At 34.8% G+C, this 72,089-nt stretch overlaps 3 protein-coding genes, 1 long non-coding RNA gene and 2 pseudogenes across 4 annotated transcripts; 3 read left to right on the top strand and 3 right to left on the bottom strand.

Moving 5' to 3' along the window:
* The first annotated feature begins 35,375 nt into the window (after positions 1-35,375).
* Positions 35,376-38,267, top strand: LOC120212577 (reticulon-like protein B8). The gene is made up of 6 exons (XM_039210842.1): positions 35,376-35,448; positions 36,446-36,639; positions 36,716-36,896; positions 37,014-37,155; positions 37,747-37,817; positions 38,145-38,267. The coding sequence occupies exons 2-6, from the start codon at positions 36,456-36,458 to the stop codon at positions 38,179-38,181; spliced, it is 615 nt and encodes a 204-aa protein (XP_039066773.1). The 5' UTR covers positions 35,376-35,448; positions 36,446-36,455; the 3' UTR covers positions 38,182-38,267.
* Positions 36,989-37,653, bottom strand: LOC120212578. The gene is made up of 2 exons (XR_005524714.1): positions 37,480-37,653; positions 36,989-37,183 (listed from the first exon to the last, which is right to left on the bottom strand). It is a non-coding gene; the product is annotated as an uncharacterized LOC120212578 (long non-coding RNA).
* A 1,531-nt stretch (positions 38,268-39,798) lies between the features above and the next one.
* Positions 39,799-42,397, bottom strand: LOC120212613 (annotated as a pseudogene).
* A 2,603-nt stretch (positions 42,398-45,000) lies between these two features.
* On the bottom strand, positions 45,001-50,596 carry LOC120212612 (transcription factor GTE4-like; the record flags this gene model as incomplete). Its single annotated transcript, XM_039210861.1, is given in 5 exon segments — positions 45,001-45,405; positions 48,585-48,672; positions 48,763-48,873; positions 48,963-49,016; positions 49,091-50,596. Coding segments are annotated over 5 exon segments (1,779 nt in total), but the record flags the coding sequence as incomplete, so codon positions are not given.
* An 8,151-nt stretch (positions 50,597-58,747) lies between these two features.
* On the top strand, positions 58,748-59,978 carry LOC120212576 (annotated as a pseudogene).
* Positions 59,979-66,075: 6,097 nt separating this feature from the next.
* LOC120212575 (protein trichome birefringence-like 39) lies at positions 66,076-69,053 on the top strand. The gene is made up of 5 exons (XM_039210841.1): positions 66,076-66,405; positions 66,486-66,657; positions 67,810-67,985; positions 68,497-68,655; positions 68,739-69,053. The coding sequence occupies exons 1-5, from the start codon at positions 66,095-66,097 to the stop codon at positions 69,028-69,030; spliced, it is 1,110 nt and encodes a 369-aa protein (XP_039066772.1). The 5' UTR covers positions 66,076-66,094; the 3' UTR covers positions 69,031-69,053.
* The last annotated feature ends 3,036 nt before the right edge of the window (positions 69,054-72,089 follow it).

Here is a 72,089-nt window from a genome sequence, read left to right as displayed (position 1 = left end):
TTTTTTTAAGCTCAATTGCCTAGAAAATCCTAAATTCATCGCCGATCGTTGCTCCGTTTACGACACCTCCCGCACCATCGTGTTCCTTGTGCCGTTCCGAGTCCGTCGGTGTCATCCTAGATCTCCGTTGACGGCGGCGCGTGGGGAGGTGGATCAGTCAAAGATTCGGCCAAGTCGAAATCGAGCTCTCCGCCGTTCAAAAATTTGAACCGATCTTTGTAAGTATCTCGAAATCGCTCAAAATAATTTTTAGAAATTTTTCCGTGATTTTTAGAGCCCCGGAGGACGTCGCACGCGCCACACGCGCCGCCGCAGGCGAGTGAACGTTGGAAACCGGTTTTGACCGGTTTGACCGGTCACGACCTGTTTACCCGTTGACCCGACCCGACCCATTGACTGTTGACCGGTGCTATTCTGGGAATTAATTCGGTTTTGGTGCTATTCTGGGAATTAATTCGAAATGGGTGCTATTTTGGTAATTTTTTTAAAAAGGGTGCTATTTGTGTAAAATGTCTGACAGTTTGTTGACCTCCTTTGACCAGAACTTTGATCAGCTTTGACCAGCTATTAAACGACCATTGTTTTCGACCAAGAATACCTATCCTGATAGTTTTTGACGTCCCGAATCTGTTTTTGGGGTCCGTTTTGCTAAATTCAAACACGAAAGTCTCCAAATCATCAGTCAAACCCGTTGACTTTAATTTTGACCAAGAATTCGAAATTTTGGAAGGTCATACATTATGTTTTTCGACATCCTGAATTTGATTCCGAAATCCATTTTGCCAAATTCTGACCCAAAATTCCCGAATCGAGCTTGTAAGCCCAAAAGTCTTAATATTTTAATATTTTGATTATTTAAATGAGATTTGGTCAAGGATTTATTCAATAAAAATATTTTATGAAAGTACTCGTGTTTCACCTGAGCAAGGATCAATTAGGTCCGGTGTTATCCGTTCGTTAGATCAGCCTGAACTGCGTACTACGAGAATTACCCGTAGGTTTCTGTATATTATTTAAATAATATTTAGATTATTTATATTAGGATTCCAATATGGATTTTTCCAATTCGCAGGATCTAGCGCTGCAGCAGAACGTGATCGATAGACCCAGTAATAGGCTTCCCTATCTGATTTCCCAGACTGTTACAGGTGTGTTTCCTGATAGTGTTATATTATTGTTTTAAAGTATATAAATATCTGAATATTGTGTATCTGATTTCTGATTTATTGTATATTTCTGATATGATTTCTGGTTACGGTATTTATCCCGTTTTCTGAATACTGATTACCCAACATCTGAATTACCATACATTACTGATTTGATTTTTGATTTCTGTTTATGGTTTTCAAGCTTGAAATATTCTTATGTTTTTAAAGAATTATTCATTGTTTTATACGAATACATTCATGTTCATTTCTATCATTGGGGGGAATATTGTTGGAGGAAGATTACTGCAGGCTCCTCGACTGTGTGCTCAGGGCCTTACTGTTACTGGTTGTACGAGGTGTATGGTTTTGGGGAACCTACACAAACAGATTGTGAAAGGATGGGGGTAGTGTTCATGTTTTCAAAACATGTGCATAAACAAATTTTATTGAAATATTTCGTTAGTATGTTTTTATACACTGTTTGGAGCACACTGGGCTTTTTAGCTCATTCTGTAAATTTTAACCTTTTTCAGATAACAGCAGACCGTAAGCTAGCAGATTTGGCATCAGGAGAAATCAACTACTTTATTTTGTACGAACATATATTTCTATATGTTTTTCGGTTATGTTTGGTGACATGTATTTTATTATCGTTTTGGACATATATGTATTATTAATATTATGTTCTATATTATATTTAACGTTCTATAAGTTATATATATATAAAAAAAACCTCTGAATGGGATATGTGGCCACTTAGGTTTGAGTCTATCTTACAGACTGGGTCTGGGGGGTTACATAACACTTTCTACACATCTAAAACCAACAAACAACAAATTATTATTGAATTCTAGGTACTTAACAACACTTGCATTTGACTTACAAATTGTTTATGGACACTGTTAAAAACATTTTTGATATTTCGATATAACAAATTAAGTTAAATGAATTTTAAGATTTTTACAAATGATTTTACAATTTATATTCGATTCAATTTATCGAATATCAAATTATTACTCCAAGTCTTTGAAGATCAATTTTAATCCTTACTAAATGTGTAAAATTGTGATTTATACTTAAACTATTTTTGAAACAATTTTCACAAAGTATTTTAAACCAAAATCAAGCCATAAATCAATTTTTCAAAAGCATGCACCGATGCATCAATACCATGCATCGATGCATCAATGAATAAATTGAAACATCGAATGCATTCCATGCACCGATGCACTCTTCATGCATCGATGCACTCTGATTTAATTAAAACATCGAATGCATTTGATGCATCGATGCACAATCCATGCATCGATGCACCATGCTATTTTTCAAACATCGAATGCACTTCATGCATCGATGCACTCTTAGTGCACCGATGCACTAGGAGTCCAACGGTCAAAATATTTGAAATTTTACACTGATGCACCGATGCATAATGGTCATGCATCGATGCATGAGATGCTCCCACCCAGAAAATTAATTGTTTTCACACAATAACGGCTCTATTGACTCCACTAATTATCACCAACGTTCAGAATTGATTCAAGGAGTATTTAAACAAGTTTAGAAGCCATTGATCAACAACAAGAAACATCAAGCAACTAGAATCAAGAGAGAATCAAAGAGAAAGCATCAAACCTCAAGTTTGAGCATTTCAAGCCTATTTTTCATTCAATATTCATTTTGCTTTCAAGAACACTTTTGTTCTCAATTGTATTTATTCTTGAGTGTTTTTTTCTTTGTTCTAGAATTGTGCAAACAATCTACCTTGTGAGGATTTCCTTGTAAGTTTGCAAATTTGTATTGTTCTCTTTGGGAGAGAGTTTTTCTCAAGAATTTGTGGTATAATTCTTGAGGGTTTGTAAGGTTACTCTTTATCCTCAAAAGAAAGACAAATTAGTGAATTTGTGGAAAATCTTTAGTGTGGATAGCTAAGGTAGTGGACGTAGACTTTGATTGAGAAAGTCGAACCACTCTAAATCACTGTGCAAATCTTTTCAATTTTCTGCAAAAGCTTCCACCGAAATTTTTAATTGCCAATTCATCCCCTCTTGACCGATTCCGTCGATCGATTAACTCTACAATTGGTATCAGAGCCTCACTCATTTGAAGATTTAATCGCCTCTTGAGTCGATTCGGGAAGAGTTACATCGATTATCAAGTCATCAATGGCCTCTGCTTCAAATTTTGACTCCGATCGATTCGATGCCCGTCAACAAGCCTCATTTCTTCAATGGAGCTAACTATGCCTATTGGAAGAATAGAATGTTCCAGCTCAACTCCAAAGCCATCCATATCATTTTTTGTGCTCTTGGACCAGATGAATACGGAAGAGTTTCATCGTGTACAACCGCCAAAGAAATATGGGACAAATTTCAAGTCACTCATGAAGGTACCGATGAGGTAAAGAAATCTAAAATTAGTATTCTAACGCATAGCTATGAAAATTTCAGGATGAAACCAAATGAAGATATCAAAGCTATGACGGATAGATTTTCAACGATCGTCAGTGGTCTCAAATCATATGGAGAGATCATTTCAAATGAAAAGCTTGTGAGGAAGTTAGTCTACTCCCTCCCAAAATCGTGGCAATCAAATAAGACGGCAATCATCGAGTTTAAGGACTTAACGTCCTTAACTCATGAAGAGATAATCGGGTCACTCCTCACTCATGAAATGATGCTCGAAGATGAGGTGGACCTCGACAAGATTGACAAGACACCAAAGGAGAAGGAGAAGAAGAAAAACATTGGAGTTGCTCTCAAATCCACAAAAGATGAGACGATGACGATGACGATGACGAGGAAATGGCATTGTTTGCCAAACAGTTCAGAAAAATGATGAGACCTTATCGAGGAAGAAAATTCAAACGAAATGAAGGCCTCAAAAATGAACAGAAAGAGAAGGACCCAATCATTTTCTATGAATGCAAAAAGCCGGGGCATGTCAACCCACAATTGAAGAAAAAGGGACAATCAAAGAATAAGCACAAGGCTCATGTGGCTACATGGAGCGATGAAGAAAGTTCCGATAAAGAGGAAAAAGAAGTAGCTAACTTGTGTTTGATGGTATTCGGGGAAGATTCTAAGGTAACCTCTAACTCATCCGATTTTGATGATTTATCCTATGATGAGTTATTAGAGGAATATAATGGGTTGGCTTCGGATTTTGAGAAATTATTTTTAAAATATAAAAATGATGTTTCAAAATTAAAAAATGAAAGCAAACTCATATCCAAAACCAACAACGATCTTGAAAGTAAAATCAAAGATTTGCAAATCAAACTAGAAGAGTTTGAAAAGAAAAATTTAGATTTGCAAAATTTACTTTCAAAGATCAATGATGATCATCAAAAGAAAATTGATGATCTTAAAATTTCTTTTGATAAAGTTGGAACAAAACATTTTGAAAAAGGTGGAAATTCAAAATCCAACTTTGTTACAAAAAGTTTTAGAAACTCAATCATAGAGGTCCCCAAAGAATCTCTAATGAAAAAATCGTTAGAAGTATTGGGTTCCTAAAGAACTCATTACTACTAAAGATAAATATATCCTACAAAATGGATACCTAAGGGGACTAGGATTTTGGAAACTAATGAATATGGACCCAAAAGAATTTGGGTACCAAAAATCAAAAATTAACCTATGTTTGTAGGGAAAGGAGCATTACTACAAGGCACGGGAAACAAATTCAAATTCATGGTACCTTGATAGTGGATGCTCAAGACACATGACCGAAGACAAAAGCCGGTTCATTGAGCTTAACGCCAAAAATGGAGGAGAAGTGACATTTGGAGACAATTCAAAAGGTTACATTGAAGGATTTGGTACAATAGGTAATACCTCTTCCATACAAATTAAAAATGTTTTATATGTGAATGGATTAAAGCATAATCTATTGAGTATTAGTCAATTATGCGATAAAGGATTCAATGTCTTATTTGAAATTAATGGTTGTAAAGTCATTGACATTGCATCTAATCGGATTATGCTTGTTGGTCATAGAATAGGAAACATATACATGGTGCATTTAGATTCTTTTGATATGACTAATTTATGCCTAGTTGCTAAGGATGAGCATGATAGTTGGTTATGGCATAGGAGACTAGGACATGCTAGTATGAGTGTTTTGCAACGATTAATTCAAGGAGACCTAGTAAGAGGGTTGCCTAAGCTTAAATTTAATAATGATGAAATCTGTGATGCTTGTGCTAAAGGAAAACAAAAGCGAGTTTCTTTTAAATCCATTAATGATGTATCAACTAGTAGAGTTTTACAATTGATCCATTTAGATCTTTTTGGGCCAACTGGAACTACTAGCTTAGGTGGAAAACAATATGCATTTGTCTTGGTAGATGACTACTCTAGATATACTTGGGTTCTATTCTTAAGTACAAAAGATGAAGCATTAGAACATTTCATCACATTTTCAAAAATTATCCAAAATGAAAAAGGTTACTCTATCACTAGTGTTAGAAGTGATCATGGAACTGAATTTGAAAATCTTGGATTTATTGAATTTTGTAATTCTAATGGTATTAACCATAATTTTTCAGCACCTAGAACCCCTCAACAAAATGGAGTTGTTGAGAGGAAAAATCGAACTTTAGAAGAAATGGCTAGAACCATGCTTTGTGAAAATAATTTGCCAAAATATTTTTTGGGCGGAAGCCACAAATACCGCCTGTTATGTTATAAATTGAGTAATGATTAGGCTAATTTTAAAGAAAACTCCATATGAAATTTTCAAAAATAAAAAGCCTAACATTAGTTATTTTCATCCTTTCGGATGTAAATGTTTTGTTTTAAACAACGGTAAAGAAAACCTTGGCAAATTTGATGCCAAAAGTGATGAAGGAATTTTTCTGGGTTATTCCTTAAATTCTAAAGCTTATCGTGTATTTAATAAAAAAACTTTAGTTGTAGAAGAGTCTATACATGTTGTTTTCGATGATAATCCCCTTCCGAGGAAGGATTCTTGTGTTAATGATGATGTAGGCATTGTAAATACAAATGACGTTAGACATGACGTTGGAGAATCATCATTAAAGGAAGAAACAAAGGATGAGGAAACTCATGATCCCATCGAGAATCCAACCATTGAAGAAAGGGAAGTATCTTATCCAAGAGAGTACAACCATGTCAAGGATGGTGAAGTTATAGGTGATCCATCTAAAGGGGTAACTACTCGATCTTCTCTTAGAAATATTTGTAATTATGTTGCATTTATTTCATGCATAGATCCTAAGAACATCAAAGAAGCATTAAAAGATGAACATTGGATTATGGCTATGCAAGAAGAATTAAATCAATTTGAGAGAAGTAAAGTATGGACATTAGTTGAAAGGCCTAGTAATAAAACTACTGTAGGTACTAGATGGGTATTTAGAAATAAGCTTGATGAAAGTGGTAATATAGTGAAGAACAAGGCTAGACTTGTTGCTCAAGGCTATACTCAAGAAGAAGGCATAGACTATGATGAAACATACGCTCCCGTAGCTAGGATGGAAGCAATTAGAATGTTATTAGCATTTGCATGTTTCAATGAATTTAAATTATATCAAATGGATGTTAAAAGTACATTTGTAAATGGTTTTATAAAAAAGAAGTGTATGTGGAACAACCTCCAGGTTTTGAAGATTCAAATTTTCCGGATCATGTTTTAAAATTGACAAAAGCTCTTTATGGTTTAAAACAAGCTCCTAGAGCTTGGTATGAAAGATTGTCAAATTTTTTAATTGAAAAAGGTTTTTCAAAAGGAAAGGTTGACACTACATTGTTTTTAAAGAGAAAGGTAAAGATTTATTAGTAGTTCAAATTTATGTTGATGATATAATATTTGGTTCTACTAATGATGTTCTTTGCCAAGAATTTTCTAAGCTAATGCAAAGTGAGTTCGAGATGAGCATGATGGGGGAACTCTCATATTTCTTGGGACTCCAAATCAAGCAAAGAAAAGATGGCATCTTCATCAATCAAGCTAAGTACGTCAAGGATATGCTCAAGAAATTTAGATTGGAAAATGGGAAACCCTATGCCACTCCAATGAGTTCTACAAAGCTTGACTTGGATGAAGGAGGTAAATGTGTGGATGTTAAATTATATAGATCCATGATTGGTTCATTGCTTTATCTAACTGCAAGTATACCAGATATTATGTTTAGTGTTTGCTTGTGTGCTAGGTTTCAATCATGTCCTAAAGAATCACATTTACTAGCTGTTAAGAGGATCTTTAGATACCTTAAGGACACTCCTAGTATAGGACTTTGGTATCCTAGAAACTCTAGCTTTAGCTTGCATGCCTTCTCATATGCGGATTATGGAGGATGCAAATTAGATAGGAAAAGTACCTCCGATACTTGTCAATTCCTTGGAAATATGCTAATTTCTTGGTTTTCAAAGAAACAAAATTGTGTTGCATTATCTACCACTGAAGCAGAATACATTTCAGCTGGTAGTTGTTGTGCACAAGTTTTATGGATGAAACAACAACTTTTAGATTATGGAATTGAAGTAAGTACTATTCCTATCAAGTGTGACAATACTAGTGCTATTTGTCTCACTAAAAATCCCATCCAACACTCTAGAACTAAACATATTGAAATTAGACATCACTTCATTAGAGACCATGTCGCTAAGGAAGATGTAGCTCTAGAATTTGTTGATACTTTGCACCAATTAGCGGATATTTTTACAAAACCCTTAGATAAGGAAAGATTTTGGACACTTAGGAGAGAATTAGGTTTAACTGACCTATCTTCACTTAGTGTTTAAAATAATTTTAGCACTTTTAATAAATATTGAAAATTGCTTATAATAATAATCTTTGATTATATTCTTGCTATCAGTTAGGGGAGTTTATGATTCTTAGTAAAAATTAAAATTATGTTCAAATAAAGTTTAAAGATTAATTTGACAGATTGAACATAATTAATTTTGATATATGAGTTCCCAATACCACTAGAGCCAAATAATTTAGCATTTTAAGTGTTTAAAATGGATTTTTGACATTTTTGTGCTTAATGCACCGATGCACTTAACAATGCATCGATGCATCCCTTTGAATGTGCATCGATGCATCCGCATGATGCACCGATGCATGCCTTGAATGTGCATCGATGCACAAGACCATGCATCGATGCATCCGTCGGGTTTTTGGTTAAAAACCCTGATTCTCTTTATTTTTCTCAAAACCCTTTAAACACTCCCTCAGCCGTTCGTCCCTCTCTATCTAAAAACTCCATTCTTTCTCAAAATCAATGATTTTTCGTGGGATTCTTCAAGTTTTTCATCTCCCAAACCTGCTTTTATCATCAAATCGTGCAAAACATCTCTTCATCCCTCTCAATCCGAAATTTTCAAGGTAATATTTCAAAAACCTCTACTTTATTGATTTTTGATTTTAGAACTAGTTCTGATTAGTTCTAGGATGAACATTATATCGGGCATTGATTGTTTGATGATTAGAAACTCAATTTTACAACTAATTTCATCAAAAACTCACAAATTTTCAAGATTTTTAAATTTTCAAAATAAAAAAAATCGAAATTCTGAAATTAAATTTTAAATTTGATGCTTTTGATACATCTTATAATTTTACAAACATTAATTTTAGAGAACCTTAAGGACTCAATTGAGTTTTGGGATTGATTATTGCACATACATGTGTTTTCAATTTGCAGGTTATATTTCTTATTCCGACTCCTTTACCATGTCTAATCCTAAACGTCCTAGGACTTCCTCTAGTCGTTCACATCGTCCTTCCGTTCCTCTACCTCCTAATCTCGTTCCTCAAAATTCTAGTGGCCTATTGAGTTCCTGTTTCAATATGCCAGAGCGTCGTAGAAACGACCTTTACACTAGATACATTGAGTCATTCCAATCCTATAGAATTCGGGAAGAACATATTCCCTCACTTCAAGCCATGGGCAAAATTGACTTTGAATACCTCCCAATTCTTAAACAATGGAAGTTTGATAAACTTTTTTTGCTTCAACCTATCGTTTTCCACCAATTAGTCTGCATTTTCTATTCCAATGCGGTTTGTATTCAAAATCAAACCCAATGTGGAACCATCGGAATTAGATCCTATCTTCTAGGACAATACATTGTTGTTGATTCCGCAACTATTGCTTCTCATTTTCGGTTAGATGATGATGGTGTGTTTGACGAAAAAGAATATGTGGCTTATCCCTATACTCCTAATGCTAGTGTCAGTACCCTTCGAACCCATCACGACCGTTTCCTTCATTTTATTATTTCTTAGTGGTTTCGTCCTTCTGCTGGTAGGTACTCCACTCTACGTTCTAGGGATTTATGGTGGATATATTGTATTAAAAATAAAATCAAAATAAATCTTCCACAGGTCATTTTTAGTCAACTAGTAGACATCGTAAACATTGTTCCTTCTAAACATGTTGAAACATTAGCCTACGGATGTCTACTTAGTAACATGTTTATCAAATTTGGTCTAGACGTTTCTCTCGACACTCTAATTCCTCTCCAAAATCAAATCAATCTCACTTCTTTAAAGAAAGCGGATTGGGTTCAAGATGAACGCACCGGTTTTTGGGTATTCCGACCAAATAAACAAACTCCGAGAGCTAGTTCTTCTCGTGCTCCGCCTCCTCCTCCGGCTGCGAATGTTGATCCCGAGCTTCAAGGGATATTTCAAGATATTGACGATCCAGCTAATGCACCGGAACCCGCTCGGCAAGAAGATCAAACACCACCTTATTTCCGATCTTTTTTAGAGGTATTTGATCTACGATTTGCTTCCATGGAGTCTCAGATTACTAAGTTTTAGAGGGAGATGCGTGATCGTATGGATGCTCTGACTCTTGAAGTTCAAGTTCATTATCCTTCTCCTCCCGATCCTCCGATGGAGTAGATTTGTATTTCTTGTCATGCTTTCTTAAATTTAAAACTTGGATTGATTTTGATATTTCTGGTTTGTTTGTTTTTGGATACTTTGACTTTGATTGGTTGTTGAATGTTTGGACTTATTTTATATTTATGGATGCTTGAACTTAATATATATATTTGGTTTGGTTAAATTTTCTTATTTTTGCATCATTAGACATATATTACCAATTATCCATTGCATGTTATATGAATATTGATTTATGAAACTAATGGCTAACCTCTCTTTTGATTGTGATCTTAGCAGCTTATAATTAATAAATCAATTGGCTTAAGTTTTTCAAAACATTATTGTTTAAAATGTTTTATAGAGTCTTTTTGATTTAACAAAAAGGGGGGAGAAGATGTGTGTCATAGTAAGGGGGAGTAATTTTTCAAAAGTTGATTTCAAAAATAATTTTCTAAATCTTAAAATTTCCCAAGTATTTTGTTATATCAAAAAGGGGGAGATTGTTAAAAACATTTTTGATATTTCGATATAACAAATTAAGTTAAATGAATTTTAAGATTTTTACAAATGATTTTACAATTTATATTCGATTCAATTTATCGAATATACAATTATTACTCCAAGTCATTGAAGATCAATTTTAATCCTTACTAAATGTGTAAAATTGTGATTTGTACTTAAACTATTTTTGAAACAATTTTCACAAAGTATTTTAAACCAAAATCAAGCCTTAAATCAATTTTTCAAAAGCATGCACCGATGCATCAATACCATGCATCGATGCATCAATGAATAAATTGAAACATCGAATGCATTCCATGCATCGATGCACTCTTCATGCATCGATGCACTCTGATTTAATTAAAACATCGAATGCATTTGATGCATCGATGCACAATCCATGCATCGATGCACCAGGCTATTTTTCAAACATCGAATGCACTTCATGCATCGATGCACTCTTAGTGCACCGATGCACTAGGAGTCCAACGGTCAAAATATTTGAAATTTTACACTGATGCACCGATGCATAATGGTCATGCATCGATGCATGAGACGCTCCCACCCAGAAAATTAATTATTTTCACACAATAATGGCTCTATTGACTCCACTAATTATCACCAACTTTCAGAATTGATTCAAGGAGTATTTAAACAACTTTAGAAGCCATTGATCAACAACAAGAAACATCAAGCAACTAGAATCAATAGAGAATCAAAGAGAAAGCATCAAACCTCAAGTTTGAGCATTTCAAGCCTATTTTTCATTCAATATTCATTTTGCTTTCAAGAACACTTTTGTGCTCAATTGTATTTATTCTTGAGTGTTCTTTTCTTTGTTCTAGAATTGTGCAAACAATCTATCTTGTGAGGATTTCCTTGTAAGTTTGCAAATTTGTATTGTTCTCTTTGGGAGAGAGTTTTTCTCAAGAATTTGGGGTATAATTCTTGAGGGTTTGTAAGGTTACTCTTTGTCCTCAAAAGAAAGACAAATTAGTGAATTTGTGGAAAATCCTTAGTGTGGATAGCTAAGGTAGTGGACGTAGACTTTGATTGAGAAAGTCAAACCACTCTAAATCACTGTGCAAATCTTTTCAATTTTCTGCAAAAGCTTTCACCGAAATTTTTAATTGCCAATTCACCCCCCTCTTGGCCGATTCCGTCGATCAATTAACTCAACATACACTTTCATAACGCAGGTGCAGGTAGGCAGCGTCTCGAATATATCGCTCTAGCCATAAAATACCGAAACCACAAGCCTACTGCACCTCTATCTCTATCGGTGGGAGGTATAAACTGTGTACTTCCTGTCGTCAAACGCTCCAAGCACATACATACGAGAGGACCACAATCCCCTCTGGCTTCCGGTGTTTGTTGTGGCGCGGTCTCGTCTCTGATAACTATAACATTGAACTTCTTTGGCTTCTTGTTTCCAGAATAAGTCCAATAATTAATCACATCCAAGAATTTAGCCAAATGAGAGCTCCATCCCTTAATAATATCTCTCAAATCAGACAATGATATGTAATTTATCATGTTGTCATATACTATTATCTTCAGGGATGGGAGCTGAAGCTCGACGAGAAGCCAATGAGTACGTTCCAAAACAGGGATAAACACCTGCAATCATAAGTAATAATTCAATTTACGCACTTATTTATGAACAACTTTAAAATATTTAAAAAAATAAATACTAACCTTATCGACCTCCCACCATGCAGGATAAAGTTTAGCTTGTCTATTAGCCAACACATATGATTCCTGTCGTTGATTTTTCAAGTGAACTACATGAAAAGACGTCGGCATAATTGTATATTGCGTATTTTTTTTATTTTTATTTTTCTTCAAAGCCCTTACTATTAGAAGATGTGACACCCATGCATCAATATGTTGTTTTACAAAAAAAGACATATATTAGTGAATTACATAAATTTAAAAAAAATTAATCAAAATGAAATATAAGAAGAAATATAAGACTTACCCCCCCATCGAAATAGCCATTGTCTTCAACCCCTAATAACACACCCCACCAAGACCGTTCAATCAACAAATGCATATCATTGTTGAGTTTGTATATGTCAGCGTAACACCCTTGGCTCCACTCATGTAGATAAAAATCAACTGCGGTCTTAGCCCAAAGGGTATTATCCAGAATTATTTCCGGTAGTTGTTTCCTCTCCACTTCATCTACCAGAATGGTACTGGCCGGTAACTTATACAAAAGCCAACAGTCATCCATCATGTCCGGCACGTGAGGGGGTTTCTCAATAATTCGATATATTATGCCGTGTGAATCGGGCTCTAGAATGTTGAGAGGGACCTCTTCAACGATGACAGTGGCCTCTTGAACGGTGGGAGGGGACTCTTGAGGGATGATAGATGCCTCTTGAACGATAGGGGAGGCCTCTTGAACGATGACAGGTGAGTCGGGCTTTTTCTTACGGATTCTTCGCACTATTGGGGTGAACGGAGACTTAATGGCACGTGCACGCCATCTGATGCGTGAACTCCGTCTTGCAAGAAAAACCCAACGTAGAGCATCCACCTTAGCGGGCCGCTAAAAATAAATTAATACATAAATCAGTAAATAAACAGACATGATATTAAATAGTGAAAACAAAGACAAATATATTTCAAACTTGCACGGTATTCACCCAAGTCATTATTCTATCATTGTTCACAAAATGCATCAGATAACATTATAGAAGTAATCACTTATATAAACATTTAAAAGGACAACATATAGGTTTAGTGCAGGTTCAATGACAACAAAAAGAGTAGTAGTTTATTCTTGAAACTTAAATTTTTAACACTGTGAAGTTAGTATTTGTCTTTGTCTTTTGGTTGAAAAAAATGCAATTCATTCAAGTTTCAATTTGCAGAAGAAGAATAGAATCTGAAACTTAAAATCGCAATATGAATGACTATCGCAACGCGAAAATGACTATCGCAACGCGAAAATGACTATCGCAACGAGAGAATCACAATGCGATTTTCATTTCGCATTGCGATTCTTTTGTTGCGATAGTCAAATTCGCGTTGCGATAGTAAAATTCGCGTTGCGATAATCATTTTCGCGTTGCGAAAGTAAACTATTCTTCTTCTGCAAATTGAAACTTGAATGGATTGCATTACTTCAACCAAAAGACAACCAAAAACAAATACTAACTTCACAGGGTTAAAGAATAAACAGTTTAGCAGTATTGGCAACAACCGAATGAATTTACTAAGCAATCTAAGTGAAATGGTTAATCTAAGTGAAATTACGAGTAAATTTATCATCAAGTTAAATATGAAAAATATTAAACTTACCTCGTTGCGTAGAGTATGAACCTCATTATGCAACGATGCTACCATCTCACGTAGAGCGACTACCTCACCACGTAAAGTATACACCTCAACACGCCATGCACCATTGTCATCGCGTAAAGTATCGACCTCCTCACGCAAGGCATTAACCTCATCACGTAACTCCCCTAACTCATCCCGTGGAGGTGGCGATGGAGAACAGGGAGATAAACGTTGTGGCATCTTTGTCGGTCGCCTATCATGAGGTGATGGTGGAGAAGAGGCTCGATGATGTGACAGAATAGGTGATGGCTCTCGTTATGGAGGTGTATAGTCGGGTCGATCAGGTGATGGCTCTGGATGAGGTGATGGCTCTCGAAGTGGAGGCTGCTCATCATCCGTGCCATAAAAAAACGCTTACTAGCTTGCCACCAATCAGTGGTAAGCTCAGCTTCCGTGGGTGTCAGCCTCTGTAATGGAGTGTTGGACTCCTAACAATATAAAAGCTCAAACAAAGTTAAACGTGTACTAGTAATAACTTGTTTATAAACATATGGTAGTATTTGTGTTAACTTACATTATTTATTGTCGTATACGGTAGTAAATCTTCCCATTGCTGCAAGGTCCGTTCCTCTTCCAGGAAATAGCCCTAGGAATATCATTAGCAGTTTTTAATGCATAGGTCTGCATGGCGGGAAAGGCCTCAAATATCCAAATCTACAAACAATATAATAACAAACATTAGTAATTGTTAAATAATAATTAATTATAATTTTGGAAACATTATATAAAAATTCTTACCTTAAAGGCCCAAATAAAGCCTGACAAAGTGTATTTGGAACCATTACCACGCAAACTTTTTCGATCATCAAAGGCAGACGACAACTTATTCCATGTAGCTTTCCATAGATACGAACCCCACGGAAACAGGTTCCATGCATTTAGGTCCTCTACCAATTTAATTAGATCATTAGGAATAGGTTGTCTGGCCTCTTTGCCTTAAAAGTCGGCATGCAAAAGTATTAGAAGGCATACTCGGACAACATCGACGTCATCCATCCGAGTAAAACCATCTTTCTTATTCAATAATCTCGTCAAGTCTTCCACGTGTAAATTTGGCTTCTCCATTGACAGCTCAGGAAAAACCCGGGATAACCATGATAGGCGGGTAATATGTCTAGTGTACTGACCTACATCATCGTGTCCGAAGCATAGACCGGTGATTAAGCAAAACTCCTCCCGCCCAAAACACGTATACGCCAGTGGAAAATCAAACCATATCTCTTCATCACGACGTTGTATAGTCTCTGGTAGATCGCTAGTCATGGTTTGAAGAAACAGATGGGTCAACATAGCATCTCCACCCGGATGTTGTACTTTCAGCCATGGCCCGAAGCAAGTATCCTCAAATATTTTTCTTTGTGCAGGTGAAAGCTTCGATGCAATTGTTTTGGCCAGGCTTAATTTATTTCTTAAGGTCAATTGAGCCGAATAAAAGTTCTACAAAAACAATAAACATACCAAGTTAGATATACCAAAAACTACACTGTGAAGATATACCAAGAACAACAATAAACATAAAGAGTAGTAGTTTATTATTCAAACTTAAATTTGCAATACTGTGAATTTAGTATTTGTTTTTGTTTTTTTGTTGAAGTAATGCAATTCATTCAAGTTTCAATTTGCAGAAGAAGAATAGTTTCTGAAACTTAAAATCGCAACACGAAAATGAAAATCACAACACGAAAATGACTATCGCAACGCGAATTTGACTATCGCAACGCGAAATGACAATCACAACGCGAAACTAAAATCACATTACGATTTTCATTTCGCGTTGTGATTCTCGGTTTCAAATACTAAAATTGAAACTTGAATGGATTGCATTACTTCAACCAAAAGACAAAACAAAGACAAATACTAAATTCACAGGGTTTAAAGACTAAATAGTTTAGCAGTATTGGCAGCAATCAAATGAATTTAATAAGCAATCTAAATGAAATGGTTAATCTATTATTGAAATTACAAGTAAACTTATCATCAATTTCAATATGAAAAACCTAATAATAATGCAAAAATTTTAAAATAAAAATAATTAAGAAAACTAACCCTCGGTGGTTGATTTGGTTGATTTTCCATTTCTGACCGTGAATGGTTATGAGGGTGGCTCTGAGAGATGGAGATAGATGGATTTTGCCGGAGATGGGGACTGATTTCGTCGTAGATGGGGACAGATGTCACCTTAGAGAGTGAGAGATGGAGATGGGACTGAGTTGTGATTTAGGGTTTTAGGTTATGAGTTGCGATTACGGGATATACTGTGGACGGTTCAGTGTTCCGATATATGAATATTCGTGTTTGGAATTTGAAAAAAAAATACGCGTTGCGATAATAATGGCGCTTTGAAAATCGCATTGCGACAGTCAGAATCGCGTTGCGATAGTAATAATCGCATTGCGATTTACATATTCGCGTTGCGATAGCCATACTCGTATTGCGATTTACATATTCGCATTGCGATAGTCGGAAAATCGCAACGCGGATTTGGAAAATCACAATGTGATAGTCAGAATCGCGTTGCGAATCTGGAAACTGATTTGCGATACCGGAGATCGCGTTGCGAATTATCGATCACATTGCGATTTAGTTGGTCATTTTGGCAAATCCAAAAAAAGTTGGTTAAAATCGTATATTATAAGGCATTTTTGGTCATTGAGGTTATTTTCTCTACTTAAAACGGTACCTCTACTTAGTGAAATTTTACTTTGGACCTTTTACTATTTTTGATCAATTTGACCCATCAAATTTCAATTCATTATCACTTTAGCCCTATATTGTAAAAACTGTCACTTTAGTTCAATTAGATTCTATAATGTGTAATAAATTCTTTTAATTTTCATTTTATACATGATATATCATGATTAGATCACGTCATTATTTTTTTCACATACAATCGTCTAAAGTGATAATAAATTGAAAGTTAAGGGTTAAACTAACCAAAAATAGTAAAGATGTTAAAGAGAATTTCACTGAAATATAAGGGCTAAAATATATATTAATCCTTTAATTACATAAATCATATAGGTTTAATATATGTTTTGATCCTTATTATATAGTGAAATTATCACTTTAGTCATCCTTCTCTTTTTCCGTCAATGCGAAAAAGTTTAAGAAACGTCTTAATACCAAGATAAGTGCTCAAACTGTACATTTTTTTCAAATAGGTGTATAAATTATTTTCTGACTCATCCAGGTGCCCGACGTTACAAACGTTAGCCATCTAGGTGTTCGACCATCAACAGCGTTAATTTCACTCGTTAAGTGACATTTGTGTGATTTTGAAAGTTATTTTTTAAATATTAAAATTATTATTATATTTGTAAAAAATCATAATTTCTATTAAATTATAAAATAACCCCAAATCCTAACCTTAACTTGTCGTCGTCGCTCTTTCCGACCACAACCACTGCCACTGACATAATCCATGCCATCCACCTAATCATATGTCGATGTAATTGCCACCGATTGGCCGTTGGAATCATGTGAGATTGCGATTTTCAACCTAGGGTTCTCGGGGTATAAAATATTGATTCATCGTCGATCGGTCACGATTTTATAGGGATTTTGCTCGTTGGGGCGAGGGGAGGTCGGGTGGAGCTTCATCGACGGAAAAGACCGGCAATCGGTGTAGGTTTAGGGGTTGAAATGAAAATTTTCAAAGTTTTGGGTTTATTTCAAAATTTGTGTTTTCTTTTTTAAACATAATTTTAGTTTTTTAGTTTTAAATAAAAATTAAATTTACTAGATTGTGACACGTGTCATTTAATGGTGAAATTAACACTGTTGACAACCCGAACACCTAAATGGATAACGTTTGTAGCGTTAGACATCTGAATGAAAAAAAAATATTTAGATACCTATTTGTTGAAAACATTTTGATATTTCGATATAACAAATTAAGTTAAATGAATTTTAAGATTTTCCAAAAAGTTTTTCTAAGTATATTCGATATAATTATTCGAATATCAAAACATTACTCTAAATCTTTCAAAAGTCATTTTTAATCCTTACTCAAGTGTAAAATTAAGTTTTAATCTTAAAACAATTTTAAAATAATTTTTCAAAGTATTTCGAACCGTTTCAAATCCAAAAATTCCAGATTGCTTAGAGGGAACCGATTCCCCCCCAAGGGGGTACCGATTCCCCCTGAATGGTTTGGCTCCGAGAATTCCAGTATGCTCGGAGGGAATCGATTCTCCCCCAGGGGGTACCGATTCCCCCCACTGTTCAACGGTCGAAATATTTGAATTTTACACTTAGGGAACCGATTCCCTATGAGGGGTACCGATTCCCCCACGCTCCAAGCTATTTTATTAATTGATTTCACACTAAAACGGCTATATTATCTTTATTAATGATCCCCAACGTTCAGAAGTGATTCAAGGTGTATTTAAGCAAGCTTAGAAGCCATTGATCAACAACAAGAAACATCAAGCAACTAGAATCAAGAGAGAATCAAAGAGAAAGAATCAAACCTCAAGTTTGAGCATTTCAAGCCTATTTTTCATTCAATATTCATTTTGCTTTCAAGAACACTTATTGTGCTCAATTGTATTCATTCTTGAGTGTTCTTTTCTTTGTTCTAGAATTGTGCAAACAATCTACCTTGTGAGGATTTCCTTGTAAGTTTGTAAATTTGTATTGTTCTCTTTGGGAGAGAGTGTTCTCAAGAATTTGGGGTATAATTCTTGAGGGTTTGTAAGGTTACTCTTTGTCCTCAAAAGAAAGACAAATTAGTGAATTTGTGGAAAATCCTTAGTGTGGATAGCTAAGGTAGTGGACGTAGACTTTGATTGAGAAAGTCGAACCACTCTAAATCGTTGTGCAATTTCTTTCAATTTTCTGCAAAAACTTCTACCAAAATTTTTATTACCAATTCACCCCCTCTTGGCAGATTATGTCCATCGATTAACTCAACAATTGGTATCAGATCCTAACTCATTTGAAGGTTTAATCGCCTCTTGAGTCAATTCGGGAAGAGTTATATCGATAATCAAAGTCATCAATGGCCTCTACTTCAATCTTCGACTCCAGTCTCGATTCGATGCCCGTCAACAAGCCTCATTTCTTCAATGGGGCTAATTATACCTTTTGGAAAAATAGGATGATGTACTTCATTCAATCAAGTGACATGGGAACATGGAATGTCGTATAAGAAGGATACTTCAAGCCTCTCACTCATCCAAGATTATGGAGTGAATGAGAGACAAAAATGTTTCAGCTCAACTCCAAAGCCATCCATATCATATTTTGTGCTCTTGGACCAGATGAATATGGAAGAGTTTCATCTTGTACAACCGCCAAAGAAATATGGGACAAACTTCAAGTCACTCATGAAGGTACCGATGAGGTAAATAAATCTAAAATTAGTATTCTAACGCATAGCTATGAAAATTTCAGGATGAAACCAAATGAAGATATCAAAGCTATGATGGATAGATTCTCAACGATTGTCAATGGTCTCAAATCATATGGAGAGATCATTTTAAATAAAAAGCTTGTGAGGAAGTTAGCCTACTCCCTCCCAAAATCGTGGCAATCAAAGAAGACGACAATCATCGAGTCTAAGGATCTAACGTCCTTAACTCTTGAAGAGCTAATTGGTTCACTCCTCACTCATGAAATGATGCTTGAAGATGAGGTGAACCTTGATAAGATTGAAGAGACACCAAAGGACAAGAAGAAGAAGAAAAACATTAGATTTGCTCTCAAATCCACAAAAAAAAGAGTAATTCGGATGAAGATGACGAGGAAATGGCATTGTTTGCCAAACGGTTCAGAAAAATAATGAGACCTTACCGAGGAAGAAAATTCAAACGAAATGAAGGCCTTAAAAATGAACCAAAAGATAAGGACTCGATCATTTGCTATGAATGCAAAAATCTGGGGCATGTCAAATATGATTGCCCATAATTGAAGAGAAAGGGTCAATCAAAGAATAAGAACAAGGCTCATGTGGCTACATGGAGCGATGAAGAAGGTTCCGATGAAGAGGAACAAGAAGTAGCAAACTTGTGTTTGATGGCATTCGGGGAAGATTCTAAGGTAACCTCTAACTCATCTTATTTTGATGATTTATCCTATGATGAGTTATTAGAGGAATATAATGGGTTGGCTTCGGATTATGAGAAATTGTTTTTAAAATATAAAAATGATGTTTCAAAATTGAAAAATGAAAATAAACTCATATCCAAAACCAACAACGATCTTGAAAGTAAAATCAAAGATTTGCAAATCAAACTAGAAGAGTTTGAAAAGGAAAATTTGGATTTGCAAAATTTACTTTCAAAGGTCAATGATGATCATCAAAAGAAAATTGATGATCTTAAAACTTCTTTTGATAAAGTTGGAACAAAATGTTTTGAAAATGGAGAAAATTCAAAATCCAACTTTGTTAGAAAAAGTTTTAAAAACTACAATCATAGAGGTCCCCAAATAACCTCTAATAGAAAAATCGTTAGAAGTATATGGGTTCCTAAAGAGCTCATTACTACTAAAGATAAGGATATCCTACACAAATAGATACCTAAGGGGGCTAGGATTTTGGAAACTAATGAATATGGACCCAAAAGAATTTGGGTACCAAAAATTAGAAATTAATCTATGTTTGTAGGAAAAGGAGCATTGTTACAAGGCACGTGAAACAAATCCAAATTCATGGTACCTTGATAGTGGATGCTCAAGACACATGACCGGAGATAAAAAACGGTTCATTGAGCTTAACGCCAAAAATGGAGGAGATGTAACTTTTGGTGATGATTCAAAAGGTCACATTGAAGGTATTGGTACTATTGGTAATACCTCTTCCATACAAATTAAGAATGTTTTATATGTGAATGGATTAAAGCATAATCTATTGAGTATTAGTCAATTTTGTGATAAGGGATTCAATGTCATGTTTGATATTAATGGTTGTAAAGTCATTGACATTGCATCTAATCAGATTATGCTTGTTGGTCATAGAATAGGAAACATATACATGGTGCATTTAGATTCTATTAATATGACTAATTTGTGCCTAGTTGCTAAGGATGAACATGATAGTTGGTTATGGCATAGGAGACTAGGACATGCTAGTATGAGTGTTTTGCAATGGCTAACTCAAGGTGATTTAGTTCGAGGGTTGCCTAAGCTTAAATTTGATAATGATAAAATCTATGATGCTTGTGCTAAAGGAAAACAAAAGCGAGTTTCTTTTAAATCCATTAATGACGTATCAACTAGTAGAGTATTGCAATTGATCCATATAGATCTTTTTGGGCCAACTAGGACTACTAGCTTGGGTGGAAAACAATATGCATTTGTCTTGGTAGATGACTATTCTAGATATACTTGGGTTCTATTCTTAAGTACTAAAGATGAAGCATTAGAAAAATTCATCACATTTTCAAAAGTAATCCAAAACGATAAAGGTTACTCTATAACTAGTGTTAAGAGTGATCATGGCACTGAATTTGAAAATCTTGGATTTACTGAGTTCTATAATTGTAATGGTATTAGTCACAATTTTTCAGCACCTATAACCTCTCAACAAAATGGAGTTGTTGAGAGGAAAAATCGAACTTTAGAAGAAATGGCTAGAACCATGTTTTTTGAAAATAATTTGCCAAAATATTTTTGGGCGGAAGCCACAAATACCGCTTGTTATGTTGTAAATCGAGTAATGATTAGACCTATTTTAAAGAAAACTCCATATGAAATTTTCAAAAATAAAAAGCCTAACATTAGCTATTTTCATCCTTTTGGATGTAAATGTTTTGTTTTAAACAACGGTAAAGAAAACCTTGGCAAATTTGATGCTAAAAGTGATGAAGGAATTTTTCTGGGTTATTCCTTAAATTCTAAAGCTTATCGAGTATTTAATAAAAAACTTTAGTTGTAGAAGAGTCTATACATGTTGTTTTCGATGATAATCCCCTTCCGAGGAAGGATTCTTGTGTGAATGATGATGTAGGTATTATAAATACAAATGACGTTAGAAATGACGTTGGAGAACCATCATCAAAGGAAGAAACGAAAAATGAGGAAACTCATGATCCTCTTGAAAATCCAACCATTGAAGAAAGAGAAGTATCTTATCCAAGAGAGTACAACTATGTCAAGGATGTTGAGATTATAGGTGATCCATCCAAAGGGGTAACAACTCGATCTTCTCTTAGAAATATTTGTAATTATATTGCATTCATTTCATGCATAGAGCCTAAGAATATTAAAGAAGCATTAAATGATGAACATTAGATTATGGCTATGTAAGAAGAATTAAATCAATTTGAGAGAAGTAAAGTATGGACATTAGTTGAAAGACCTAGTAATAAATCTACTGTAGGTACTAGATGGGTATTTAGGAATAAGCTTGATGAGAGTGGTAATATAGTGAGAAACAATGCTAGACTTGTTGCTCAAGGGTATACTCAAGAAGAGGGCATAGACTATGATGAAACATACGCTCCCGTAGCTAGGATGGAAGCAATTAGAATGTTATTAGCATTTGCATGTTTTCATGAATTTAAATTATATCAAATGGATATTAAAAGTGCATTTTAAATGGTTTTATAAAAGAAGAAGTGTATGTGGAACAACCTCCAGGTTTTGAAGATTCAAAATTTCCGGATCATGTTCTTAAATTAACAAAAGCACTTTATGGTTTAAAATAAGCTCCAAGAGCTTGGTATGAAAGATTGTCAAACTTTTTAATTGAAAAAGGTTTTTTAAAAGGAAAGGTTGATACTACATTGTTTTTAAAGCATAAACGTAAAGATTTATTAGTAGTTCAAATTTATGTTGATGATATAATATTTGGTTCTACTAATGATGTTCTTTGCCAAGAATTTTCTAAGCTAATGCAAAGTGAATTCAAAATGAGCATGATAGGGGAGCTCTCATTTTTCTTGGTGACGAGTTCGATGAGATATATTATTTTAATGGATTCAAATAAGTGAGCCCCACGTGAGATATTTATTTGAAATTTAAGCAACTCGTAACCTCGAAGTGACGAGTCCGTTTAAAATTTTTAATAAAATTTGTAAAAATAATCTTAATATTAAAAATGAAAAAAAAATAAAAAAAGATCTTGTCATTTCGAGGAGAAGATTTCCTTTGAATTAATAAAAAAAGTAAATGAATAATTTTATTAAAAATTTGTTTTTTACAAACTAATATGTGCATAATATAATTTATTTATATTTTCGAAGTTCTTGATGATACCGATGAGTGGTCAAATGATAATGGTACGAGGCTCATCGAGTACGTCGGGGTTGTCGGCCTTGATCGTCGTCGTCATCATTGTCTTTATCTTCATCTTGGTTTGGTTGTTCAAAAGGAGACATAATTAACACACTCTGAGATCCACCTTCGAAATACAGTGATGGACTTATGATACTTGACGCCATCATTGTTGTTACTAAATCGACTCGACTACCTTGTTGACTATATATGATATGATCCCATTCACCATCACCTGCATGTTCTGTAAAAAATGCTTGAGTGTGTTGCATTGTATCCCATAAAGGTCCAACCTAAGTTGGTTGAGTCTCGGTTGAAGTATGATATGTAGTATAGAAACCGAAACTAGCCTGAGATGCGTAATAATAATCTTCAGATGCAGATGTTGTAGCAGAAGAAGAAGATGATGATGATTTCTTTAACGTGACAAATTTGGCCTTCTATTGTTCCCATTCTCTCTTTCTTTTGGTGTCGTCAGATATGGTTTCCCATTTGCTTCGTAATTTCGGAGATAGAAAGAATAGTCGAAATCTAGGTCGATTGGTGTAATATCGTAACGTGGGGGATCGATAGGTGACGCTGATTTCATTGCTTAATGTAGACAACGTACTTCCTCGACTAATTTTTATTATGTTTCCCACGTGTATCAATTCTATGGAGCACGTCCATGTCTCATATTTGCGTAGGAATTAGTTGATGAGACGCAAACTGTCGTAATACTCTATCAGTGGCATGCATCTCAACAATCAGAAAATGTAATAATGGAGTCATGATACACCATAAATCAGACCCATTAAAAAATTCCAGTGGCAATAACCGGTAGATCTCTTCATCGCAATACGGAAGGCAAGAAAATTGCAAATATTAATTATAAATATTAGTATATATAAAGTCAAACAATCTCAAAAAATTAGGCCTGTAAACGAATCGATCGTTCAGCGAACCATTCGGCGAGAAGTTCGTTTATGTTCGTTTATTTAATGAACAAACGAGCATGAAAAAGATTTTGTGTTCATTTAATTAAATGAACGAACATGAACAGAGGGCTCGTTCGTTCATTTACGTTCGTGAACGTTCGATAATATATTCGTTTATGTTCGTTTATTTATGTTCATTTATGTTCGTTTATGTGTGTTCATTTATGTTTAGCCTAATCTCTCTAGACACATTTAAAATTTTAAAGCCTAATAAATTTTACTCTGATACCCGTAAATATTTTAAAATCTAATTAATTTTAAATACAAATAAAAAAAGCTCAAAACAATAATAAAATATAATCCTAAAATTGTTAGGAAATAAAAAATATATTTTCATTTATGTTCATTCGTTTGTATTCGTTAATATTCGTTTATTGTGTTCATTTATGTTCGTTTATGTTTGTTCATTTGTGTTCGTTTATCATTTAAATGAACGAACATGAGCGAACACGAACAAGCTACATTCCTTAACGAATAAACATGAATAAGAATTTTTTTGTTCGTTTATGTTTGTGTACGTTCATTTGTTCGGTTAAAGTTAAACGAACAAACATGAACATACCCTCGTTTGTGTTCGTTCGGTTCGTTTGCAGGCCTACAAAAAATTAATAAAAGATAATATTTATCGCTTATCGACTGACGATATCGATCATCATCCGTATATCATTTTTAGTAGCACCCACCAACTTCGTCTCGGTTATTTTATGACATCATCTAAAAAAATGACTAAAAACAAATAAAAATAAATTTAGTTAAAAAAATAAAATTACATAATTACCTTTCAGCGAGAGAAAACTCAACCGGGGCTGTTGTAATTTGCGTAAAAAATGAAAACCAATACCAAGCCCAAGACTATAGCAATATTAGACAGTCTGCTACATCGGCTTTTCGGCCTCGTTGGACGATCGCATCCTTGCAAAGCTCACTGTACAAAAAGGTTAAAATCACCGAGCCTCAACTGGTATTACAACACTCATCGAAATTATTTAATATAGGGAGATACTGAGTGTGCACCAAATTATTGGATTTATTCGGTAATAATATCCCTCCGATCAGTTGGAGAAAATATGCCCGTGATGCAAAAATAACCCCCTCCTCGGTAGAGTCGCTCGTCACTTGAAATTTAGACTCCAACCACGTCATTTGTATCTGATATCCGTCCATGACCTCGGATGACGGCTGCCTTCCCAAAACTTTGTGGACCAAAACAATGGGGTTGTAATCGTTACATCTGACGATGACGACACTATTGACAGGAATACCAAGTTGGTAAGCAACGTCTTCCAAAGTAATTGTCGCTTCACCACTCGGGAAATAGAAAATGTGCGTCTTGGGTCTCCAACGTTCAATCAGAGCCGAAATAAATATCGGGTACACCTTAAAGGCACGTAAAAATATGGTTGGATATAATCGGTTTGCTGAAGATATATCATCATCCACTTATGCATATTTCTCGATATCATCCCACGCTGATGAATACTTCGTTCTTTTTCCGGACAGAGTTCAATCGACGAAATATGAACATTATCGAGGCGTAACATTTCTTCTCGGGAAGCCATTTTTTAGGAATTTTTTTTCAGAAAATAAGAATTTTTCTCAATTTTTTTGTATTAGTTGGTGGTAAAAAACCTAAACCCCAAAACTCAATTTATAGCTCCAATCCTAATGACTATAAACGGTTAGAAATTTCAAAAATTTGACCGAGGTGACCATTGTTGTTGCCCGTTGACCAACGACTACTTTTTTTAATTCAAAGGAACACATCACCTCGAAGTGATGAATTCTTTTATTTATTTATTTTTGTTTCTATTTTTAATATTAAAATTATTTTTATAATTTTTTATTGTTTTTTAAAATAAACTCGTCACATATAGATGACGAGTTAATTTAATTTCAATAAATAAATAATCAACGTGAGAATCACTCATCCGAATTTATTAAATAATACATCTCATTGAACTTATCACCTCGAGATGATGAGTTCGTGAATCACTATATTTTTTTTCGCATTCTCTAAAATAAAAACACGGGTGACATATTGAGCTAAATAAAAAAACAAGGTAGCCTGGGGGGGGGGGGGAACCACGTATATCTACCCATTTATGTATTATAAAACAAAACACAGCCCCGGAACCTTGGAATCTCTAATACCGTTGGAAAGCAGGAGCTTTTAGCTTCTTTGCATCCACAAGTTTCACAAGGACTAGACAGAAACAGTAAACAGAAGCTCTCTACAAAATTATATCCGAACATCAGACAATTATTTCTAAGAAGATTTACATAGAATTGTTGTTCTCTCCTTAGACAGTAAGATTTTTCTATTAGGCAACGTTGAAGAAATTGGCATCGCTCTCACAAACTTCCTAGCGCCTTTAAACCACCTCTTGTCCCCAGCTTGTGCCTTGCAGACGTAAAGCTTACCACCGTTTACGGTGGCGTTTGCTTGACGCCTTGATCTCCGTCGGTAATTCTTGTCTCGTACTGACAAGAAGTAGTACTTTTCCCAATCGATCACCGGAGTTGAAGTCTCCAATACGTTTGCAGTTGCCACAGCATTTGAGTCGAACCCACCCTGGAGCATGCACGCCGTTTCAACATATTAGAGATTTGCTTGTAACCGGAGCATGCATGTTGATATAATTAATTTCAATTAATTATTAAAGTTTACTTAGATTTAGTCTTATGTGCTTTAATTTTCATAATTTGACACTCAATGTTAGAGAAAAGCTTTAATTAACCCGCTTAACATAATTAGGTTTTATAAGGGGTTATTTGATTACATTTCAATTTTTTTTAAAATAATAAGACAATGTTTATTTATCAAGGAATTAATAATGTATCCTCCGCGTTTTGCTCAGGGGTAGCCACTAGTAATTCCTGAAGTAAATCAACATACCATTCAAAATCTCATATGATGATTTCTTAATCTTTAAGGTAATGCTTGTTTATTAGGATCCATTAAGATAGCTTTTGCATTAAATGCCTGAGGGTGGTCGTTATTGGTCTTAGTAAATCAACATCATTTTTTTCAAAATTTGCATACATAAATATTTTTAAATAAAATAAAATCTCGAACTCAAAATTTTATATTTTTAAATATACGGTAATTGATTAAGTATGAGTGCTAACATTTCCTCACGCGTAACTGACTCTCGAACCTGATTTCTGATTTTGTAGACCACAACTTATATTTTTTTATAAAATAAATTATTTTATTAAAATTATTCGATTTTAGGTATTTCAATCTTACCTTAAAATGATTGGTGATGACTTCTATCTTTTCATAAAATCATTGCAAAGGAAAAACATCATTCGTTGCAACTAGTCGGCTTTTCTCCCGATGGGTTAGTTACGACAATTTTGAAAAAAATTAAAAATTTAGATACTAAAATGGATCAAAATTAATAATTTAGGTATTAAATACACAATTTATCTTTATTATTTTTATTTAATATTCGTTTGAGTTGGAATCTATGTCCCTGAATTAAAGTGTCACTTAAATATAAAAATTAAAGGAAATTAAAATATAATTTTAAAATTAATAAGATAACATTTTACAAACATATTTGAGGAGAATGGGTAAAGCTCCAAAAGTGTAACTGTACATCGCTGCATATGATATTATTATCTCTCCTTTTCAATCATGTCATAAATATTCGTGCAATTAAATAAGTAAATTATTCATCTCCACGTGAAAGGGGGCGTTTTTATCAAAATATCATTCTTACACGTAATAATTATTTATCAGATTTTTTTTTAAATATTATCGATCTAATATCCTTTCTGGCACGGTAGCAATAAATCACGGATCGTCATCCTTACTTTCACGGGTTCTGGCCGAGTTGACGTCATATAAGGGTAAGGCACGAATACGAAAGGCGCAGATCTAGTGCAAATACAAAAGATGCGAATATAGCGTGGATCTACTCCAATATTACCCAACCTTAAAAACTCGACTTTTAAACGCTCCCCCTCCTTTATAAATAAGAATCCCTCTTAATGCAAACATTATCACACCAAAATTACTTGTTTATTCTCACTTCTATCAATTCTTTCTATCAAGCTTAGTAGTTTTTATTATTTTTTTTATAAAGTAAAATTATTTTTGATTATATTCTATTTATTTTATATTTAATTATTTGAACAAATTTTATTGTACTAATTATTTTATATTATTTTTTGCGATTGTAAAATTGAAAAGCGGGATCATACCTTGAAACATTTTGTCGATACGGTAACAATATGAAATTGTGTTATTTAAATTATTGTGAAAAATTTTAATTTTTTTTAGATTAGTTTATACTTTAATTCATATACTATTTATTTAATTAGACGTATTTCATATATAAGACTTTCGATCTATCAAAGTCTCAAAATGACGCGTATTTCAACTATTGTTTACTATGATAGAGAAATTCGGGAAGATGAAATTGACGTCATCTTCGCATCAAATCATTCCGTCAGAATATCATTCAAGAGAAACATCACTCTTGAGGAACTAATCACTAAAATTTCAATGAATGTTCATGTTAGAAGTACTAGAAGATTGTCCTCACTTTAGTATAGATTTCTAACCATAGTATTTCCGTTAACTTATACAGCGTTCAAACTCTCCAACAATGTCAATTTTGCTATGTTGGTTGATTATCATAATCAATAATCAGACGTTGATACATAGATGTATGCGATATTTGTTGAAGTGGTTGTGGTTTGTGATATATCATTATGCTCTCACTATGGACTGACTCAACAAGTTGATCAAGTTGATAGCCCAACTCAAGTAATATGTAATGATTTTAACTCATAAACTAGAAATTAACATCATGGTGTCATCCCACCAAGTTCAATGGGGAGACATTCATCGGCAACTTCTTACGATCTGTACCGAGATGGCTCCACAAACAATCCATATTGCAACATCGCTTATAGTTCAAGGGGAAGTCATTCATCTACCAATTTCTTTGACCTGAATATGGAGATGCCCTCAATGCAATAATCTGTGCAATACCCTTTGACACGATGCCTTCAAGTTCCAGGAGGAGGCATTCAACTGTGAGCTTCTTCAACCTCAGTGTCGAGATATCTTCAAGTTCAAGGGGAATGCATTCAATTACCATCTTGTTTGGCCTAAATGTCGACATCATGGAGGAACCCTCATCTCCACCAGAATAACCTCTTCGTGAGCCAGGTGCAGTTGGTGCTGAGACTGGACTATTTATTCAGCCAGAATCACTGTAATTTAACATGAACTCTGATGATGATGATGTAGATGAAGTTTCCACAAATACGGTACACACTGAACCTCCAACACATATGTATGAAGTTGACTATGATACAATGTACGTGCCAGAATTTACGGATACGCCTAATGTTGGTGATTACAGATTTAACTCATCAGTCAATGATGATGAGTTATATAAAGGAATGAAGTTTCCATCCAAAGAAGAAGCATGATGGCAATTAATAACTACAACATTCGTAATTTTGTTTAGTATAGAGTTGACTGTTCCACCACCAAAAAGTATGTCTGCCACTGTTTCTAACGTGATAACGGATGGAAATAGATGGTTCGTGTATCGAAGATGAAGAGGAAAAATAATATATGGGAACTAACAGTATACAATTGTCCTCACACATGTTGTGATGGAGGGATCAACTATGATCATCCCAACTTGGACTATGATATTATCTGCCAAGCCATCATGCACATGGACAAAGCAAGCTCCCATATAGTTATTGCGGTGTTGATTTCAACTATACAGTCATAATATGGGTACACCGTCTCAAACATGAAAGCATGAAAGGCAAAGCAGAATACCATTAAAAAACTTCACGGCGAGTGGGATGCATCTTATAATGAACTACCAAGTTTGTTTAGGGTAGTGCGCAAATTGAATCTAGAGACAATTTTTGACTTTGAAACTTACCATGCATAACACAATGATCGAGGTATTCACGATCGATGCTAATTATACCCTTTTTTTAGACTTACCCGCAATGCATTAACGCTGTGAAATACTGCAAGCCCGTGGTCCAAATTGATGGGATATTTGTGTATGTAAAATACAATCAAGTTTTACTATTGACAGTTGTCCAAGATGGTAATCGCAACATTCTTCTAGTTGTTTTTTCCTTTGGTGAAGGAGAATATACAAATTATTGGATTTTTCCTCAGAAACTTACGCTTACATGTTGTCACGAGGAAAAAAACATCTGTGTCATTTCAGATCGCGGAGTTGGGATCAAAACAGCAATGGAGTCTTTGGGTCCAATATGGCAACCACCTTATGTCAAACATCGTTAATGTATCTGACACATTGCTGCTAACTATCATGACAAATTTAAGAAAAATGATGAGCGCCAATTACTTGTGCGAATGAGTATATAAAAATGCCTAAGTTTATTTCTCAATTATTTTCATTTTTATGGAAACTTAATAGTAAGTTTTACATTTGACTCTTAGGTTACGAACTATTACCTGAAACATTTGAGTTCATACTTCAAGATTTGCTAGGAAAGAAAGATGAAGGATACAATTGCATCAACCTCGCCAACAAAGAAATGTGGACAAATGAAAATGATGGTGGATATCGATATGAAAACATGACGACCAACTTGGCTGAGGCTATCAATTCGACCTTAAAGGGGGCATACCATTTACCAGTAACAACTTTGGTTAAAACGACATATTTTCTTTTGGGAGTATTTTTTTGCCAAGCTCGGGGGACAAGCTCAAACTTGGATGCAAAACGGTTATGTATACCACCCAAGATTAGCTGTAGATCTACAAAAAAGAATTGATGCATCAAATGGAATGTCTGTAACAATATTCTCTAAAACCCATGAATTACTTCGTGTCACAGAGATATCATGACCTTTTCAAGGGATTCAAGCTAACTCGTTCAGAGTTAATCTACGAAACATGTGGTGTGACTGTGGGTTTTTTTCAAGCTCTGAAGTATCCATGCTCCCATGTCATAGCAGCTTGCTCTCATACCCGTCAAGACTATAACCGTTTTGTGGATCCCATATACCAACTTTCAGAAGTATTTAAGGTATATGAATTTGAGTTTCCCCCATAGGTAATGAGAAAGACCCTAATGAGGTTTAGAATTAGCTTTTAATTGTACCAGATCCATCATTATTAAGGGAGCATGATCGTCCAAAATCCACTCGAATTTATTGTGATATGGATATTCGAGAGACATCTAGAGAAAACAAAAGATGTGTGCATTGTAGAAACCTATGACACAATAGGAAAAAATGTTCATCTCTTTTGTCATCAAGTAAATGTTGATGTTGTGAAGATGTAATAGTTGTTTATGAAATCTAAGTTTGTGTTATTTAATTTTCATTTACTTTCAATTAATGTCATTTGAGCATCACTGAGTAATGGGCCACTCAAGTGAAAATTAAATAAAAACATTACAATCTAAATACAATTCAAACAATAAGAACAAATAATTAGAAACATTAAATGCAGACGATACTATTCAAACAATTAAATAATAAAAACATTAACAAACAAAATAAATAAATAAATAAAATTCATAATTAAATAAAAACTTTACAATTGCTGGTAAACAAAAAAAATTAAATAAAAACATTACAAACTAAACAACTCTATTGATGCTTGCGTCTTAAATGTGTTCCACAGGGCAGTGGTTGTCTGTGTCGATGAGGATTTCTTCGTATAACTTGTTCTTCCTCCTTACTTTCATAATCATCATCAGGAGCAATTACATTTTGTTGATGAGGGACGGATGACGATGTAGCACCTCCATAGAATAAGGACCCTGGAGGTGTATGACTGACTATCTCACTGCTCATAAAAAATTGTGAAAACTATGAAAATATCGACATTGATGAGTGCTAAATCTGCGTCGGATATGTCTTTTTATTTGGCCCATCTTCACTCGCCAAATAAGTAGCATATGAATCTCATATTGAATCTACAAGCATAGAAGTATAATATTCGCGATGAGGGATCATAAAACCCTACGACGGTGAAATTTGACTCGGCTATAGTGGCATCTGATATGGATGAGATGGCATATGATATGGAAGAGTTGACATCTAACTCAGTTGTACTAGCATATGAAATGGTTGTGGTACCATCTGATATGGCTGCAGTGCAATCTAAAATGGCTGCAGAATGTACACTAGTGTAGACCTTGGCTGCTGTGATGGTTTCGATGTTGTAATTAAGGACGAGCCGAAAGTGCATGCTTTCTATCCATGAGTCGAGGGATGATGATACCGTGACAGTGGACGTCTTTGTCGGCACTGATGAATGCTCTCATCTCGTTTTTTCTCAAAAAGTAGGAATAATTTCCCATTCGTGTTGAACCACTCGTAATAATTATTCACAGCCAAATAATTATCCACATAAATGGATTATGTACGATGAATGCGTCTACATCAGTCCTCCCATATTATTACCCACTCGATGTGCTTCAACAACAATCGACTTATTTTTTGCCTCGTCTATCGATGATATGCATATCGTCGAGATTCTTAGGTGCTTCCAGAATAGATTGTACGAAACCAAATTGTCGAACCATGCAATCAGTAGGATACCACTCGACAATAACATAACATATTAGAGGGATCACTGCCATCCAGACATCTAATTGGCCTCTCAAGTGATGTGAGATGTAAATCATCATTTCTTCAGTAGAATAAAGAGCCCATTGAAACTAAAACAAATATATATAATTCTTATCAAAATAATATTTTAATTATATAACGATAATTAAAAGTAAATAATAAAATTTAAATGCATACCTTTGTATCAGCCTTCTGATCAATGAGTAATTGAATTTCTTCAAATTCATCAGGTAAATTCCGATGATCTTTTGTTGCACTTGACCACCTATTCAATGAAAAAAAATTCATTATATACTCAATAAAATTATTTATATACGGATTCAGTATTGAAATTACTTCGACAATAACGGGAAGACCAACGGGTTTTTCACGATCGAACATTAAAAGGGCATGTGATACCACGCCCAAGACTGGAGAAGAATGAGACATTCGTCGATAGCTTTTTTTCAATAATCAGTTACTCGACACATTTCCCTATACATAAATGCCAAAACTGCAGAGCCCCGACTGAATGTGCCAGCAACGTGAAAATCTGCGGGGTGACGTAACCACATACAATGAACTTGGTTGTGTGCTTTGTTGGGCATCAGGATCCCTCCTATGAGCTGTAATATACAAGATCGTGCATACATTTTAACCTGTTCCTCGGAGGCATCACGACTCAAATGTTTAAAAGTTGCATCTAACCAATTTAACGATATTCAACCACCGTTGAAATTCAACGGGACACCTCCAAGATACTCCTCGCATAAGGAATGTCAGTCACCATCCGCCACCCCAGAAATCACATCCCCATCTACCGAAAGCCTCAAATGTATGAAAACATCATCTAGCGTAATCGTGCACTCTCCACACGGAAGATGGAATGTGTGTGTCTCTGGTCTCGACCTCTCAACCAATGCAGAAATAAGGTTAAATTCAAGGTTACAGTGCCCTTCATATTTCTCTATGTAACCGAATCCAACATCGACTAAATATGGACAGACACGAGTAAATATCTCTAACTTAACGTTACGAATGAATGGATATAATATACGATCTATCTCCTAATTTAATAAATATTTTACAAATTAAAATATAATCTAATGCTACAAAACTAAATAAATAAAACATTCACAATAATTAAAATAACAACACAATTTAAAATTGTTACTGTATCGATAAAATTCCTCGAGATATGATTCTTATCTAAACGTAGCAACCTATCTTCTATTTTATAACTGCAAAAAGTAATAAAAATTAGTACAATAAAATTTAATAAAATAATAAATTATTAAATAATTATAATATAATAGAAAATATTTTACATTCTTAATATAAAGATTGATAATAGGAAGAATGAGAAAATTTGATATTTGAGTGTGGTTTGAAGGTTGTGTTGAGTGTGGTATTTATAGAGAGAGGGGAGGGGGACATGTGGTAATTAATATGGGAGACGTGCGTGTCAGAACCCCGCGCCTTTCGTACATGTTAGAACCCCGTGAAGGCGCGGATGACGATTCGTGCCTTCCCCTTATGTGACGCCAACTCGGACAGAATCCCGCGAAGATACGTATGGAAATCCACACTTTATTATCATCGTGCCAGAAAAGATGATAAATCGATAATATTTAGAGAAAAGATACCTGACATATAATTATTCTGTGTAACGATGATATTTCGATAAAAACGCTGCCCCTTACCATAAACACCCACCCGTGTACACAAACTCCTCCGTAAATAAATATATAAACAAATTTGGTCTATAAATTATCATCTCATGTATACTTTATTAATGAAAAAGTAATTTTACAAATAACATGTTAAATATTTTATTATTCATTCTTAATTTAATATTAATAAACGTATAAATCATATTTTTTTTATTTCAATCTAAATAAATGTTTAATATTAGAATGTATAATCCGTTACGCCTGTTAAAAAAAATCTGATATATGATGCATGTCGCGCTTATGAAATTTTGAATTTTTTAATTTAAAATTATATATTTTTAAAAAATTTCAATTTATCAATAAACTCATTTATGTTGAAATTCATAAAATATTATTATGTTAAGTTACATATTAGATAATTTATGTTGGAGTCCATAAACAAGCTGAACTTAACTTAATTTATCAAAATATATCCAAATAACTTCTTGCTTAAGAAACTTTTTCATTGAGCATGAAATTGTAGAGGTGTTTTGAATTATTATAGATACATATAAACTAATTATGACATTTATCTACCTACCAAATCTGGTTACAAAGTAATACATAATTAAAAAAAATTGAAACACTTTTAATTTTAAGGTAAATTACGAATTTTCTCCCTTACCTATTACCTAGTTTTGGTTTTGATCATCAAACTGTTATTTTTTATAATCATATTTATCGTTATGTTTTGATCATCTGTCGTTAAAAAAATAACAGTGATACTAGTGTGACATTTTTATTTTTAAATTTTACATGACATTACCTTATAGTGACACGTTAGTATCACTGTCAATTTTTAACGACGAGTGAACAAGATAGAATTAAAACGAACTGTTAAGTATGATTTCCAAAAACATAATAGTTATATGACCAAAATTAAAATTAAGTAATAGATGAGTGACCAAATAGGTAGTTTACCCTTAGTTTTAGTATAATTTGAAAAGTCTAGGGAGTGAATTGATTCTGAGGTACAAGTAAAGGCGTAAATAATTTATAGTATTTGATTCCTCCATTCTTCATTCATTTCTTGTCAGCATCACCCACTGTCTCAAAATTATCACCAGCCACTCTCTTTCCCTGGTTCGTGCTCTTTTTCATCCTTTGTTTTTCAATTTTTTTCCTGTACAAATGAAGATATTTTCTACAAGAACTGCAATTCTTTGATCATGCTTTTCTCTTTTCTTGTATTTGATTCTAGTAAAGTTCTTAGTTTGGAATTCTCTGGGTTGTTTTTATCTTTTTAGATGTTGGTTTTGTTTGTTTCTTGGATTTATCTTGCTTGCTTGAGTCCTTGCCTTGGCTGCTTTCTCTTCCTTGAACTTGTATATTTCTGGGGATTCTTGTTTTTCAATAGCAGTAGCAAATTTCTGCAACTTTGAAGATACTAATTTTTCTGCTTGCTTTATTTCTACTACTATGCCTTTTCTTTTTGGGTGAAGTTAGTGTTTTAAATCCAGTGCCCATGATGTTTTAGATTCTACATGCATATTAATAGTTGTGGAAGTGAAATTTTTTATGTTAGGGGCTAGGAAAAAATAATAAGTTATAAAACTCGAGGTAGATGGTCACTTTTTTGTGCTCTATGGAAGCTACATCTTGAAAATCTGAACACTTAAATTTTTTAATTCAGTATGGCATTACATCTTAAGTGAAGTTTCAATTGCTAATTCCAATGTTCAAAAATCATCTGTATAATAGGGGTTAGCTAAAAATTGAAACATAATCATTTTTGGACTATCATTTAGTCTGCTTTGATACTTATGAATATGTCATGATGGACATGATACTGGATCCGTCTAGCTACCCCAAAATTACTAGAAATTGTTTCTTATATTTCAGTTGTCAGTTGGTTGTTTATTTGTGTCTAGTGAGAAGCCAAGCAAAAGGAAATTTGTTTTTGTTTTTGTGTGGTAATAAGATTGATGATCAAGACTTTGTTTTTGAATCTTTTTCCCCCATATATATTGCAAATTTACTAATAAAAAGTTCAGATTATTTGTGATATGTTAGAATATTGATGAGATTTAAGGGATGTTCTGTTTGTACTTGGAGAATAATTTTGTCTATTTTCTTGAAGCACAAGAATAATGCCTGAGAAAATAACACCAGAGGACCTTTTAAGCAATCTGGTGGAGACCGTTGCCGATAGTGTTTCTAAGAAGAAATATGTGTCTTTTTTCAAGGAAGATAACTCAAACTTGGTTGTCTCCAGATTCAACCGGCTTTTCGGACGTGAGAGGCCTGTCCACCATATATTGGGGGGTGGAAAATGTAGGACTTTCTACCCTTTTCTTAAATTGCTAAAAACCACTTGCATTGATAAATGTTGTTACTGTAAATTGTGCAGCTGCTGATGTTTTGTTATGGAGGAACAAGAAGATCTCAGCCAGTGTTTTAGCTGGTGCAACAGCAATATGGGTTCTATTTGAATGGCTTAATTACCATTTCCTGACCCTTCTATGCTTTGCTTTGGTTCTTGGCATGCTTGCTCAGTTTGTTTGGTCAAATGCCTCAGGTTTTCTTAACAGGTGCTTATCTGCTGTTTTTATTTCTTTTTATTTGTTTCTCTTCATGGTTTTGCTGCTATGTGTTCTCCGATTGGATTGCGTAGTTTTTTTTAATAGTAAATTGCTTCATGGAAACAGGTCATCTTCTCAAGTGCCACGCCTTGTTTTGCCCGACGAATTATTTGTCAGCATCGGTAGGTCAGTCGGTGCTGAGGTGAACCGGATCTTACAGTTTCTGCAGGATGTTGCATGCCGAGGAAACCTGAAACAATTTCTTCTGGTAGGCTCTTGATATTTTCCCTAGTACTCTTCCCTTAGCTACATATTCTTGCAAAGTAAATGGTCCTTGTTGTCCATATACCTTTTAAAATTTCTGGCGTATATTTCTAGAAGCATTCTGCAAATTCTTAAATAGTGTATTATTAATGAAGGATGAAGCAAAGTATGATCAATTTCTATATGTATTCTACTTACTGTGGCATTTTTCACTCTTTATTTAACCTGGTTTTTGAATTACTTTCTTATTTTTGGTTGTATACTTGTAATTGCTTGTTAAAATTGAAAATATTGAAGTGAAATATGTCAATAAATAGCCCTCACTAACATTTTACAAATGCATGCAATTTTAGAGACTTAATCCAGAAAAAAGATTGAAAATCAAACCAAAAAAAAATTGGAACAAGTTTCAGCATGTTCGATCCACAATGCCGAGAAAACTTGCATTGGTTTAGACTTTTATAGAACATTTCAACTTCGTTTCCAATCACAGTATGTGGGAGAAGAACATTTTGTTGAATCTGCATTCCTAACAAGTTTCCTATGTCGCACTAGATTTGCTGTAGTGAATTATTAATGATCAAAATCTTTGCAGGTTGCAGTAAAGCTTGTGGGTTGCCGCTGTTATTGGAAGCTGGTGCAACTTTTTGACTGTTTTGTACATTGGTAAGAAATTTTATTAACTTTATCTTGCATTAATAGCTCGGTTGTTCCATTTAGAAAAGAAAGCACTGTGATACTCTTGATGTGTGGTTGTGTGCTCTGTTACTCGGACTTGGGTGTGTGACAGGCGGATATGTATATGTCCAATACGAGTCTATGTCCGATACAGTTATATCCTTGCACCCTTGTCTGAAAATGTGTTGGATTCGGGTAATTTGGGGAAATTAATTATTAAAGAGAAGGAGCAACATAGGTTGTCTGCACCATACTTTTTTAAGCGCACAATAATCTGTATATGGAACCATACAAGTTTTTTATTTTGGTTATCAGGTTTTGTTGCGGCCCATACATTACCAGTGCTGTATGAGAGGTATGATGATCAAATAGATGGGTTTGTTTACAATATCTTTGAGCAGCTTCAGAATCACTATAAAAAGTTGGATTCTGGTGTCAAGGGAAAGTGGAAGCTTAAGAAGCATGACTAGCTTCATTTGGTTACTCTCATTACATCTTTAGGGTTTCTGTAGCATATCTTATTGTTGTTGGGATCTGATATATATTCTCAAACACTTGAATAAATATCCTTGCCAACCTCATCTACTGGGTTTATTAATGACTGCTATGTTCCATTATAACTCAAATTCAAGTGTTAGATATTAGATATGGGCATGTTTAATTTTCTTCCCCCAAGATACTTGGAGGGTCACCTCCCAATTTCGTTCTTTAGTTGCAAAATCAACTTTAATGGTGCAGTCAAGTGAACATGAAACTAAATTATTGTCTTTTAACTGTTGTGTTATGTTTATACAATTCTAATCTAGTGTTTAAATATAATCTTTCAAGTATGTACTCATTAAGTGATTGAAGACAGCAGTCTGGACGACTCATACAATTATGTGTCTTCAACATCTGTAAAATTCGTATACTTTTTGGTTTAATATTTTCATCTATTTTTATTTTAGTCCTGAATGATGTTAGACTGGGAGCAAAACGCCTGTAAAGCCTACCATATAGGTCAAGACACGTCCTACGAAACACATGTTTTGAAATGTCAAAAGATGTCATTTTCGTCAATAATATTCAGTAAAAAAAGTTTAAAGGATATTATTCTAATAAATTAACTGCTTTTTGCACATATAGTACTGCCCCGTCTTGGATAACTAACAAAGGATGCCATCAGCTAGTGCTCGATGTCTTAAAGCAAGCCAGTCAAGTGCATGAACTTTAACGAAGTGTTGGTTCAAGTATCTTCCTTTATTGAATCAATCAAGTGAACCGTATGTATCCCTATTTTTAACCTAAAGTTTTGGGTTTTGAAGCCTATAACTCATTTTTACAGAAATGGCAATGCTAAACAAGTAAACCATTTTGACTTTTCTTGTTTAAATCATATGGTCTGACAAACCAAGCCAAATAATCATGGATGAAATAACATTTACTCTCCAGTCCTCACATATCTACACTTCTAAAATATTAAACCAATATTTTGTCAACATTTCAATCACTTTTCACAGCAATCTCAATCACTTATAAAATTTCAAAACCATATTTTTCTCTCACTTATTCCAACGTAAGCTTCTTTGAAATCAAGTTTTTTTAAACATCAATGCTAAAGTAATCTTAAGTTGTAGCACATTTTTTTTATCATTTCAGGACTACAGTTCATATTCTAACTACGGTTTCAGCAATTGACTCAAATCGGCCAAGTTTCAAAAAGATTTGCCCTCAACTAAAAAACTAGAACTGAATCTTATTTCCATATTTATTAGCCTAACTGAAAAAGGGGAAATAGAACTTTGAAACCATGTCTGGCCAACTTATCGACTCTAAATCCCCATTGTTGACTTGACTTGCTGGCACAATAACCAGTTCATAACTGGATATAAAAGCCAGCGCAAGTACTCCTGATCCAACTTGTACATTAAAGATATAAACTGAAGCAACCATTTCTATAGTTTGCATATTTCAAGAAAGGGCTAAAGTAAAACAGATAAATCAGAATCGAGCAAGGACCTCTTAATTTGAACCACAAAAGAGTTGAGAAGCTAAACCATCTGCTGCTACACTGCTACTAAACATTGCAACTAGAACAAAGGACTCAATACACAGATGCTGTACATGATAAATATTGTTTATCATGTAAGTAAGAGTAGTTCTGCATGACATAAAACTTAACTTACTGACAAGACATTTCGATTTCATTTGGGACGCATTCTGTGGTACCTGAAACCTTTCGGTTGGAAAGCTCTTTAAGACGTTTAACTTCGTTCTCCACATCAACCATTTGTTACTCAGAAGAGAAGCCCCTCCTCTTCTTCTTGTTTCAGACGCTGCTTTTCTATTTCCCTTGTGCTCAGAACTAACCCCCCAGACCCAATAACATCCTTGTAAAGTGGTTCATCAGGCAGGGGACAACGTACTCTATACTCGGTAAAAGCTCTGTTTGTTTCCTTCAAAGCCTTTCTGTATCCATTTAAAAGATCTTCCATCACCTCCTCTTCTTCTTGTTTCAGACGCTGCTTTTCTATTTCCCTTGTGCTCAGAACTAACCCCCAGACCCAATAACATCCTTGTAAAGTGGTTCATCAGGCAGGGGACAACGTACTCTATACTCGGTAAAAGCTCTGTTTGTTTCCTTCAAAGCCTTTCTGTATCCATTTAAAAGATCTTCCATCAAATAGAGCTCGCGCCCAAGCCTATACACCTCCATCTGTCTCTTCTGCTGCTCTTCAAACTTGGCCTTCTGCAAATGTTCGATTAGGTTATCCCTCCGTTGCAGCTCATGGAGCAAAACTTCTTGGTTCATACTGGAATCTCCACAAGCTTGTTCTTTTGCAGAATACAGCATTCTAGCTTTCTCCATCAGATGCTGCATTTGACCAATGCATATATCAAATTCAGATGACTTGTCCCATTGCCCATCAGTTCTCAACCTCTTATTGCTAGCATTCAAAGAATTACGAGAAATATCATTTTCATGATCAATCTCTCTCTTGTTACTATTACCCAGAAATGACGAGACACCAGGAACTGTTTGCGCATCAACCCTAGATACAAGAAATTCTCCTGGTGAGTTATCGCGAATGTGCAACCCTGTTGTAAAAGAGAGATTGGCGGCTTCCATTCCTTCAAGAAGATTTGTTGAATGCAGACCCTGTAAATTGTCACCGTTTGGTGAAATAGGAAAGCCTTCTCCATGTTGAACCTGTTGTTCATCTTGTTCTTCATGCTGCTCCTCTTGTTCCTCATGTTCCTCTTCTTTTACTCCCTCTTCTCCCTCTCCCATCTCTTCTTCCTCACCCATCTCTACTTCCTCACCCATCTCTACTTCCTCTTCCTCCACCACATCAACATCACCAAGATCACACTGTCTTAAGAAATTCTCCCCGCCGACATCCATATGGCTGCCTCCATTCAATGCCATTTCACCAGTCGAGTTCATCCTCCTTACTTTCCTCACAATCCATAACATCCTCATTCCTAACAACAGCATCCTTTCAACACCGTCCTTATTCATCAAATTATCCTGCCCACAGTCCTTTCGGAAACCATCCTCATTCTCAAATTATCCTGCCCACCAAGACTCAACTCAATATTATGTTCCTCCAACTGCGATCCCTCGTGAGATTCATTAACCAAGTCAGAAGAAATCTTGAAATCCCCATGAACATTTTGCTCTTCCTCTTCCTCCTTGGCGTCATAGACCTCATTTCGTGGTTTCTCCAACAGCATCTCTTCCTTCTGGAATTTTATCAAACATTGCATATGCGAGGCATAGTAACAATTCTTTAAATTGGGAGAAGCCATGAGCTCTTTCTCAACCATAAACCAAATCAAACCAGCCCAATCTACCTTCTCAAAATTGCATTCTTTTATCATTTTGGTCCAGGTCATCACCTCTACTGGCATCATCCACGTATCCTCGTGTAAAAGAACCCAATTTGACACAAATTCCTCAAGACAGCTTATCGATTCCTTCGACTCTTCAATATCGCTGCTATCCTTATCCTTCTTCTTAGACAACTTCAAGGCACGAGCCAAGTCGGCCCGGTTGACCCCAATGCGCCACCCATTAACGTAGCTACAACGAGATTGCGAGTTGTACGTAGCGATTAACTGAGCGATGAGATCGGTTCGAAGATCTCTGTCGAATTCCAAATGAACAAAATCCCACAGACCGAGTCGCTTCAAGAGCTTTTCGTGCGACGAAAAATCAAAGGTTTTGTTGGGGACGAAAGGAATGGGCTTTAGGACTTCACTCAGTATCTCCAGCTTCTTCTGGGCCTTTTTCTCCTGAGCGCGTCGTTTCGTGGCCGCCTTCTTCCTTTTAGGACCGCCGCCACGGCGAAAACCACAGGGGTGGTGACGTGTAGGTCAGTGTTGGGTGGAGATGAAGGAACAGACAAATCTGGGTCGTCTACATGAGCTTCTTCTTCGATCAGATCTTCTTGACCATCAGGTTTGTGTTGGGGTTGAAGGGCTTCGGGGCATAAGGCTTTAGGCGAATCCTGTGGTTGGTCAGGGTTAGGGTTTTCGTTGGGGTCTGGTTGTGGTTGGTCTGGACAATCAGTGGAGGAGGCCATGGGAATGAAAGTGAAAATTTGTATGGGGAGAAAATCAAAGATCAGAGACGACTTACAATTCCGTCACTAAAGCTTTCACACCTCCACCTTAATTAAATAAAAATAAGGTTAAAATACATCAAAAATCTCTTTAATTTTAAAATTTTTGAAAATATAAAATAATCATTAAATATAAAATACATCCAAAATATCTAGTTCTACCTCTATATAAGTGATATCTACCTCCATGTATGTGTAGAATCCTCTTATTTTTAAAAAAAAAAAAAATTTAGTGATCAAAAATGTCTTATAATATACGATTTTAATTAAATTTTTTTGGATTTACAAAAAAAAACCAACAAATTTGTAACATGATTTCAAATTCGCAATACAAACTCCAATTTCGCAACGCAATTTCTAAATTCGCAACGTGAATTTTGAATTCGCAACACAAAATTAAAATTTGCAACTCGAACATGGAAATTTTTGCAGCGTGAATTTCGCAACACGAATTACCGATATAGGTAAACACAACTATTCGTAACTCAGTTTTCAAATTCGCAACTCGAATTCGAATTTCGCAACGCGAATTTCGTTTTCGCAACGAGAATTTTGCAACGCGAATTACCAATATAGGTAAACACAGTAGAAAAAATCCAGTAAAAAAACCGAATTCGCCAATTTGAAAACTGAGTTGCGAATTTGGCAAATTCGTCTTGCGAAATGTAAAATCTCACCTCTTAAAGAAAAAATAATTTCGACGGTTCGTTTGTTTGGTTAAAATTAAACGAACGAACGAACATGAACATATCCTCATTCGTGTTTGTTCAATTCATTTACAGGCGTAGGTTTAGCTGAGTGATTCATACGTGGACTTAGCAACTAGATGTCCCAGGTTGAAAACTCTAGTGTATTTATGTCCTTTTATTTCTCTCTTTAATAGGATGATGACGTAACCACCATATTAAACTAAAAAAATCTTCTAATCATATTGAACTAATTGTGATTAGTTACTTACTTTTAAAATTGACAAATATCAAATTATTATTTACTCACGATTTTTTCTTTAAGAGACGAGATTTTACATTTCGCAACACGAATTTATCAGTAACTTAATTTTTAAATTATCGAATTCGAATTTTTAACCACCTTTAGGAGGATGAATCCACCGGTTCGAGTTTCTCTTTATCACAACAATGACTTTTGGTCCTTCTTGTTTTTGAAGATTTGTTTTTGAGCACCAATCCTTTATTCGTCTTTTCTCCGGCACCAAGTCGGATATTTCCTATTAGTTTAGCATTTCATGTCACCTCAATAATATTTCATGATTGTTACATGTTTTTAATAAATATAAAGTTTAATGTCTATTTCATAAATTTTAAAATCTTAATGAAAAATTAAATCATTTTAGTAAATCTATTTGAATTTTAACATATTTTTATATTAGTGATGTATATAAATGCACATCAATGTGTGTCACTCACTCTAAACTTATCTAGTTAAAGGATTGTATCTATAAAAATATGTATTATTGAGTAATCACATTTGGTCGATTGATTAAGTTATTCATATTTATTTCTTTATATTTCCTTAAATCATAAATTCGGATTATATTTAGAATTGACTTAATATGCTTAAACTATATTGATTTTTTTAAAGTGGTGCCTAAATATTTTTGGTCAATCTAAACGTCTAACGTTACAAACGTTACATTTTTGTGTCTCTATATTTTAAAAAACTCTGTTAAGTGGCGTCTCACATTATAATAATTTAGAATTTTTTTAGTTAAATTTAAAAATATAATTTCGTTTAAAAATACATAATTCTTAAAATCTTAAAAAAATCCTAAAATTATGAAAACCTTTATTTCAATCCCTATACCCACTACATCACCGCCGTTTGCTGTCGTTGCCACACTCGATCGAACCTCTAACCGACGACAAGATGAAGCCAACTACCTAAAACCTGACGAATCTCGACGTTTAAAAAAGTTTGAAAATCGCGACACCCATGCGATTTGGTGAACCCAATAGCAAGAGCGAATATAAAGTCGGTGACGACCAACAATGGAGGCGACGACGTCGGTGACCAACAAAGGAGTTAAGGTTAGGATTAGGGTTAAGTTAGGGATTTGATATTTTTAGTGACTTGAAGTTTTTTTTTTTGTAATTAAGAGAAATTAGGTTTTTTTATAGATAATATAATATTTAAGTTATTTTAAATAAAATTTTCAAAATTACATGAATACAACACGTGTCATCTAAGGGCTATTTTAACGGCTATTACGATTGAAACACCAAAAATGTATAATTTATAACGTTAGACACCTAGATTAACCGGAAAAAAAGTTTAGGCACTACTTTAGAAAAAAATTATTTTTTAATGCCTTTAGAATTAATAAAAAAAGTGTATTGTTAATAACTAAAAAAAATTCTAACTTTTAAAATCATAGGATAGTTTTAGCAGTACTTGGCCATTAATTTTTTTTATAATACCAGCCAGTCTTTTGTGGCAGTCTTCTAACGGAAACTGAATGGATTCATCTTCACCATAGGCAAGCAGCACAGTAGTTCACTCACACAAGCTTTTGCAGATTATTTCATGCTACGCAAATATAACTCGAATTACAATGCTACTTTCCGTGTATAACATGAATTTAGAATCCTGAATCTGCCAGCATCTGCTTTTATATAACAAGAATCAAACGTTCCCTACAACTATTAGCTTGAGCAGCAGCAGCAGCAGCAGCAGTAATTAGCAATGTACAGGTGCTACGCAAAACAAACCCAACTTCTCCTAAGCATTGGATACCACATCTTATATTATACATGATAGTCCACATCAGATTGCCCTGCTGGCACTCTTCAGTGGCTAAATGGCTGGTGCCTCTACGCTTCTGAGCTCGAGGCACTCAAGAGCTCCACCATACGCACACCTAATGCAACTTCAAAAATCATAAAACAGAATCTGCAAAGCTTCAGGATCGCAATGGATCATCCGCACCCTACTCTAAATTCTTAGATCAGCCACTGGAAAAGCATAGAAAAAACACCACATATTAGTAAACACAATGCTTGTATTGCACCAATAGTTGGAAGTTCAAAAAATCATTCATTTGATACTTGTACTGCACCAGGTCTCCACCATATACTTAACAACCATCTTCATCATAACAGACAGAAGCAGCAACAGCATAACTAAATCACATCCAATCATAAATGGGTTCAATTAAATGGACAATATGTTTTATTCTCAAATAAATGTGTTCAAAATCATAATGGACAAGCAGCTCACCACAAAATAACATGCACCCACCCAAAACATAATTTACCAACTGAGAAAGAAATTCAAAGCCAACAAACAGAGAAAATGAACACAAAAATATTTTTATGAAAAAGGATCTCAAGTGAATCTTTTGCTCCCAAAATGAACAGTGCCGTTCTAGTGGTGATGTTGGATCTCATTCATTTTCTTGGCATGGTAAATGATTACAACACTTTAAAGCTTTCAACTACCTTTTGTATCCCACAAGAAACAGAAGGATACAGCTAATGACATGGCATGCATTTTTTCCCCATTTATGTAATGCAGAATGATGGTACACAAAACCCAGGGCTAGGCATAGTTATTCTCAAGACCAACATATCAAACCAAAACAAGTCAGAACAACATATCACTGCAAACTAGATCAGAAAATTTAGTAAGAAAGTTGGCCAAAATAACATGGTTGACTCATTATTCAACAACGTTGAAGATCTTCTATCACCAGTTGATTTCAATCATACAATTTAATGAGCATATCCAGTCATAAAAGTCGCAATAATATGAATCAGTTCTGCTCCCAAAAAAGATGCAAACTCATTTCATCCATTGTAGATATCCCTTTTGCCCAATTAAAAGAAGGGGGAAAAGAATGTTAATATGGAGGTGTTAGACCAGTGAGGACAAAACTACAAATGAGGACATTTATCTCTAAATTGGGATTTGGGATAGCTCTTATAGAAGATAAGTTGACAAAAAACCACTTACTATGATTTTGCAACAAAATATAGACTGAGGGATGTGCCTATTAGAAGAAAGAAGCTAATTGATATTCTGCCAAAAGATTTAAGCAAAGACCAAAAGAGAATGTGTAGAGGTGAAAAAAATGATACGGAATTATTGGAACTTCAAGAAAGGAGAATAATTGATATAAACAATTGGAGGATTTGTGTATGTGATCTGATGTAAATTTTTCTGTCTTGATTCTTGCCGCTGGCCCCAAATATGTTGAGGCTAAGGCTTGTCAGTTTGGTTCAAGGTTTAGAGTCTAGAGTTTAGGCAATTGATAAACTACCAATTATTTAAAATAGGAAGAGCATCTGAGACAGTGTTTTAAAAGGCGCGAGACGCCCTAAGGCGATTAGCTACCCGAGAGCCTCAATTTTTGAGGCGTTTTGAGGCGAGGGATTCACGTACGCGAGGCGCTTAATTTTACAAAACATTTGTAAATATTTTATAACCATACCTCAAACACAAAACAACTTAATAATTAACTTAATAAGCAAAAACACCAAGTAGCATATGTCATATTGTATCTCAAAAAGATAAATAAAAACATCATCGATAATCAAAATGCCTAAAACTCATCTTCATCATCATCGTCATCAACATCAATCCCAAACACCTACTCCTCCCCCATCATCTTCGGAAAGTCTAATATCTTGTTCCATCTCTTCATCAATCAAATTTAGTCCAATAGAGGGCCTTCTATGAGTGGAGGTTTGGACAACACTCTTTCCTCTATCTCTTGAGTTTGAACTTCAAATTGATTAAAAAAATCATTATTATGAATTTAAAATTTAAAAAAATAAAGTTCATGTAAATTAAATAAATCAACTTGAATTTGAGTTTGGGTATCTAAGCAAACGTAAAGTTTAAATGGTAAAAATGCACATTTTCCTTGAGAAAAAAACTCAAAACTAAGGTTGATGACATGGCAGGAGTGATAGGTTGTAAAGAGAGAGGAGAGAGGATATATCATTCACCCCACAGGAAATATAAAAGGATAAGCATATCCATACTTCAGAAGTGAAAATCGATAGCAGTATTCTCCAATCCCTTGCTTCAAAATCACCCCTATCAACCAACCCTCTTCTTCTAAAACCCTTGTCTTCGCCAACATGTAATTACCTACCTTTTCCTCTCCGCCGCCGACGGTTGCCAAAAATTTATTGTACCAACAACAGCGCCGATAATAGCAATGAGGCCGCAGAACCACCAGTTCCACCGCCAGTAAGACCGCCGTCAGATGCTCTTCAAATCCGATTCAAAAGAGGGTCAAGAAGGCGTCGGTAGCTCCGGTAAGAAGGTGCCCGGGGAGAAAGGCAAAGGATGAACTCAAAGGCTGTAGTTGAAGTAACTCCGAAGAAATGGGAGGAAATGAGCATGACAAAGTAGGCTTTAGAGTTGTACATTGGAGAGAAGGGTTTGCTGTTCTGGCTCAACAAGTTTGCGTATGCTTCGATTTTCATCGTATGGATAGTTTTCCGGTTTGTTGGACCTGCTCTCAATCTTTACCAACTTGATTTTCCTCCTCTTGCTCCCACCTCCATGTTCAACGGTTCTTGATCCATACCACACTGATATCCATATGTCTGAAATGGGTCATTGTACGTGAATCGCTAAAAGCATCGGCTCGTCGCCTCTCGCCGCTTCCGACGACTGAATCGCAGCCTCATGTACTCGCCGCCGCCTTGGTGGTCGGAGGCTTTCTTCTAAACGCCTCGCCTAGCGCCTCAGGCGCGCTTTTTAAAACACTGATATGAGAATCTACCACCTTTAAGAAAGAATCTACCCTTTTAACCACAATTTTGATGCCTCTATTGATCTTATAAACCCCACTCTCTCTTTCCAAGATTTGAATATTAACCTTCAAGTTGAAGCCTCGCAAAGGAGTTGCCTTGGGTCTAAAGAACCAGAATTCTTTACTTGGTCAAAATTTAATTCATGTTCTCACTTAAAATATAATCCTTCCCCACAATGATAGTTACCACCGTTTTCATCAAATGCCACTTCACAGTTCACATTATTCAAACGAACCATAATATAAATGAAACTCAGCACAATTCTACTGCAGAAGATGCCACTTGAAAATGAGCAAATGAAGCCAATGAACATTGAAGAATCAAATCAAGAATTTTTGTAAGAAAGGAACATTTCACCATACCTGAATGAAAGAAAAAAAATTCAAGACCTTGGTGAATGTCCAGCATCAGACTTAGATTTAGATGCTGAGGAACTTTCACTATCAGAATCTGCAACAAAATTATGTATGTTAAAAACATGACAAGGGAACGGAGGGGGAGAAAAGAAAAATAAACCTAGTTAGAAACATATTATAGTACCACTTGATGAAGACCCGGAATCACTGCTGGAGCTACTTGAACTACTTGACCTACTAGCATTATCTCCATGTTTTTCCACTTCAACGGTTGATGCAAACATATTCTGCTCGTCTGTAGATAGAAATAAGAAAATTTACTTATCAGTCCAAACATGCATGAAACAACCAAAACACCATCAATCTTATAATGTGAAAACTTACTAGTTGTGGCTTCCTTTGGCATTTCATCAACCAAAGCAGGTGTTGGGTCTGCAACTAAATAAAATATGAGCATTCAGCAACTCTCGGTAAAAGATTATTTCATAAGAAATTATGACAAAAAAATATACCTTCTCTTGTACAGTCTGCCCTGCTTTTGCTCTAGCTTGAATGGCAAGTTCAGCTTTTCTCTTTTTTTTGCTTAAACTTTTCTTGTAGTTGGTAATAAATCTATCTAGCTCCCAAAGTGTCTCAGTATCCACACTGTCAATGTCCACTTCAATTTCATTGTCATGCTGGAAGAGATCCGAATTCCTTTTTTTAATAATCTGTACGATATTGTCCAGCTTCTCTGAAGGCAAACTCTGAAGGTTGGTGCTAAGCTTCTGCTTCTCTTCATAAGTCATGTCCCTCTTATACGGATCCTTTGCCTTAGGCTTTTTTGGAGTAGGGATCCTACCTGAAGGAGTAGTAGCAATGAGTTTTGGTCTCAGATCATCAAGGACCATCATTGAATTTGGTCTATCCAGAATCCTTCTCATATCAAGTGGAGGGGGTAGCATTGGAGGTGCCTTTCTTGGAGTCGGCGTGGCAAGACTAGTTTCATATTCCATTGCAAGCCTCATATCCCGAATATAGTCTGCCTCTATAGCAGCCCATTTGTCCTCGAATATCTATGATAACTGCTCAGCCATTATATGAACATCTTGCCCCTTGGGATTATATGTCATAGCATTGTGAAATGTTAGTCTCACATCCTCTGCAAACTCTCTAGGCGATTTGTACCAGTTCTTGTTAAGCCTTGATTTCACAGTACCCAAATCCGTGGGATGCTTAATGATACTATAGTAATCATGCAAACCCAAACCTTTGACATCAACAGGGGCATTAAAGACCCAACCATGCTTATGCTTCATTAGTCTTTCAAGCAAAGGGATACAACTCTTAAAGCACTTGTTACCCATACCAAACCCACGATTTAATTCACTTCCTCCATTCTTCTTCCCATTTAATTTCAACTTTTTGTTACTCTCTGCTGGGGGAAACTTATCTTTCGCAAGCAAAAACTTTGAATTCCTATAGAATTGGTTTGCCTTAGGCATTCTCTTCTCCTCCTCTATATTTTCACTTACAACCTGACTATTCTCCAAGACAGGAATATTCAACTGGTTCAAAGGCCTTAATTGCTTGACAGGCTCCTGAGGAATACTGACTGAAATCAACTCTGGTTGAAGCCTCTTGAATCCATAATCAACACTATCATTCACGGGGGCATGGGAATTACTAATTTGCACTTCTTTAACCTCAATCCTCTTCATCAAGTTCCTCACCAAATCAAGCTCACTCTCCAGCTTCCTCCTCAATTCCCACATCTCCTGCTTAGACCTTGAAGCCAAATTGATCTTCACCCTGTTTTCTGAACCCGGCTTCAGAGCTCCATTATTAGCCACAACATTTTGCTTCTTAAGACTTGAAGAATCATCTGACACTGCAGTATCTACATGGGGAGCAGGCTGTTGGTGAGCTGAATCCCTATGCTCCAAAGAAGGAGGCTGTTGGTGAGCTGAATCCCTATGCTCCAAAGAAGGAGGCTGTTGGTAAGCTGAATCCCTATGCTCCAAAGGAGAAGGCTGAGTTGGTGCTTCAGCAGAGTTATTGTTGTTGTCATCACTGTTACTATTGTTCTTGTCATTTGTGTTGTCCTCATTCTGCACAATTGTAGGGGCATCGATTGTGGTGATGACACTGTTGTTCACAACAGTGCTGCCAATTTTGTTGTTTTCATTTTCGTTGTTGTTATTGTTGTCGTTGTTGTTGTTGTCCGCTTTGTTGTTAATGATGTTGCCTTCGCTGCCATCCTTGGTGGTGTCGATGTTGTTGCCTTCGTAGCCATCCTTGGTGGTGTCGATGTTGTTGCCTTCGTAGCCATCCTTGGTGGTGTTGATGTTTCTGTTGTTCTTGTTGTTGCCTTAGTTGCCATTCTTAGGGGTGTTGATGTTAGTGGTGGTGTCCAGAATATTGTTTTTCTTGGGACCCTTAAACGTTTTCCTGGTGTAAACCTTGTTCTCCATGTACCGCTGCCTCTATCTGGTTTCACCATCTTTTCCTTCTCCAACCGCCGTCCCCGAAGCCATACATATATTAGGGTTTAAAACCCTAATTTCCCCCTTTTCGAGACTCCAAACGATAAAGGAATCAATTCCGATCAATCAGAACTAGGGTTTAACCACCTCCGCTCAAAAAACCTAATTTAACCTCTCCAAGCTTGAGATTTTCCAAATTTCTAACCACCAAATCCAAGATAAACACGACAAATCTAAAGAACGAAACCCCTTCTCGATCTACAAAGTAAAAACTATAATCATCCTTATAAACCCTGAACCAAATCAAACATAACAAAAGAAACAGGTAAAAAGACAGATTTCTCAGCGCCTTACCTTGGCCGGTTCGATGTCAGATCTTCCCCCTCTCTCTTTCTCTCTCTAAGAAAACTCTGTTCATTTTTTTCTCCCCGTAATTTTTTTCTTTCTTTCTCCCTCTATCCTTATCTTACAGGTGTACGGTGGAGCGTGCCCTCGTGGTTCCAACCGACTCAATAGAAGCGTGTGGGTGCATCGAAAAAGCCGTGCTCCGGAAGAATCATATCGAGGATTGGGAGGTTTGACTCACGCTCAGCAATTTCACGTGTTTCACACGAACCAATTAAAAGACGGAATTTGGGGAGCGTCCGAGTGTGAATATGACGTAAGATTGAAGTTATTGGGTTGGATTAGAGAGGGACCTTTAATTGTGGGGTTTCATATATTTTCCTCAGACGAGGAGATGTGGTGTGTTGTTCAACCGCTAGGGTGTTTGGTAAGTAAATGTTCAGAGAGTAAAGACATGCGCCTCTCTTGCTTTGGTATACTGGAATGCTTGATTATTTCCGGAAAAGAGATTTTTAATTTGGTTTTTCTATATAATGGGATTGGTCAAATTACTTTTTTTCATTATATTTAATGTAATTTTTTTAATTAATCATTAATATCTGATTTATTGACCGATTAATCTATATCGGGTTTTGCAAAAGTATATTACGGGGTCGATCATTCCATCCAAATTTATTCTATACGCAAACGTCACGATTGGAACCTCTGACAAAAGCACCTAGGAGTATCGAATCCCCTAAACTATACAAAGATCATGATTTACAACATTCACATTTGATTAATTGATAAAATAAAATATGTCACGTTATCATTATGCAGATGTGACACATGCCACGGTATCAACTTTAGTGATGCATGACATATAGTAATTAAACACATGTAAAAATGACACGTCATAAACATGTATTGATCGTTAGTCAATTAACGATTTCCTCCCAACAAATAATATTTGAATAGAAAATGTATATTGGGGGCTAAAATGCTCTAAAAAAAACGAGTCAAAATAATCATTTGTGAAAACATTAGAGAATAATTTAATCATTGTAAATTTTTAAAATCATAAATAACATTACATTTTAGTTTTGTTTTGGTTACATACAGTTAAAACGGTAATGTTTAAATTGTTAAAGAAACAAATTTTGAGGGAACAATTGGAAAAAGAGGAAAACATTAAAGAACTTTGTGTCATTATACCAAAAAAACAGATAGACAATCCTTACCACCCACGTGGTGCCATCCAATAGGCTGGGAGGATTCATGTTAATGAAGCGTGAATAAAAAAAGAGAAGCTAAACTACTTAACTAGTCATCGACGCTTCATTAACCTGCAAAATCATCTGCAATGGCGCTCTGGGCAACTTCCTCTTCTCAGAAGCTTTTCCTTGCATCTCTACCTTCAACGATATCCGAAAATGGAAGAAGAATATATTCAGGAGCCATAGTTTGTGTTGGGGTGGCAGATGTTAAAAGGGTAGGGTAGTTAGTTTTAAGGAACATGATTGGCTAGTTTGTTAGTTGGTTATGATGTAGTTAGGTGATTTAATTATTGTATATAAGGATTGTTAATCTTTGTATAAAGGAGACATGTGTGGAATAGAAATTTATTTCCTTCGCTTCCAGAATTCATTTTTGCTTCCCTCTCTTTATTCATTTCTAAATCATTCTGTAGGATCTAGTTTTGATCTGAATGTTGACATGGTATCATTCGCCAGTTTTTTTTTTTTTTGCTTTTTCTGCATTTTTTCTTCATCATCGTCCTTTACTGTTAATGTCGTTATATTTATGCCTCTCACTTTCTTCATTTGGTTTGTTTTATTCATCCTTTTCTTTTATCTAGCTTTGCTTGTTTCTTGTTTGTTCTTCCTTCTTTATCGATAGCATGAGAGACTCTCAAATAGAATTTGCTCTTTATCTTCATCTGTCAGACACACCTGGCACGTTATTGGTAACTCATCAGTTGACTAGAGTTGAAATCTATAATCTATGGAGCAGGTCCATGCGGATTGCACTACTAGCCAAGAATGAGACTGGGATTTGGCACTTGCTCCTGTGATAGCTGTTCTCCGGATCTATTGGCGTAATGGGGTCGTTGTAATTCTATTGTCTTTCTTAGATATTAAATTCAATAAGTCAAGAACTTTTAGCTGGTATTGTTTTTGCCTCAAATGCTTCGCTGGTTTGGCAAGATCTTAAGGAACGTTTTGATAAAGTTGATGGATCTAGTTTTAAGGAACGCTTTAATTTCAGTTTATCACACTCGTCTCCGATTACCGTGGGATGAATATGATGATATTGCTTCATTTGAGTCATGTCACTGTGAAGCTTCTCGGAATAATAGTGATCACGTTAATCAACAACGATTGTTTTAGTTTCTTATAGGGTTGAATGAGTCGTATTCGACGGTGCGCAACCTGCTCTTGTAAATGAAGCCTTTACCGATAGTTAATCAATCTTTCTCCATGTTAGCTTAGGAGGAAGGACAACGTCATAATTTGGGGCAAAAATCTTGTGATTTCTGAATCGACTACACTATATAGCAGTTCTTCGAATTCTCAATCAAGAAGGCGTTTTAATGGGGTTTCGATCATTGTCATCTTAAAGATCATAAACGGGAAACAATTTACAAGTTCACAGGTTACCAGCTGATTTTAAGTTTACAAGGAAGAAGGGTTCTTCTGCCAACAGTGTTTCCACCTTGGATGGAGTTGACTCAAAGCTTAGTTTGTCTTCCGCCAGTAGTGCTTCTCCAAACGTGATTGTTCCCACTTTCACGCGTATGCAATACAAACAAATTTTGGAACTGTTGGGCAAGGTGTCAACAGTCCCAGCAGCTACTCATATGGAAGGTACGATTTCTAATTCTTTGAGTCGAGAATGGATTCTTAACACGGGCCACAAATCACATGATATTTGATCTATAAAACCTGAATTCTCTTGTTGTTTGTGCTCCAATCTCGTATATTCAATTTCCCAATGGTAAAACTACCAAAGTATTACATACATGGACCTCTATCTTTTCTCCTACTCAAACTTTAACCAATGTTCTTTATGTACCCAATTTCCATTACAACTTATTGTCAATTTCACAATTGACTAAAGACATTAACTGTTGTGATTTGTTTTATCCCCATTTTTTCCTCATACAAGACCTTTGCAATGGAGAGATGAAAAGGATTGGTAGGCTCCAAGATAGTTTGTACATTCTGAAGACGACTCACCTTACAAAGCTTCCCTTTTCATGTTCATTTGATTTACCTTTTCGGCTTTTCCTTCCACTACCTGTTTATCTTCTACATATTTCAATTATAGTGTACTGTGTCATGCTAGACTTGGGCCTTCATCTTTGACTACTTTGAATAAAATACCTCAGTTACAGTGTAATTTTTCTCATAATGATCATATATCATCTTGTGGAGTTTGTCCTATTGCCAAGCAATCTCGGTTGCCTTTCCCTAACAGTACATCTCGTGAGGCTAACCCTTTCTTTCTTGTGCATATAGATCTTTGGGGGGCATATTGTGTTTCAACATACAATGGACATAGGTATTTTTTAACCATCGTGGATGATCATAGCTGGATGACGTGAGTATATTTGCTAAAACTAAAAGTGATCCATTTGTTGTTCTTAAACAATTCATAAAATAAGTTTATACTCAATTTTCAGTTCTTATTAAAATCATTAGAATCGACAATGGCTCAGAATTGTTTAGTGTAGAAGGTAACGAATTTTTTGCTTCTAATGGTATAGTTCATCAAAGTTCTTGCGTGCATACTCTCCAAAAATATGGAGTCGCTGAGCGTAAACGTCAACATCATTTAAGTGTTGCTCGAGCTCTAAAGTTTCAATCTTCGATGCCAACTAAGTTTTGGGGTGAGTGTCTCCTAGCAGCTTGTTACATAATCAATAGGTTACCTACTAAGGTTTTAAGTTGGAAGTCACCTTATGAAACACTTCATCATAAGCCTCCAAATTTTTCTCGACTTAAGGTGTTTGCGTGTTTGTGTTATGCCACAGTTCCTAACTATCATGACAAGTTTACTGCTAAAGTCGTTCCTTGTGTTTTCATGGGTTATTCTATGGTTCAAAAGGGTTATATTTTATTTAATCTCCATTATAATTCATTCTTTGTAAATCGTGATGTTGTCTTTCACGAGACAATATTTTCTTTCCAATATCCTGTTAACAGTTGTTCCTTATTTCCAAACATGTCGACTATCATTCTTTTGACAATGATTTTTTGCATATTCCTGTTGTTCCTATTGACACTTCACAAGGTTTTTTTTTCTCATTTGCAAAATACTTCCTCCAATGCTTCAAATACTATCGTTCAACTTGGTCAACCACTCGTTTCGCTGATTATTCCTTCACCTGTTCAGCCTGTTCAATCACTCGTTCCGCCTATTATTTCTTCACCCGTTCACCCTGTTTAACTTCTTGTTCCTTGTCCCTCGGTTTTAAGGAAATCAGCTCGTGTTCATAAATCCCCAGCATGGTTATTGAATTTTATTTGTCAAGATCAATCCTCTACATCCACTTCAGAAGCAAAGGTATACAACCCATTTCTAATTTTATTTCTAATTCTCACTTACCTGATCTTACAAAAGCCTTTGTCGTTGGCCTTTCTTCCATTGTTGAACCCAAGACCTATCATGAGGCAATTCTTGATGAACGTTGGGTTGAAGCCATTCAATAAAGAGGTTCAAGCTTTGGAGACAAATGGCACATGGGAGGTGGTTTAATTACGTGCTGGCAAAAATTCGATTGGGTGTAAATGAATATACAAAGTGAAGTATAATTCTGATGGCTCGGTTGAACAGTTTAAGGTCAGATTAGTTGTCGAGGGTTATAGTCAACAAGATGGGGTTGACTTTCATGATACCTTTTCACATGTCGTGAAGCATGTTACTGTTCGATTGGTGATTGCTCTAGCAGCTATGTTTGATTGGCCCTTGTGGCAAATGGATGTGTTTGATGTTTTTATATAGCGCGATCTTCATGAGAAAGTTTACATGGCACTTCTGGAGGGATTTCGCAACCAAGGGGAGCGTCGGGTTTGTAGGATGCGTAAATCCTTGTATGGCTTGAAGCAAGTATCTAGTCAATGGAAACTTAAGCTAACCGAAGCTCTTGTTGCTAATGGCTACGTACAAAGCTTGCATGACTATTCTATGTTCACCAAGAAGGATTGAAAGAATTTGGTAATTATGTTGATGTATGTCGATGATCTCCTAATTACAAGGAACAATAATGATCTTATAGATGAGCTTAAAAATATTCTTCATCACAACTTTAAGATGAAAGACCTTGGACAACTTAAGTTCTTAGGTATTGAGGTTGCAAGATCAAATGAGGGGATCGTGTTGAATCAACGAAAATATGCTTTAGAGCTTATTTCAGATCTGGGATTAGGGGGAGCACGTTGTGTCTCAACTCCTCTTGAGCAAAACCAGAAGCATACATCGAGTGAATATGATGAGTGTTGAAGGTTTCCAGAGCTGACGAGTTAATGGAAATATCAGTATGTACCAAAGGTTAATAGGGAGGTTGTCTTACCTAGCGCATACACGGCCGGATATCACGTATGCAGTGCAACATTTGAGCCAATTCATGTAGGCTCCAAAGAAGTCTCATTATGAAGCTGCAATTTGTTTGGTGCGATATATCAAAGGACATCCAGGAAAGGGCATTCTATTCTCAGCAAACAGTAGGCCGTGTTTAAGTGCTTTTTGCGATTCGGATTGGGCGTCTTACCCTATGACGAGAAGGTTAGTTACAGGGTATTGCATCAAGTTGGGTGACTCTTTAATCTTCTGAAAATCGAAGAAACAAAGCACTGTTTCTCGATTGTCAGCTGACGCGGAGTATAGAGGAATAGCATCGACGGAGGCCGAGATTGTATGGACAAGGGGGTTACTTGAAGAGTTTGGTATGGAGCAGCGTGAACCAGCAATGCTTTACAGTGATAGTCAAGTTTCTTTACAAATAGCAGTCAATCCAGTTTATCATGAACGAACTAAACATATCGAGATAGACTGCCACTTTGTGCTAGAAAAGATTCAGAAAGGAGTTGTATGTACTTAGCATGTGTCTACTAAAGATCAACAAGGAGACATTTTGACGAAGGGTCAGTTAGTTTTAAGGAATATGATTACCTAGTTTGTTAGTTGGTTATGATGTAGTTAGGTGATTTAATTATTGTATATAACGAATGTTAATCTTTGTATAAATGAGGCACGTGTGGAATAAGAAAGCTTTTTCCCTTCATTTCCAGAATTCATTTTGCTTTCCTATCTTTATTCATTTCTAAATCATTCTGTAGGATCTGGTTTTGATCTGAATGTTGACAGCAGATAAGGTAGAGATGGAGACAATTTCGATAGCATTCAAAGAAGGAGATCGAGAGAGGTCAAATTGAGCAGATGAAAATCTTGTCTCGCCTTGTAGAAGCTCTCATTTCCTTTAAACCCCTTTACTCACTGCACACAAATAACATTTCATTTCTATTTTTGTTTTGTTTTTTATGTTTGAATTAACCCAATACAATGTTCCAAGCCAACAGTACTGCGGAAAGCATTCCATGGAGGCAGATTACGAGTGAGATTCTTGAATCAGATGTTTATAAGGAGCTGGACAGCATTCTGAACCCCTCTTCAATTCCCACATTGCATGCATTTCTCATCTTTTTGCTTTTTCTTTAATGATTTTAAAAAAAATAAACTTAACGATAGATGAATAATTATTTTGATTTCTATTTTTTTAGTATTTTAATATTAACTTTCATTTTGGTCAAAAAGACATCTGATAATAAACTAATATTCAGTGCATGGTACTGATGTGTGACTGTCATATCATTAGTTTTGACCGTATAATTACTTCTGACATGCAGTACATGTTGTGTCATCACTTTTTACATTAAGTATGTATCATATTATTACTTTTGATATGTAGCATGTGTATTAGTATCATTTTGGACATACAATATTATCATGTCACTTACATGCATTGACAGTCAGTAAATTAATATTTTCTTTTAACTATGGGACATCTTATTTCGAAATGAATTTGTAGGTCAAAATGCTTTTAAAAAAAATCAAAATGTTTATTTTAGCATATATTAATGATAAATTTTGAAATTATATCAATTTTAACTATTCAATCTAGAATAAAAAGATGCGTGTATTTTGAACAGATTATCCGAGTCCTTTTCATACATATGACGATGGCAATCTTTCATGGAAAGTATTCAATCCGATTGTTCTTCGACGCATGTTAAATTTATTGGTAATTCGAAGAAATATATCGCATATTTATCATATATAGACTTCTTTAAAATATTTATGTACACGTCTATGTATATGGGGTAGTTCAAATTATAGTGTAGGACTGTATGAGTGAGGACGAAAGCATAGGATAAAACACATAATTTGTCAAGGAAAAAACATGTTCTCTTAATCTTTCATGATATTTGGTCGTACAATTTAACGATTGTATGGCAGGCAGCAGCTGAAGCGGAGGTCGCAACCATGTCCATGACGCTACGAGCTATTCCATATGCTTCGACATTAGAGAAAGCACCTCAAGAAGTGCGTGGAAATTGGCTTCAAGCAATCAATAACCATCACATGATGCATTCAGTAAATGTCGAGATCAAAACTATTTTAGACATCGGATGTTCTGTTGGTGTGAGTACACGATTCCTTGCCGATGAGTTCCCTTCTGCTAAAGTCACTGTAAGTGCTACATACACGTCTTCCTTCTTGGAAACCGATCATGACTTATGTTACTCGGCTTTGAATGTGAGTATCAGTTATGAATATGCGTGCTATACGTGCATGGCTGGGCCTAGATTTGTCGCCCTACTTTCTTTCGGTAGCACAATATAAGGAAATGAAAAGACCCCCTTGGAAGAACCCATCACATGGATACATGCTGCAGGAGAAAACACTGGTTTACCGTTGGAATCGTTGGACAATCGTTTGAATCCAAATGTGTGCAGTTCATGAATTTGTTGAAACTTGAAAGAGCAATAATAGCTTTGGTGAATGAAGCATTCCGGTTGCTTAAACCCGGCGGTACACTCACTATAGCGGTAAACGAAATGCCACAACCGAACTTGTTCACAAATAACATCATTTTTCCTGCTCTTGATACCTAGAACTCATGTTAACTTTGTTTATTTTGCAGCCCAAGTCTAAGATCATTCAGGTATATATACAACAATTCCCTCACTCCATTGCAAGATATGCACATTATGCAACATAATCTTGCTTGAGTTGCAGGGTGTGAATTGATTTGAGGTAGGAAAATCGATGAACATCGACTGTCGGATTTGATTTTGATTTTGTTTATTTTCAGGAGCTGCCTCCAGCACTTTTTACATTGATGAAGAGTACGGAACCATTCTTGAACGAATACTACCTCACTGAACTGGAAGGAAGATAGAGAGAAGCTGGCTTTGTCAATGTAAAATCAATGCTTACTGATCCCAGGCATATGACCATGACTGCGACGGTGCCTCATCGACATGAATGAGTGTTTTCATTAAAACCGAAAGCATTTACGAGTAACCTTTGATGACTTCCTTTTCCAGTGTCATTGAGAGATTCTATACCGTTGTGAAGACCATATCATCTTCTTTCTTTTTTCTATTGGGTAACCTCGTAAAGAAGGAAAGCTAACAAGTTCAGTATAAGAAATCCGTTGTTTTAACTCTATAACTTGCTTCGTTTCACATGGACTCTGCAAATTGACAAGACTAAAGAGTTTTGCTTTATAAACTACAGCAAACTCGGTATATGCAAAATATTGTAATGGTTATATATGTGGTAGACGGGAGAGCATTTGTCACTTTAAACCCATCAAATAAATTAATTTGGTTAAATAATTTTCCATTCGCCCGTTAAATATTTTAAATATGTTACGAGTAAATTACAGTTATGACCAGAATTTATTTTGATAATAAAATAATTTAATTATTTAAGTGTTGGCAATCAAGTTACATGTCATCAGTCGAAGAGTTATCGTAGAAGTTAAAAAATAGCATTATTGCATATTAGATTCTTATTATTTATCTTTGATCATAATTTTAATTTATTCGATAAATTTAACTTTTCAATTAGATGGTGACATATGTCATCATTTGATTAAATTAACATGATTATATATTTAATCCATATTACTTAATTTTAATTTATTTAATTCAATAACTAGTTTAATTCCCCTCAAAATTATTATTTTATAATTTATGATGACATATTTCATCATTTGATTAAATGATTATATTTATTAAATTAAATTAATAGAATATGTGATAAGTTCCTCCGCAAATGTTCGACAAGTGACTTAATTAAAAGAATTAACAGATTAATGATCAAATTAAAAGTATCTTACAATTAAGTGTTCATTAAATAGTTTTCCCAAATATAAATTTGGGATATGTATAGATAAGTAAAAGCAATCAGGTGCAGTATAATGGATGACAACTCAATAGGAGGGACCCAACATTTAAAGCTTATCCTTGTTTTAACAATTTGGATGTAGTCTATAAACTTATTCCATATACACTTAAATCAATCAAACATAAAGACTCTGGCCAAATCTCTAATTTTAATAGTGTACACGTGTAATTGAAACATCTTTTAAATTTATCGTTATATTATTTTTCTACCTAATATTATTAAAAATAACTTCTTTGAATCATTAAAGGTGTGTTTAATAAGTGGTAAGATGAATAAGGTTAAAAAAAATTACTTCTTTTTTACTTCTTTGGCATAAAAAGTAAACTTCATAGATTTCAATGAGATACACATAAAAATTCAGTTTATTTTTTGATATGATTTTTTATATATCACAATTAAATTATATTTTATAATAATTAATCACAATATTTCCTTTTAAAAATATAACTATCGTCACATTTAATACATAAAAAATACAAATCAGTAAAGGAACTTATGATGAAGGTACACATGAGAGTTTTTCGGCCGTTTAAGTTGACCTTACAAGGTTTGAGAGTCTGGTAAGCAAAAGAAATCAAAGGAAGAAAACGAGTCCTAAGCTAGCTGTTCATTTGAATAAATAATCATCTAATATATAAAATTAAAGTGAATAATTAGAAATGAATAGAAAAAGAATTTAATACGGAGTTTTGACCAATGATTTTTATCGTTGACCATTATGATATTGATGTGATATTTCATATGCTGACTTGACGTTTTACGGTGTTGGTGTGCCAGTCCACGATGTCTGATGGCTGATGACGTGGCTAATATCATGACAGATGGGTTAAATTAATTTTTTTAACAGTTCGAGGGCTAAATTAATTTTTTTTAATTAAGGGCTTATTTGATTTTTAAAAAAAATGAAAATATTTTAAATTTAAAATTATACAAACATATGTTAAGTCCTTTAGTCCTTTGATTTTTATTTTTAGCCCCTCTTAAAATTTGATTCTTTTACTTAAACATTTTGTTTCTATCATTATTGATATTAGTGTCATTATTTTGGAACACATAATAATATGAGAAAATAACTTCAGTGATCAAAAATCCCATATAATATACGATTTTGACCAATTTTTTTTGGATTTGCGAAAATGACCAACAAAATCGCAATGCGATCTCTAATTCGCATTGCGATCTCCACTATCGCAAATTCGCGTTGCATTTCGAGTTGCGATAGTTGAAAATCAGTTTGCGATTTTTCATTTCGCGTTACGATAGTCTACAGTTGTCGTTGCGATTTTCCAAATTCGTTGCGATAGTCTACAGTTGTCGTTGCGATAGTCTACAGTTTTCGTTGCGATTTTCCAAATTCGTTGCGAAAATTCGTTGTGATAGTTAAAAAAAAAAGATTTTGTTTATCAAGAAATTTCTCTAAAAAAAATAGTATCCGCGCGGACGTATCGAAGACACGTACGACCACGACCACGACCCGACCCGACCACGACCACGACCCGAGACGGACGGCGACGACGGCGCGCGAGAGTCCCCCTTGTTCTCTATCACTCAACAAGAAAGTGGGAAAGCCAAGCCTTAAATACCATTCCCAATAGTGTTTCCAATACTATGTGGGATTTGAGCATTACCAACACTTGTTCCCAATACTATGTGGGATTGAGCCTTAAATAGTGATATTATTTTTGAATATTTTGCTCAAAATTACAATAATCGCGATTGATTGTAGATTGACTTTTAATTATGACATATTTAATCATATAATACTAATGCAATTGGTTGCTGATTCAGTTATTTTAAGGTGTATGATTGTTAATTGTTTCCTGAATAATCACATTGTATTGGAAACAAGTGTTGGTAATGCTCAATCCACATAGTATTGGAAACACTATTGGGAATGGTATTTAAGGCTTGGCTTTCCCACTTCCTTGTTGAGTGATAGAGAACAAGGGGGACTCTCGCGCGTCGCCGCCGCCGTCTCGTCTCGGGTCATGGTCGTGGTCGTGGTAATACGTGTCTTCGACACGTCCGCGCGGATACTATCTTTTTAGAGAAAATTCTTAAGAAACAAAATCTTTTTTTTAACTATCACAACTAATTTTCGCAACGAATTTGGAAAATCGCAACGACAACTATAGACTATCGCAACGCGATTTTCAACTATCGCAACGCGAAATGCAACGCGAATTTGCGATAGTGGAGATCGCAATGCGAATTAGAGATCGCATTGCGATTTTGTAATCCAAAAAAGTTGATCAAAATCGTATATTATCTAGGATTTTTGGTCACTGAGGTTATTTTCTCTAATAATATTGAGAAATATGATAGTGTAAATATTTTAGAGTTAGTTGCAAATTTTAATACTTCTAAAGAAATTTTTGGCATTAGTATGTTATGATATTAAAAATGGTATTTATGAATTAATAAATTTGTGATTAAAATAATAAATTTGATTGGAAGAAAATTATTTTAATGCATTATAAATAATTGTTGAGAATTCATTTTAGAATACTAGTATAGAGATTTTACTCTTATTTTTAAATGATGCATTTTTTTCTCGTATATTTGATATTTTTTATTTTTACTCATATTTTTTCTTAATTTTGTAGTACATATTTATTAATTTTAATATTTTTATTTAATAATAATACTGATAATTAATAATATTTTTATATTTAACTAAATATTTGTATGTTTTAAATTTAAAATATTTTTATTTTTTAAATAAAACTTAAATAAACCCTTGAATTTTAAAAAAAATCAATTTAGTCCATTTGTACGTCATCGATCACATCATCAATTACTGTGTACTGTCGTGCCAACACCATAGACCTTCATATCAATGTCATAAAATATCATATTAATATTATAATAGTTAACGACAAAATTATTCGTCAAATAATCACATTAAATTATTTTTCTAAATTCGAGGACACCTTAAGTGAAAAGAATTCAATGATTATATTGATTTTTTTGAAAAACAAAAATACAAGGACCTCATATACCTGCCTGAGACTAAAATTATGCCGAAATCATTGCTGCCAAAAGTCATTATTCCTGAAAATCTAATTATTAATATTTTAAATTTTAAATTAATTAAAATATCATTTAACATTTACATTTTGTTGACATACGCATCAATTTATCATACAAGCATGCTCTTTGTTAAAATGAATTACTATCGATGCATTAATGTTTTCAACTTTTAATAAAATAAAATAGAACTTAAATATTATAGCTTAATTTTTTTATATCGAGTTAAATATTAAGTGGTTTTAGCTGTTAAAGAAAGTAGTATCTTTTTAATATTTTTGTAAATGGTTAATTTTTTTTCTTTAAATAATTAGCTGATGTTGCATGTAACTATATATTTCGTTGGTCCAACAATATTGCAACATGTCTATATGCATGATATAGACTTTAACGAGTAATCATAGTAATTAAACTTCTACGTTATAGCCTTTTATCGGTATATATATTTGAACTAACATTTTCTCTTTTCTGGTAAGCAAAAATAAATCATGAAGTTGATATGAAGATATTATCAATTGTGTCTTAATGGGGATAATAGTTGTTGGATATATGAATTGTAAAATTACACCGTTAGCACTAACCGGAAATATAAACAGTAATTAAAATGAATAAATTCGTAAATCGTGTCGTGGTATAACCACTGCCTTAGAAACGAATTCGTCCCGATGTGTGTAATCGCTGCAGTAGGCGGACCGACCCCCGAGGTTAACACGGTCGCTCCGAATCCCGTACACTTGAAATCAGAGTGGACTGCCGGTGATATTGCTCTTCTTATCGGAAAGCACACAGAGAATATTTAGAAAACACTTGGAGAGTGAATTCTGAATGTTGAGAGTGAGTTGAGAAGCTAATATAGCCATCTATTTATAGGCTAGAAATAGGGTTAAAATCGTCCATAAAATTTCATTATTAAATCTCTTCTTTTGTAATAGCTGAAACGTCTAGATGAACCTGACTCAAAAATAGTCCAGGTTCATTGCATTATTATTCAGCTGTTATAACTCCCGAATTATATCATGTAACTCATGGAATTAAATCAAATAACTCCTCTGTACACGTATTACCACGACCACGACCACGAGACGGACGGCTGCGGCGGCGATGTGCGAGAGTCCCCCTTGTTCTATTTCACTCAACAAGGAAGTGGGAAATCCAAACCATAAATACTCATTCCCAATAGTATTTCTAATACTATGTGGGATTGAGCATTACCAACAATAGTCATCCACCTCTTGCATTATATGCTTTCCACTTTTCTTTCCTTTTTTTAAGTTTGTTAATTTGATTCCTAAATCTTTTTGGTTGATGTTTGAACTTAAATTTCTTTTTATTATTCTTATGATATGATATTATCATATTATAAGATTGTGCAATATTAGGGAAAGAAGTTAAAATAAAAAATGGTTAAATCAGAAAATATGTAAACAAATACTTAAGGATTAAATTAAAAAAATCTTAAAATTTAAAGGTTAAATATTACTTCAACATTAAAAAATTGAAATGGTTATTTCTTAAAGATAGTAGGAGAAGAATGGAAGATGAGTGTAATTGAGTCGTCAAGGGAGAAAAGGAAAGGCATGAAAGCAAAGTGAGAAATATTGTATTGTTATACATTTGTCTCCAATGGTAGGGAGGAAAAGTGGTTGATTCTCTTATTTATATGATAACAAACCTCATCATGCCATTCTCCTAATTTTTCCAAGTGATTGCATCCCAACCCCACAAGACATCATTTTCATTCAAACATTCCCGTTCGAATTTTATAAATAAACATAGATAATACGCAAATTATTATATAAAAAATAAAAAAATCAATCATCTTTTTATTAAACGAAATAAAAAACAGATTTTTGAATCGTGATTAAAATTTTAGTATTATGAATAAAACAAAGAGATTTATCTTTTTGATGAGTCTTTACAATATTTGATCTAAATTATTTGATTAATAAGTTAGATGTCAATAAATTTTTAAATAATGTCTAACGTTTGAATTTTGTTATTCTAAATCGAATAAATTAAAATAATTGTAAATTAATCCATCAATACATTAAAGAAAAGAAAATTGTAAGAGAAAAATAATAGAACTTAGTGTTAGGTAACATTGAGTTTGGTTACCCTACCATTCCTAACTTTCTTACTTTCTCTCTCCTTTATATGAGCAGTGATGGACAAACAACTTCTCCTCCACAACTCGTCCCTTTCTCTTCAACAGCAAAAATGAATCGAACCCACATTGGTATGGGTTTAGTGTCCAAACCCCTCTTCTTGTTCCGCTTGTCTCTGTGTTTGTTCTTTTTACATCACTCACCAACAAAAGCTGAGGATTTCAATGCCAAAAACAGAACCAGAAGCTTAGCTTCGAACTGCAATTGGTTCAGAGGGAAATGGGTTTACGACCCTTCGTATCCACTCTACGACCCTTTCAAATGCCCCTTTATCGACCCCGAGTTCAATTGCCAAAAATATGGCCGACCCGACGGCAATTACCTCAAGTACCGATGGCAGCCATTCTCCTGCAGTCTCCCCAGGTCAGATCATCAACATTCATCATGCGCATGATTATTAATATGGGAGTTTTTTCAAAGTTTTTTTTTTTTTGAGTTTGTAGGTTCAATGGGGTGTATTTTTTGAGGAAATGGAGGGGGAAGAAGATCATGTTCGTGGGTGACTCACTGAGTTTGAATCAGTTCCAGTCTTTGATATGTATGATTCAAGCCTGGGTTCCGACTTCCCATATTTCCTACATCAAACGAGATGGTCTTACTTCGGTTACCTTTCTGGTGAGTTTGATTATTAATTATGTTTGGTTATAACGATTGCTTTGTATCTGGACTGGGGACACTGCATTCATCTCCTCTTCTTTTGACAAGGAAAAGCTTCCTTTTGCCTAATTGGATTCTGTTGCAGTAAATCCTTTTTTCGGCGCATTGCTGGAAAACAAGAGTAAATTTTTAGCTTCTTTTTCTAACTTTTTTTTAAATGATACAGTAGATTAATTGACTTTTCATTAATAAAAGAATCAACTACCAAAGAAATTTAGATTAATTGTTAAATATTTTAATATCACTTAAATAATACAACAACAACAAAATTCTATTATCATATGTAATAAGGTAAGAGGATGTAGGGTATTAGGCTGTACCCCAACACCAGATTGAGAGTAATTTTCGTGGAAGACCTCCGGCAGTCAAAAAATTAAAAATAAAGATAAAATACAATACATGTTTAAATAAATAAATAAAATATGTAGTTGAACAATCTTCATATGCAGTCTTCATATACACGTCTGTAATGGGAAGTAATCTCTGTAAATACATTCTTACGTAAAAATATCTGCATATAATTCTTTATATAATTCTGGGTGTCGGAGGTTTACCACGGAAACTGTTTTGTATATAATAAATTTTTGTTAAAATATTCTATTGTCAAAATTAGATGTACTATTCTGATTAGTCTAAGGGAGTTGTGTTTTGCTGAAAAGTGGACAGACGTAATTTTGCATTAAAATAGGGCCGTGATTGGTGGATAATATCACATGCCACACTGTTAATTTTATGTGCTTCTCAGGTACTTATGCTACACATACTTCAAATTAGAGTAAATTACTTATTATTTAGATTTTGTTTTAGTTATTAAATTAATTTTGTCTAGATTATATTTTATTAAAAAATTAACGATGATATTAATATATTATAAGATAATACATGTTAATATTAAAAAATAATTTAAAAATATCACATTAATATCATCGTTGATTTTTTAATTACAGATTGATCAAAATATAATATTATACATAATTTTGATAAAAATAATAATTAAATATTAAATAATACGTATATAACTGAATAAATAATTTATCCATTTAATTATTGTAATATTTGATCTTGGTTGTGAATTGGGTTAAATTCTACATATTATAATAATTGATGCAGTCGTATGATGTGAAGATATTGCTGTATAGAACGCCGTACCTTGTTGACGTAGTGCGCAATAGATTTGGAAGAGTGTTAAAGCTGGACTCAATCAGGGGCGGTGATGCATGGAAAGGGATGGACATGCTGATCTTCAACACCTGGCACTGGTGGACTCACACCGGAAGATCCCAACCGTAAGATCCATATCATTCCCTCTTCTTTTCTTCTCTTTTTCCCGCGCCCATTGGTCCCACATTTTTCAAACAACAAACTCCACTTGTCGATTTTCTTACAACAGAACAGTTCTAGTTCGGTTCTAATATGTTAAAACATCACAATTCTTAAAGAAATGTTGACGTTGAAATGACACATGTGCTTTGTCTTCTATCGGGGAAATGTAAACACTGACCATTTTGGTCTCTCTTGAGTCTTGAACAATGAAAGTGAAATCATACATGAATTTTAAAGCGTGGGGCATTTATGAATCATGCCGACACAAGATTTTATGTTAAATAAAAAATTTATAAGATTTTAAGAGTGAAAATAAATTATTAATATAAAAATAAAAATATTAAGATATATAGGAGTTTTAAATTTGTATAGAAATGAACTTGTTTTCATTGAAATGATTACTTGTTCCATGAAAAAATAATTACTTAAGGAAGTTAAAAATATATTTAATACTAAACGTTGGATTTTGTGAAGATTTGATTACATGGAAGAGGGTGGGAAAACGTGGAAAGATATGAACCGTATGATTGCATACTACAAAGGATTAACAACGTGGGGCAGATGGGTTAACCGCAATGTTGATCCTTCCAAAACCAAGGTCTTTTTCCAAGGCATTTCCCCGACCCATTATGAGTAAGCAACCAAAAACCCTTTCTACTATATATATTTTCCTTTTCCTTGCAAATTTTATGTTGATTGTACTTATGGAATTGCAGGGGAAAGGAGTGGAACCAACCAACACAGTCATGCACTAGACAGACGCAGCCATTCTTCGGAACCAGATATCCAGCAGGCACACCCATGGCTTGGGTTGTTGTGAATAAGGTTCTTAGTAGGATTAAGAAACCGGTGTATTTGCTTGACGTCACCGGACTCTCTCAATACAGGAAAGACGCGCATCCGTCCGCATACAGTGGCCTACACAGCGGCACCGACTGTAGCCATTGGTGCCTTCCGGGTTTGCCGGATACTTGGAACCAAATATTATATGCAGCTCTTTTTGGTTAAACATGCAATGGAGGCTTCTTCGGGCAGCGGGATTTTGGATGGAAAATCATTTGTTTTCTACGATAATAGTGAGGCAATAAGAGGGAATTAATTATATCACAATTAAACTGTAAAATTTTAATTTGTTTGTTTCCCCGGGTAAAGTTGAACAAATTTGAGTTGCTCATTTTTAGCCCATGGTGTTTAATTTTCATATTCTTCTTTAGTTAATTACATTTGTGCGTCATTTATCATAATAAATTTTAGTTTGATTTCTGTCATCAGTTTTACCTAAAATTCGTGCATGGATTGAAGCATTATAAAATTCTCTAGTATTGTATGACTATTACTTTTTATCGATAAAATAATTTTTAATAAAATATATTTATCAATTTATAACAAAATTTTGGAATTGGTTCAATGATAGAGTCACCAATTCCCACGTGTCCCAAGTTTGATCCCTTTAATATCAACTTTGATTTTATATTTTTTTAATAAAATGTTTAAACATATAATTATATAATTTGAAGATTAAATTAATAAAATATATATAGATTACGAAGATTAAATATATAATTATACAAATCTTTTACCATTGCATTAATGATTATCTTAATTATTAACAGCTTATAGTCTGATTGATATTCTAAGAGAAAATCGTCTCAGTGACCAAAAATGCCTTATAATATACGATTTTAACCAACTTTTTCCGGATTTGCCAAAATGACCAACAAAATCGCAATGCGATCGCTAATTCGCAACGCGATCTCTATTATCGCAAATTCGCGTTGCATTTCGCGTTGCGATAGTTGGAAATCGCGTTGCGATGGTCTACAGTGTCGTTGCAATTTTCCCAATTCGCAATGCGAATAAGTAAATCGCAACGCGAATTGGGAAAATCGCAATGCGATACTTACTATCGCAATGCGATAATACAAAATCGCAACGAGATACTGACTTTCGCAACGCGATTTTGACTTTCGCAACCCGATTTACATAGCGCCATTCGTATTAACGCGTATTTTTTTTTCAAATTCCAAACACGAATTTTTTCTTAATAAATCGGAAACTGAACCGTCCACAGTAATCGCAACTCATAACCTCAAACCCAAAATCACAATACTCAGTCCCATCTCCATCTCTCACTCTCTACGGCGAAATCCGTCCCCATCTCCGAAGATTTCCGTCCCCATCGCCGGCGAAATCCCTCACAACCATTCACAGTCAAAAATCCCTCACAATCATTCAGAAATGGAAAATCAACCTCCGAGGGTTAGTTTTTTTATTTTTATTTTGAAATTTTTGCATTATTTTAGGTTTTTCATATTGAGATTAATGATAAGTTTACTGGTAATTTCAATAATAGATTAACCATTTCACTTAGATTTCTTATTAAATTCATTCGATTGCTGCCAATACTGCTAAACTGTTTAGCCTGTGAAGTTAGTATTTGTCTTTGTTTGTCTTTTGGTTGAAGTAATGCAGAAGAAGAATAGTTTCGAGAATGAAAATCGCAACGCGGAAATAACTATCGCAACGCGAAATAAAAATCGCACGCGAAACCAAAATCGCATTGCGATTTTCATTTCGCGTTGCGATTTTCATTTCGCGTTGCGATTCTCTCGTCGCGATAGTCATTTGCGCGTTGCGATAGTCATTTTCGCGTTGCGATTCTCATTATCTCGTTGCGATTTTCATTTCAACCAAAAGACAAAACAGTGTTGCAAATTTTAGTTTCAAGAATAAACTACTATTTATGTTTATTGTTTTTGGTATATCTTGACAGTGTAGTTTTTGGTATATCTAACTTGGTATGTTTATTGTTTTTGTAGAAATTTTTTTCGGCTTCATTGACATTAAGGAATAAAGTTAGCCTAGCCACTACAATTGCTTCGAAGCTTTCACCTGCACAAAGAAAATTGTTTGAAGAAACCTGCTTCGGGCCATGGCTGAGAGTACAACATCCGGGTGGAGATGCTAATTTGACCCATTTGTGGCTTCAGACCATGACTAGCGATCTACCCGACAGTATACAACGTGGTGAGGAAGAGATATGGTTTCATTTTCCACCGGCGTATACTTGTTTTGGGCGGAAGGAGTTCTGCTTAATCACTGGTCTACGATTCGGACACGATGATGTAGGCCGGTACACTCGTCATATCACCCGCCCATCATGGTTATCCAGGGTTTTTCCTGATGAGTCAATAGAGAAGCCGAACTTACACGTCGACGACATGAAGAAATTGTTTAATAAGAAAGATGGTTTTACTCGGATGAATGACGTCGATGTTGTCCGAGTATGCCTTCTACTACTTTTGTATGCCGACTTTTTAGGCAGAGAGGCCAGACAACCTATTCCTCAGGAGCTAATATTATTGGTAGAGGACCTAAATGCATGGAATCTGTTTCCGTGGGGTTCGTATATATGGAAAGCTACCTGGACTAAGTTGTCTTCTGTCTTTGATGACCGCAAAAGTTTGCGGGGCGATGGGTCGAAATACACTTTGTCAGGCTTTGTTTGGGCCTTTAAGGTAATAATTTCTATATAATGTTTTCAAAATTATAATTAATTATTTAACAATTACTAATGTTTGTTATTATATTGTTTGTAGATTTGGATATTCGAGGCCTTTCCCGCCATGAAGACATATGCAATAAAAACTTCAAATGATATTCCCAGGGCTATTTCCTGGAAGAGGAAACGTTTGTTGGATTGGGAAGACTTAATACCATATGCGACAATAAATAATGTAAGTTAACACAAATACTATCATATATAAACAAGTTATTAATAGTAGACGTTTAACTTTGTTTGAGTTTTTATATTTTTAAGAGGCCAACATTTCATTAATTAGACTGATACCCACAGAGGCTGAGCTTGCCACTGATTGGTGGCAAGCTAGTTAGCGTTTTCTTGATGGCACGAATGATGAGCAGCCTCCACTTCCTCCACTTCGAGAGCCATCACCTCACCCAGAGCCATCACCTGATCGACCCGACTATACACCTCTACAACGAGAGCCATCACCTATCCCGTCACATCATCGAGCCTCTTCTCCACCATCACCTCATGATAGGCG

Source organism: Hibiscus syriacus, unplaced genomic scaffold, assembly GCF_006381635.1.
Source record: "Hibiscus syriacus cultivar Baekdansim isolate YM2019G1 unplaced genomic scaffold, ASM638163v2 tig00110013_pilon, whole genome shotgun sequence".
Lineage (NCBI taxonomy): Eukaryota > Viridiplantae > Streptophyta > Magnoliopsida > Malvales > Malvaceae > Hibiscus > Hibiscus syriacus.
The sequence above is the reverse complement of the archived record's forward strand: the minus strand, read 5'-3'. Positions and strand labels throughout refer to the sequence as shown.

Coding starts and splice junctions, on each gene's coding strand:
- LOC120212575 (XM_039210841.1), top strand. CDS start 66,095: ATGAATCGAACCCACATTGGTATGGGTTTAGTGTCCAAACCCCTCTTC. Junction 66,406..66,485: donor TTCTCCTGCAGTCTCCCCAG/GTCAGATCATCA, acceptor TTGAGTTTGTAG/GTTCAATGGGGTGTATTTTT. Junction 67,986..68,496: donor CACACCGGAAGATCCCAACC/GTAAGATCCATA, acceptor GATTTTGTGAAG/ATTTGATTACATGGAAGAGG.
- LOC120212577 (XM_039210842.1), top strand. CDS start 36,456: ATGCCTGAGAAAATAACACCAGAGGACCTTTTAAGCAATCTGGTGGAG. Junction 37,156..37,746: donor ACCTGAAACAATTTCTTCTG/GTAGGCTCTTGA, acceptor AAATCTTTGCAG/GTTGCAGTAAAGCTTGTGGG. Junction 37,818..38,144: donor TTTGACTGTTTTGTACATTG/GTAAGAAATTTT, acceptor TTTGGTTATCAG/GTTTTGTTGCGGCCCATACA.